The sequence below is a fragment of the Electrophorus electricus genome, chromosome 14, assembly GCF_041902795.1.
Source record: "Electrophorus electricus isolate QZ-2024a chromosome 14, ASM4190279v1, whole genome shotgun sequence".
Classification (NCBI taxonomy): Eukaryota; Metazoa; Chordata; class Actinopteri; order Gymnotiformes; family Gymnotidae; genus Electrophorus; species Electrophorus electricus.
Window position 1 is genome coordinate 9071435 of NC_137510.1, and position 72089 is coordinate 9143523.

Consider the following 72089-nt stretch of genomic DNA (forward strand, 5'->3'; position numbering starts at 1 on the left):
AGATCTACTTCTAGTGTGTGTGCAGTCTAACCACAAGACAGACGTTTACATGCAATGTCATCTGGATGATTTTGCAGGGAATCTACCGGGTGAATGGGGCCAAATCACGAGTAGAAAAGCTATGTCAAGCTTTTGAGAATGGCAAAGATTTGGTGGAGCTGTCTGATCTCTACCCTCATGACATCAGCAATGTGCTCAAACTGTACCTGCGCCAGGTAGCCATGCACACCCATATGACTCTGTCTATATGTGCAGTGCTCACCTTGCACTACAGATGAAACTCTGATTACTCATTTATATGGATATTAATCTCAAAGGTCTATTGCCTGCTGTTCCATAAATAAAATAAGCATCTAAATGAAATTAAAGGTACCTGCCATATTGTCCCTGTAGCTTCCAGAACCTCTCATCCTGTTCCGTTACTATAATGACTTTATCGGACTGGCGAAGGAGAGTCAGAGCGTTATTGTGGATGAGATGGAGGCGTCCTGTGGAAGTCCAGCTTCCGAGGCACTTCCCATCAGTGTTGAGCTCAACCGCGTCCTCTTCAAGATCAAAGACCTGCTGCGCCAGTTGCCAGTAGCCCACTACAAAACACTGCAGCTGCTCATGCAACACCTGCACAGGTGAGGTAACAACCCCCGTCCCCAGAACTCCAAGCCCAATGGTGCAAGAATTCTGGAACACAGTAATGCAGTGTACCTTGTGCTAATGAATTATCCCATAGTCAGAATTATGAGTTTACAGAAATGATCAGTTGAGATTTAGATTTTGAATCACATTGTTAATTTAGAAGCGTTATGATTGCATGAATGATGATTTTTGCGATACAGTGTGACATCCGTTGTTGTTTTTCTCTCTTTTAACCAGAGTGACAGAAAAGGCCGAGGAGAACAAGATGACGGCCAGCAACTTGGGCATCATATTTGGCCCCACGCTGATCAAGCCACGGCAAACAGATGCCGACATCTCGCTCTCCTCACTGGTGGACTACCCCTACCAGGCCCTGATTGTCGAGCTTCTCATCAGACATTACGTGATGATCTTCGACACTCCTCTGAGCCCCCTCCCAGCCACCTCCCCCACGGGGGAGAACTCCCCCCTGCCCATCAAATCCCGCTTGACTCCGAATGAAAAGGAGCAGCGACTGAACCGCCACTCCAGGTCCCTGGTGGACATTAAGGAGGTTAGCTGCTTTTAATTACTGCAAGGGGCTGTGTGACGTGTACAATTATGATTATAATCCTGAGATTATGCACCACATGCAGTACATCTTGCAGTATCTCAAAAAAGCATCAGTAAGCACACAGTATTTATAGTGGTATTTATTTTTATCATATTCATTATAAGGTTCTGTTTAAATCCTTAGTGTCAAATTCAGGATTGCTTTGCACATGCCATGTCTTAAAGGTGCAAATTCATACCTGTCAGTATTACGGTCTAGACATTAATATTCCCAGCAGAGATGAACAGCCCGCAGTGCTTCACAGCCTCAGTCTGTTTCAGCTGAGTCAGTACTTTCATGGTCTTCTGGGGCTCAGGCAGGTGTGTTGGAGCAGCGGGGTGTGTTTTTCAGTTCCCCAGGCATGGGCCTGAGCCATCAGATGGCCCCGTGCGGCCCTATGTCTGTGCTGTTCTCGGAGACTGTCCTACTCTCAGAAAGAGACGTTCAGACTCACATGCTCTCCTGTGTCTCCACAGCAGCGTCAGTGCACCAAGACATATAAGAGGCACTCCTCTGTCATCCCTTCTACCCACCTCCTGGAGGAGGTGAAGGAGGTGAAATTAAGGACAGACGGGAAAGATTTTGCTCCAGGTTAGGCTGAACCCCTTACTTCTCAATTACTCTCATTAATCTCATGCTTGGAACTACGTTTTATATTAATATCAATGTAGTTAAGTAAAAATCATAGTAGTTAATAAATATTAATACATTAATAAATAGTCTTATCATAATGGTTTAATAGCTAGGTTTAGGGTTAGTTACTATCTAGTTGTTGATAAAATGTGTAATCAAGAACTAATTATTATTATGAAAGACTACAATGTGCTGATATTTTGATTTTCTTGTAGTTGTGGATGTTGATTCAGAGAACCTGAATGGACTGCTGTCCTCAAGTGTCCCTGAAGTACAGAACTCACCTGGACTGGGGAGGAGGAACCACATGAGCAGGGTGCAGCTCCGCCCACCACGACCCAAAATGGTGTCCCGCCCTCTCAGCATGCCAGCCGAGCGCCTCCTCAACCCTACCCGGGTCGACGAGCGCAATGCCCGCAACTCTGCCCACCAAATGGAGGTCAGAGGTTGCAACCCTGCCATCGAAGAGGTATCTGAAGAAGAGAAGCCCAGAGTGAGGGCCAGGAGCCACTACAGGAATACCTCCATTGACACACACACTCTGCGCAGGACTTGGGATAAGCAGTACAAGCATTATGACATCACTGCACGGACTGCTGCAATCGTGGGCAAGCTTCCAGCAAACAGCGAAGCAGCTTGCACTAACTCACTTTCTACATCTCCATCACTGGACTCCTTGTCTGAGTATGCCAAAACCAGCGTCAAAGCCATCTACACTAACAAGCCCAGCGTAGCTGCTGGGCGATTCGGACCAACTCTTCACAGAGAGGGGAACGTTGTTGACTACAGCCCCGCACCTGCTGCCTTCAGACCACCCCGAACCCTGCAGCCTCCTCCTGGAACCTTCTACAAACCACCAGGCAGCCAGGCCAGAGCACCAGTGGACACCTGTGCAAAAACAACAGCATTAAGCACGAACAGTGCAGAGGAGGAGGAAGAGGAGGAGGAGGAGGAGGAAGAAGAAGAGGAGGAGTTCTGCCTGGAGGTCTCGGTGGATGGCCCCGAGGCAGAGGCTGACCGCGTAAGCCCTCTGTCCCCTCCTCAGTCTCCCAGTTCCAGCCCAGAGGAGGGGGATCAGAGCCAAATTAAGCCAGTCTACCAGAGACTCCGGGCCAGACATGTGCAGGACTTTGAGAACAGGGAAGCCCATTTCGTGTAAGGAGATGCCAGAACTGTATAAGATCATATTACTGTATGTATAAGCAATTGCAAGTGTGTATATATACACAGCATATATAACTGAACTGTGAAGAGACCCAATGAAGTGGTGTGGGTGTCTGGTGGTGGTTTGTATGTGTAACACGCACACACCCACACACACGTACACACACACTATTATATTACTCGTTATGTTTGCAAATGGCAGCTTGTAATGATCGAACAAGCTCATGGACCAGTATTAATACACAATGCACTTAGCTGATCTTTAAAAAATAAAGATGAAAATGTTCATCTAAACATTAGGCCCGACTTAAATGTAAATAAGGATACAAAGTCATGAGAGTAAATGCACAACAAAGATTTTAAAGACGCTACTCGGAGCAGTAGCAGGACTGCTATTGAATCGTGCAATTACATTTTTTATAATTTGCATTGTACTAAACTTTTAATATATACTTTCATTATATATTTTTTTTGCGTTTTGTGTATGTTTTATACCAAAAACAAGTTGATCAAAACTGTTACAGTTGCGTGGTATCATCACTTACATCATCTTACAGCAAATTAATGCACTTACAAAGACCAAGTCTTCGGTCGTGTCAGCCGCGGGACATTTGTAATGCAGTATTTTTTCAAGATTACTTGTGCTTCGCAGAACAGAAAGAGACTGTATCCACGTGTTTGTCAAAGCTAGGTGTTTGTACATGTGACTTTTTATTATTATTCACTCATTACACATGTGCTGATTTTATGTATTATTTACTTACAGTTTTGTGCACAGACCATGTTTATATATTTTTACATTAACGTTTAGACCCTTTTTCTGTGGGTTTTCAGAAATATCTTAATCATTAAACATACCTTCCCAAAGGTTTAAATATAATTGTATACAAGTTTAAGATATCTCAGCAACCATCGAAAAGTTTAACTGCGTCAACAAGAGATCTGGCCAAAATAAGTGCTTCTTTTACTCTATGTAACAGTCTGACGCATACTAGGGGTCCTCCTGGTATTGTTTTACCTTTTATTCAAGTGTACGAAACAGGTAGCCTACATGTGATAACTCACTTTTGTAATTTATTAAAAAATGTTGACCACAAATATGCTTATCTTTTTATTTTTTTGTGACTAGAGTTAGCACCTGAAAGGTCGCATGTGCAGCCTGCTGCAGGTAAAATAATACCCCGTTTGACATCGTACACCGAGTTTTTCAGGTTCGGAATGGAACGAGAGAACTCGTTTAATTCTCAGCATCTAGGTGACGGATTACCAATCACCATGGGGGGAAGGCAGACCGCGGGTGTAATAAAGCCATCGTCAGATCTATCCATGGAAGCAAGTATTTTATTTGAGATGTTTCCTTTTCTTGCAGTTCACATGGCATTCTTGGGAAAAAAAATGTTTTAGTTAATGAGGTAAACATAAATTACTGATGAAACATTTGGGCATTTGCAGCAATGCATGTTCATGTTTACAAATTACGTTAGTCTCTTTGTTCTTTAACGCACAAGAAAACTGCTCCTTGTGTATCGGTCACATAACGAAAGTGGGAGATAATTGTCCGCCGGACACCACGGACGTGACAGGCTTTGTCTAATCATGCTGCGTGAAACTTGCTCTGTTTGCCGCGGCGCAGGGCAAGTGTGGCTACGTGCGTGCTCTCACAGGTGAGAGAAGCTTGCTGACGTACGTACGTACGTGTACGTGTATGTGTGTGTGTGTGTGTGTGTGTGTGTGTGTGTGTGTGTGTGTGTGTGTGTGTGTGTGTGTGTGTCTCTGTCTGTCTGTCTGTGTGTGTGTCTGTGTGTGTGTCTGTGTTTAACCTAAAAACGCACAGGGTCACGCAACCTCGATAACATACGCCCAAGGTCTCAAAACAGGATGACGGAATAGACACCCTTAGAAAGAAGAGGCTCGGATAATATTACAATCTGACAATTCTGTATGCCCAACCTTGAATTCGAGACCCGATAATCTGACAATTCAGTATGCCCAACCTTGAAACTGTTAACGTTTTTATTGTCACTATCTTCAGAGGTCACTTCTTCATACAATGCTCTTCACTATTGCATATTACAGTGGTGTCAATCCACATTCTTGTCGAGCCAAAGGCGTGCGTTTTTCTTTCTTTTTGTCTGATTATTCAGTGAAAGAAGGGCTTGATAATTACGAGCTGAAGATGATGATAAGATGGTGAGATGATCTGGGTGTAGTAAAGCAGTGGGAATACTAAACCTGGATTCGGAGTTTAGGGCTTCTCGAAACAGTCATCAAGGAGACACCAGCCAGTCAACATTGTTGTCCAGCACTTAAGACACACGATGCAGTTTATGATAAGTTGATAAACTGGTGTGTTCAGGAAGAGAACAAATGTGAATTGGCATGTTGTTATTAGCAATGTTGTAAAGATTCTTATGAATTATCGTTGTTGTTTTCTGTAATATAAAAGACTGTATTAGTTCTATAATAACAGTCTTGGAATAAACAGTAGTAGAAATTACATATCTGATTTAATGTAAGAACTTTCTTCTGTACTTGGAATGGATGTTTGATATTATGTGGACCATGAATACAGACCTGGATCTTAAATTCAAGAAAAGAATCCCTGCAAATGAAATTGCCACCCCGATATTGGTACAAAAACATGATATATTGTCAACAATATCCCCAAATTGTTCAGTCCTATCTCTATTTTGTGCAACAATGGTTTAGTTCTCAGCTCACTGTGATTGACCCCCTGGGGATAGGAGGTAACAGGGACAATCCACCAGCTGCAGTTTCTGATGTTTAAAACAGGACTGTCCACAAGCAGCAGGAGGTGACGCAATTTGTGCTTGTCCATTCACTACAGCAGGAGGTGAGACGCTGTGTGCCAGTCCACCTCAGATTCTGCATCCATGGAGGCACTGATACCCTTTAGCAGAGGTTCGTCTTAAAGACACCAGCCACAAAGGTCCAGGTTTTTATTCTGCTTGAACAGGAGCACACCCTACATGATGTCTTGGTTTCAAATTCATGCAAACCTGCATGACCCAGTTCATATGAAAAGTTATGAATGGTTAAGGTTCTGGTTATTGCCAGGGTTTGCTTTCTGACCTTTTTCTGTGATTAATTTTTTTGGAATCTCTGGTCCAAAGGTTCCATGAATGGAAAGTCATCGTTCCAGTAGCATTTCCATCTGAACACAATTTGCCACAGATTGCTTACAAACCATAACCAACACATTTTTTTTAACATGATATTGAATGGTCAAAACTGTAGAAACACGAAACTTTATTCTTAATAATCCTCTTGGTTTCTTTTAAGGGTATATAAGGTTTTCTATGAAACAGTTCCACATTTTGTACTATTTATAGCTCAGTTGTCTTCTTTTGGACAAGGACATGCTTTGTAGTCTTTTGTTTTGAAATTGCTAATATGAGTGAAAATACCCAGCAGATGCCTGTGATTGGTTAGAATCACTCTGATTGACAGGTGGAGTGGGATGAAGTGCAGAGAGCATGGCCTATCATGAAGTCTCAGGCATGGATGGATATCACATGATCAGGGATTGAATAGCTCAATGTTATCTCAACATCAGGTCAGAACCTTAAACAGCTGCAACATTAGCACCCCATTTTAACTCTTGAAGGATTTGGTCATTAGCTGATTAGCTAAGTCCAGTGTGTTAGGTCAATGTATTAGGCATGCATCTTTATCGCAGGTGTGATATGCATCCTGATGTTTCCTTTAAAGGTGCACTGCTTTTTGGAGATAAAGTGACTGATGATGGTGTTCATCAGGCTACTCTGGTTAAGGAGACCTAACTCACTCTATTGTCAATGCTAGAGTGAGTTAAAAGTCTTTAAACTTTTTTTTTTCATAAATTCTCAATAATTACTTACAATCTAAGAAATTATCAAAGGTTTCCAACTCTTAATCCAAACTCGTATAACTATAAACTAATCATCTTAGTTTCAGCATAGTTACTGAATAATCTGCAGGAGTTAATGAATAACATTCCTTAAGATTAACAACTAAATATTAAACCAGGAAGTTATTATGAAGTTACTTATAATCTGGTCTGACTAGAAGGTTGTGTCTTTGCACTTTTTGTAGGTCTTTTTAAGGTCTTCTTTAGCAACAATAAAATTATTATTATTAAAAAAATCCACTATGCTTGGCTAGTTTAGTGTGAATCTTTGAAACAGGTTCTTACCATTGTGGGACATTTCCCAACCAAAGCCCAGCCTTCTCCCGGGACCCTGCCCTTGCTCCAGGGCATCTGCTGCCATTCCCATGACTCCTGCTTCCAGTAGCCGAATGGCGACTTTCCAGGCCCTGTGTCCAACTACAGCAACTCCATGTGGCTTCTGTGTTGCAGCAGCAGCTCTCTTACATGGCTGCTTGCTTAGAGCAGGGAAATGGGCAGAGCTCATTTATGATTAGTTAACAATTACAATGATGCTTACACTAAAGTGATCTTATATGTATGTGTGTATGTATGTGTGTGTGTGTGTATATATATATATATATATATATATATATATATATATATATATATATATATATATATATATATATATATATATATATATATATATATATATACACACACATATATAATATATACAGTGCATCCAGAAAGTATTCACAGCGCTTCACTTTTCCCACATTTTGTTATGTCATTTTGTTATGTTATAGCCTTATTCCAAAATGGATTCAATAAATTTTTTCCCCTCAAAATTCTCCACAAAATACCTAATAATGACAAAGTGAAAAAAGTTTGTTTGGAATTTTTGCAAATTTATTAAAAAAAAAAAAACCCCAAAAATCACATGTACATAAGTATTCACAGCCTTTGCCATGACACTCAAAACTGAACTCAGGTGCATCCTGTTTCCACTGATCATCCTTCAGTTGTTTCAACAACTTGGCTGGAGTCTACCTGTGGTAAATCCAATTGATTGGACATGATTTGGAAAGTCCCACACTTGCCTATATAAGGTCCCATAGTTGGTAGTGCATGTCAGAGCACAAACCAAACCATGAAGTCCAAGGAATTGTCTGTAGACCTCTAAGACAGGATTGCATGGAAGCACTGATGTATGGCTCTGACAGAGCTTCAGCATTGCTCTTTGGAGATAGGAGAACCTTCCAGAAGGACAACCATTTCTGCAGCACTCCACCAATCAGGCCTGTATGGTAGAGTGGCCTGACGGAAGCCACTCCTCAGTAAAAGGAACAAGACAGCCCGCTTGGAGTTTGCCAAAAGGCACCTGAAGGACTCTCAGACCATAAGAAACAAAATTCTCTGGTCTGATGAAACAAAGATTGAACATTTTGGCCTGAATGCCAAGCATCATGTCCGGAGGAAACCAGGCACCGCTCATCACCTGGCCAATACCATCCCAACAGTGAAGCACGGTGGTGGCAACATCATGCTGTAGAGTTGTTTTTCGGCAGCAAGAACTCGGAGACTAGTCAGAGTCTAGGGAAAGATGAATGCAGTAATGTACAGAGACATCCTTGAAGAAAACCTGCTCCAGAGTGCTCTGGACCTCAGACTGGGGTGAAGGTTCATCTTCCAGCAGGACAACACAGCTAAGATAACAAAGAAGTGGCTTCGGGACAGCTCTGTGAATATTCTGGAGTGGCCCAGCCAGAGCCCAGACTTGAACCTGATTAAACATCTCTGGAGAGATCTGAAAATGGCTGTGCCCCAACGCTCCCCATCCAACCTGATGGAGTTTGAGAAGTTCTGCAAAGAAGAATCGGAGAAACTGCCCAAAAATAGGTGTGCAAAGCTTGTAGCATCATACTCAAAAAGAGTTGAGGCTGTAATTGCTGCCAAAGGTGCTTCATCGAAGTATTGAGCAAAGGCTGTGAATACTTATGTACATGTGATTTTTTGGGTTTTTTATTTTTAATAAATTTGCAAAAATTCCAAACAAACCTTTTTCACTTTGTCATTATTGGGTATTGTGAGGGAAAAATGAATTTAATCCATTTTGGAATAAGTGTAACATAACTAAATGTGGAAAAAGTGAAGCGCTGTGAATACTTTCCGGATGCACTGTGTGTGTGTGTATATGTGTGTGTGTGTGTATATATATATATATATATATATATATATATATATATATATATATATATATATATATATATATATATATATATATATATAGTGAGACCACTACAAAATTATCAGTTTCTCTAGTTTTACAATTCATAGGTATGTGTTTAACCAGGCTGCGCAGTTTTTTTTTATTCTATAAGCTACTGGCAACATTTCTTCCAAATTTCCAGATAGAAATATTGAATTTTAGAGCATGTTTATTTTTGAAAATGACTAATGGTCAAAATAACAAAACAGTTACAGAAATTTCAGACCACAAATAATGTAAAGAAAACAAGCTCATATTCATTTATAAAGAACACAGTACTAATAGTTCAACTTAGGATGAGTCAAGAAATCAATATTTGTTGGAATAACCCTAATTTTTAATCACAGCTTTCATGTGGCTTTCACATTGCTGGTCTTTTCACATTTACGCCACTCCTGACACAAACATTCTTTTGATGGCTTGTGACCATCCATCTTCCTCTTGATCACATTCCAGAGGTTTTCAATGGTGTTCAGGTCTGGAGATTGGGCTGGCCATGATAGGATCTTGATCTGGTGGTCCCTCATTCACATTTTGATTGACCTGGCTGTGTGACATGGAGCACTGTCTTGTTGAAAAAAAAAAACATTCATCAGAGTTGGGGAACATTGTCAGAGCAGAAGGAAGCAAGTTTTCTTCCAGCACAGTTTTGTAAGTGGCTTGATTCATGTGTCCTTCACAAAGACAAATTTGCCCGATTCCAGCCTTGCTGAAACACCCCCAGATCATCACTGGTCTCCGTCTAACCATTACACGACCAGATGTTGGACAAAGCTGAAAATTGCACTCATCAGAGAAGATGATCTTACTCCAGTCTTCTATGATCCAATCCTTATGGTCTTTCTAGCTCTTCTTTGCTTCTCGTTGATGAAGGGCTTTTTTCTAGCTTTGCACGACTTCAGCCCTGCCTCCTGTTTTGAACCATCCTCGCTGTGCAATTCACCCCAGCTGATGCATGCAATTCTTTTTGTAGGTCATTTGACATCATCTTACAGTTTTTAAGTGACATTCGAAAGAGGTAGCGATCATCACGGTCGGTATAGAGTCGTTTTCGACCTCTGCCAGTCTGTAGCTGTTTTTGTCCTTTGTGTTTGCTGCTTGACCTTGTTCGTATGAACCATAGTTTTTGAAATTTTCAAGATAGAAGCAACCTGATGCTCACTGTATCCCTCTGCCAGTAAAGCTACAGCTGAACCCTTCTTTTCTTTTCAACACTTTTGGCATGTTCTGTAGCTGTATTTTGACTACACTTACTTTTTGGGTAGTCCTAGCACTGCTTTTCACATCCAGCTGGTTCTATAACAAGAGAATAGTGAAGACAGCAGCAGTGGTTTTTATACTGTTGATTTTGTTAAGGTGATCACCTATTCAGCATATCATTAAGTAGAATGAGATGTGTCTATGAAGGAATTCAATAAACACTTGAATGGAATGGCTGCTGTGCATGTGGAGATGCTGATTTAAGAAAAAAATGGCGTGGCCTCTTATGAGTATCTTGATGGACACCCTCCACACCATTCATGAACAAGTCACAAGTGAGTGCACACACACCTGCCCCAAACTCACCAGCTGTGAACTGAACTGAAGCCTGGAGGTGGACAGTGAAAAATCTACTCACTCTACCCTCCTGCTCCCCTCTATTTTCAGGTGAAGCACTTTCTACTTGTTTACCCCTGAACAGGCCACATAAACATAAATGTCCTGTGTCATGACTGACTGGGTTGCAGTACCACATTGCATAATCAGGGCAGGTCGATGCACACGGTTGGAATGAAGCCTGGCTCCCTGTGCAGTGCTCCAATACAGTGCTTTGCCAATATTGGACAAATGGGGGGGGGGGGTGTCAGTGACCCACAGCGAGGCCTCACATTTTGATTTATTGTCTATAGTTTCTGAGTCACTGACCGCTCTGCACTCATGCAACTACAGATGCATCTTTCATTCTTTCATTCCCCTTTCCAAACTCCCCCTTATACTTTCTCTCACATTCTGGATATTATTCTATTTCTCTGTCATTTCTCTCCAATTTTTTTTTATAATGACCAGCACCTCAGAGTCTCTCCCTCTTTCACTTTCTATCAGTTTCTGATTCTCAGATTTCCCCTTTCTTACTCACTACCCCCAACATCCTCTTCACTTGTATCCCCTCTGTTTGTGCAGTTGGTGTGGGCTTGAGTTAATAAAAGCACTAAGAATGCCATTTAATTAAGTTTTCCACTTAACCCCTCACACCAAACTGCTGCTTGAGCTGAATAGACATTTCTGAAGTCTTCAGTAGAGATGGGGTCAAAATGTCTTGCATTCCATCTGCATTTTGTTCCTCTCCATCTTCTTTAAGGACAGTCCAGTCCATACAATAGCTGGAGAGTCCACTTGAAGTCCTTTCCAGAGGAATGCCCCAGAAGGTGTCGAAGTGCTGCATTCTTGCTGTTGCCATCGCTATCACCGAGGGTCATTGTGGGGTAGGTCAGGGTGTCCAAGTGGAGGACATCTTGAAGGATGATGAAACTGACAACTTGTACATGCTCTGATATGTTCCTCCTACAGACTCAGTCAGCACTAAGATCCAAGCTGAGCAGGTAGTCTACAGTGCTGTGTACACAAGGTTCTATTCACTGGCTCTCAATTCAAGTCCAGCTTCATTCTTCCTCATCCGTTGATGTAACATAACCATTACTGAGGCTGGAAACACCCTGTCCTTCAGTGCCAGACTGAGGTTTCCGATAGTTTGTGCTCCTCTGATCTTGGCGTGGGGGTGGTGTCAGGCAGCCTCTGTGGCAGGCTACACAGGTGGTAGTTCTGGGAGTTATGTGCAGTCACCCCTTCATCCTGAGCTGCCTGTTATGTCTCTCCTCCTGTCTGAGGTTCCAGCACCATCCTGCCCCCGGCTGTTCTTTCTTTTTCTTCAAGCTGTGCTTTATGTTTTTTGACTGAAGCTCCAACAGATCCTAGCACACCAATGCACCTCTTTCTCTTTCCCTGCCAAGCTCTCAGTGTCACTCCCTAGTGGTGCGGTGCAGTATGAGTGCAGGCGGGGACCCGCAGGCCAGTGTGACAAAGACTCAGACTGCAGGAATGACATCAGTGCTAAAAAGGCTCTTTAATGGCTTTCATATGGAAATGTTTTCAGGGGGTGGTGAAGAACACAGGCCTAATTCAGAGTCAACACAGAGCTGACTGGATAAGCCCTTAGCAACTAATCAGAAAGAGCGAGAGTGAGAGAGAGAGAGAGAGAGAGAGAGAGAGAGAGAGAGAGAGAGAGAGAGAGAGAGAGAGAGAGAGCCGCCACGAACATTACATCTGTCAGTTGAGTGACAGGTTCACGCACGTCTGACTCACACGCGTAACCTATATTCTCAAACATGCATTTCACCTACATGTGAGTGACCGTGGCAACTGCCTTTGTCAGACTCATTAATATTGACATTGTAATGAGATGCTGTGTGGATTTTAGCACTCGTATACACACACACGCAGACCACATGCAGTGTGGTGTATAATAGGGCTTGTGGGAATTGTGGAATGTGGACAGAGGGTCAGAGTGCTGCATGCTGCTGCTGGCTTGCTGTGTTTTGGTGTGTTTGTGTGTGTGTGTGTGTGTGTGTGTGTTGGTGTGTATCCACTGTGTTGGAGTAGTGCCAAGCTAAGGCTTGTGTGTGTTTATATCTGTTCATACCAGTGCATGTGTGCAATAAGAAAGGATTGAGCTATGGAAATATTTCAAAGCCTATAAATTTGGCACATGCCCACAAGCTTGTTGAAATGCTGGAAAGATCTGCTAACTCAATGCCAAAACAGGCAGCATAGGGGAGATGATGTTTTGACTAGACATAAAACCAATGAATAATAAACATCTGTTATCCTTTACAATGCTATATAATGCTAGATATTAATCATGTTATGATTAGGGATGAACAACTAAGCGATTCCATTTCAGAATCACAGTTTAGAAGAACACTTTTAAAACCACAAGGGCTGCAATTTTAATTGCATGTAGTTAATGATATTGTGAAGATTCTTATGACTTTGCTCATCTGGTGGATGACTGGATGTTGTCTTTGTTGGTGGGTAGGGTTTAGATAAAGTCTATGCTGGTGGATAATCATTGGATGCTGTCTGTACTGGTGGACAATGATTACATGCAATCTGTGCTTTTGAACTGGATGCAGTCTATGATCTTCATTATGTTTTTTTGTGTGTCTCTCCCCATTATACTGTCATGTCTGTGAACATAGTATCACTTAACATTTCTTTTGATGTCCCTCTCGCTCTCTCTCTATCTATCTGTCCATCTTGTCATGTCAAGATGGCTTTATTGACATGACTACAAAATACAATATTTCCATAGCCTCAGAAATATTTGCTTTCAACCTCAGTCATTAAGACATTAACAAAAAATGATAAGTACTTAAGATATAAACGCAAAAGAGGGTTGTGTGTGTAGAGAGGAGAGGGGAGGTTGTCACTGACCATCTCTAAAGTGATGACATATTGTGGCATATTTTGCAGCAAGGATTGATGTGTGCCCTGCTCTAAAAAACATTTGTAATTTTTCATGTTGGGTCATATTACTGAATTCTAGAATCATGTTTTGTTTTTTTAATGTGAAAATGTCACATAGGTTTTCAATGTTTCACAGTAAAGGACAAAGCGCATCTCTGTCTTAACCACAGCTTTACGCCAAAAAGGACAAGCTTTTACGTCAACGAGGATACGCTTTACACTAATAAGAACACGCTTTATGCCGACAAGGACAAGCTTTAGGCCAGCAAGGACACACTTTACATCAATGAGGACATGCTTTTCGCTAATATGGACACCCTTTACATGAACATGGACACGCTTTACATCAGTATGGACATAGCTAATGCCAACAAGGACACACTTAATTTGTAAACAGAACTCTCTACTCACTTAATAACGGTGCTGTGCTAGTTTAATTCACAGTTTAGGGCTTTACATCCTTCTGACCCTAGTAGAGTGAGAGAGAACTATATAAGAGTGTTGCCAGTAGAGATCTTAAAACATTTGGTGCTGAACACACAAATGGAGATTCATTCTACTTGGTTGTTGTGTTGGAGCTACTGCTCACCAGATTGGCCATCAGCTGATGTATCAAAGGTCTCATTTCAGTACCAAGATTAGAGTGGACATGCCTCAGTGTTAGCATACAAGAGCTTTGGGCAAGAGTACAGTGTCTAAGTGTCCCTTTATCTTTCTAATTATCTCTGTTCTCTCTCATGCTTTCTGGTCTCTCTTCTCTCCTGTTCTCTTTCCATATCCTCTCCCTCCCTCACTCCTCTCCTCTGTTGGACTGTCCAGTCTGAGACATCAAGCAGACATGGTCAAGAGGAAGGATGTCTTATTTTGGAGTGTGCTTACTAAACTTGAGCCCATTGTACTTGGAGTCAGCTGAATGACTTCCAGGCACTGCGAGGGCCAGCGATGACACACTGAAGTTCTGGAAGTTCTAGTTCAGCACACAGGATGTGTTTTTAGTCACTTTTCCAATAGAGTGTTGAGCGAATTCAAAAGGACTCATCAGCCCCATCAGTTTTTTGTAATGAGAAGATTCTCAAGATTCTCAGTTTCTAGGTAGACGTTCTTTGTCAACTTTGTATTATTTGACTAATTTATGAAACACATATGTAATGTATACCCAAAACCCCACTCTCCACAGTCACCCTCATCCCAACCCAACTGCCTCCAGTTCAGTGGTTTTGGCCTGCATTTGTCTTGGGCCTGTGTACTGTCTGCTGTGTCTGAGAAGCTTCAAGGGTACTTCAGAATATTCTCCCTTGGCTTTACCCCCAAAAGGTTCAGATAAGGACATATTTTTAGCAGCCAGGAAATCACAGTTTCTTCCGTCTGTTTTTTTTTTTTTCTCTTTACGTAAAAGCACACAACAGCAGGGCAGGGGTTCGTGCGTATGCGGAAGTCTAATTTCAGCCAGAGCCCCTTGGCTGCTTTGCACACGCCTTGGCCCTTTATAAATCTCCACCTGTCAGGCTGCAAGTCCTGGCTAGTGCAGGAACGCTGTCTAACGGGCCCAGGAGTGGAGACACCCTTCGCGGACACTAGTCTGATACCAGGCTGTCGCGGGGACGGAGCGTGCTATAGAATGCACAGCAGCCAGAGGGCATCTTGCTGCCAGGGCAGGGTTTGTGTCTGTCGGCTAGCTCCTGCTGCCAGGGTGGGGTTTGTGTCTGTCGCCTGGCTCCTGCTACCAGGGCGGGGTTTGTGTCTGTCGCCTGGCTCCTGCTACCAGGGCGGGGTTTGTGTCTGTCGCCTGGCTCCTGTTGCCAGGGCGGGGTTTGTGTCTGTCGCCTGGCTCCTGTTGCCAGGGCGGGGTTTGTGTCTGTCGCCTGGTTCTTACAGCTGCCACATGGCTTACACGGACTTCTTAGTCATGTTATAACTTCCAATTTTGTCACATACTAAAACTGCTAGTCAGGGTGTGGAAGCTATTTACACATTTATGTCCAATTAATATTTTTTAATTAAAAATATATGACAGATTTTTAAAACTTCATTTGTATGTATGAATTATTGTTCATTTATTAAGTCCCCTTGTTCACTTATTTACTTAATTACTTGACTGTATTCAAATATGAAATTTATTGGTTGAAAAGGAAAGATGTGTGGATAAATGTCTTCACACTGATTTTTGATAAGCCTAAAGGGCATTTTTGAAATGGGGAGCCTGAGATCTCTTCTGGCTTCTTGGTCCTGTCTAGTGACCCTGCTTTCCTGAACTTGTGTACTGTGCTCATAGAGGGAAATCCATACTATGTCTATGTGGATACTAGTTTCCTATTCCTTGTCTCCCCCTGCTTCTGACCATCCTCCCGCTCTCTCTGAACCTCTCTATTGTTTTCTTTTTCTCTGTCTCTCGTTCTTTTTTAATGCACTCTGGATATTGTTATGAATACAGGTACAGAACTCCTCCCCATGGGACAGGGCAACCGCCCGTGTCCTGGGCAGTGGGCCACGTCCACTCCCCCTGGGCCTCAGCAGACTCCAGTGTCACCCTTCACCCTTCTGCCCTTTCAGTGGGACTTCTGCATGCTTTCACTGGGAGAATGAGGCGAGCAGGTGGAAGCTCACCACCAACTGTCCATTATTCTCCTTTCTGTTTTGATAGTCCCATAAGATATTCAGCAAATGGGTGATGCATTATGGTTACTGGCAAATTCAACCTGAAACACCAATGATTCAGTTTTAAGCTGGATACAATTATTATTATTATTATTATTATTATTATTATTATTATTATTATTATTGTGGACAAGTTCTTATCTGTCCATATAGGGAGTGTGTTTGTATGTGTATGCATTAAAATGTGCATGCCTCCAGGCCAACACAAAAAAGATTTATTTTTTTTAACATAAATACATATTAAACCTCACCTGAATATTTGCATATAAATGATAAAAAGTAAATGATTCCTTGTGTAACACTCCTGTTTTTAGCAGTAGTAGATAATAATTAGCTGGCTTATCACTGGCCATCTTGGTTCTTATCTCACGACTCCATCAGAGACCCTGCAGTGATGGACAACATTGACCAGAGTTTAAAGAACACCAAGCTCACAAGCAGACGTGCTCAAATTCCTGTCCCAGAGGAGGGCTGGGGTGCTGACATGCGTCACATCGAATGGAGGAACAAATTCAACCCGACTGGGGTACTGCACATGATAAACCACTACATGGAGATTACCCAGACAGAGTCAGAGAAAGGCAGACAGAGAGAGAGAGAGAGAGAGAGAGAGAGTCAGAATCAGGGACAGACAGAGAGAGCATTTAAACAACTGAATTGGTTTAAATCAATTGTTTGATATCTCTAAAGCTTCTAAGGATGGACACATCTTTCTACTGCACACTCTTCACCGCTACACACTCTCTTCACCACTATAATCTCTTCACCACTACACACTCTCTTCTATCCCCTTCACCACTGCACACTCCCTTTCTTACTCTTTTATACACTATCCACACTCCCTTACACACTTTGTACAGTCCTCACACTCCTCTGCACGCATTCTGCACCTCCTGTACCCCAACAGAACGCACAAAAACTCCTGCAAGGACACCAGCAGAGAAGGCACGGTACTCCCAGGTCTCTTTGTGCTCCTCTGATCTGGAGTGCTGTAAAGAAAAGCCCAGTTTCTCTCCGAGAGCACAGTGTCTCAGAGAGCCCTTCAGCAGTAGGGCTCCAAGCCCAGCCTCTTTCATCCTAATCTTAGACCCTCTCTGCCATTGTCTCAGGCCTGGATAACCACACTCAGGGTTGACAAACCCACCGATTGAGCCTGATTAGGTACAGCTGTCACTTCCCTTGCATCCCCTTTCAGACATCCATAAAGAGGGAGGCACAGGCTGGTGACAGCGTCCACAGGCCCCGTATGCCCCAACCTCCCTGGAACCACAGTGGGCCTCTGCTGTCACAGGCCAGCTCCACACAAATGAACGCACAGCAATTCAATGAAGCCGGTGTTAGCCTGAGTGGGTGGGAGTGTGTGGGGATGCAGTGAGGTGGGCGTGGCCATGTGGGGGAACAGCACCCTCTGCTCCATCCGATACAGTTTGACTGGAGTTGGGTCCTGCATTGAGCTGTCAAGTGGAAAAGGACAGAATGTGAACTTTGGCACCAGTGTTGTGGGTCTCTCAACCCAGCACTCAGCTCGGTAAGAGCGGATGGGCATGACCAAGCATCAAAGTGTTCTTTTAGGACACGCTGATTTGGCGTAGTTCCTTGCAATTCAGTTCAGTGCAGTGTAGTTGAGCTCAAGGACAGTCTGTTTACTTTAATTTACAGTATTATTCAACATATGGAAAAGGACAGTCCACAGTGCAACATACCATAGACAGATGTCTAATGCTGTGTCAGACAGACAACATGAAAAGAGCCAGATGCAGGCTGTGTGCAAAGATGTTTCTGAGACAATGCAGCACAAGATGCTAGCAGGCAGGGCGTACATGGAACACTATAGCCAAATGGCTGGCATAGTACACAGAAACACATGGAGAATTTATATATCAGGAACAGGATCACCTATGGAACTGACATCATAAAAGAAATGTCAAATACATTTAAAATAAAACTGCTTTTTTATTAATATTTATTTTATTGATTCATTCATTGTTTTGCAGTGCCTGGTTCTGGACAAATTCATGGGTCTCTGGGATGAGAACCAGCTGACCCATCGGAAACTGGTCTTTATGGACGTGTCTCCCTGGACCAGCAGAGTCCCACCACATGTCAAGTTCAAGATCCACATACACATTGATGCAGCGGAGCGCACCAAGAAGATCAGATCTGAGTCTTTGTAAAAACGCCTTTTTGGAAGTACTGGTATTCCATACTTAAAACACCCATTCTGCCTCATCTCTCAACCCACAATCAGGTGCTGGAACCCTGAGCCTCAGGCCGACCCCATTAATGACCTCCACTACATATAGAGCGGAGCAGACAGTCATAAAGACCAAACAGGTAGGCAAAACCCTGTAGAGGTCTACCTTCAGCAGATGCCATACCCCTGCTACTAGGATGACTGGTGAGTCTTACAATCTAACAGCAGGGTACTCCTGAGCCAGGTGTAGTGGTGTTTACCTGCTTCACCACACCTGATGCAGCACACATCTTCATTTTTAGTGGATCAGTTCGATCAGCTGTGGTTGAACAAGGAAAATGCTAAAAAACTGAGTGTCACCAGAACTATTTTTAGAATCCCTTCTCTGTGCCTCTCTTGCTTTAAAACGACTTACACAATTACAATGTTCTGTGCTTTTAAAACACTGAAGAGGTAGCAGTATATAATTGGTTGGGATAATGTGTTTGGTTCTGCATTTATTTTACTAAGGAAAATCCCAATTAAAATGATCAGAAATTGGAACACAAATTCACTTCTGTGCCACAGTCATGTCTCTCTCTCTCTTTGTCTGTCTGTCTGTCTGTCTCTCTCTCTCTCTCTCTCTCTCTCTCTCTCTCTCTCTCTGTGTGTGTGTGTGTGTGTGTGCGTGCGTGCGCACATTGATGGTTCAGGTTGACCCCGAGCTGCTGTTTTCCCATCTTCTTGGTGCTGGCATGGGTGGACTCCATTGCTATGACAGTGATGAGTATTGTATTGCAGAAGGACATGAGTCTAACGGAGACCCTGAAGGCCACAGGTGTCACCAGCAAGGTGCTCTGATGTGCCTGGTTCAGCAACAGTGCCCTCATGTTGAATGCCAGCACCATCCTACTGACAGCCATCATTATGGTGAGGGGAATTAGCTACGGTGGCTGGAGAAGGACAAAGTAACTTTGCTGTGTAGATATGATGTGTAATTGTACCTTGTAGCAATCAAGATTGTCAACCTGTGTTACTAAAGAGCTATACCAATGCAGTTTTCCCTTCTCTAACTCACTTGATTCAGCTCACAGAAAGTTTGATAATAAGCTGATGGTATTAGGTATGGTAGACTAGTTCTACAACCTTATGTTTGCAGAGTAGCACGTACATTTTCGAGAAGTGAAGTGAAGCTTTAATATTTATTTGTTGGTGGTCTTTTGATTTACTAAATTTTTGTAACACACTGACCTCTAGTGGTCTTCACAGTGAATCACATCACATCAAGTTATCCAGTTTCAGAACATAGTACTGCATTGCCAGTTCTTTTTTGTTTGGTTGTTGTGCCTCAGTGTATGATGACTTGTGTTGGTGAACATGGCTATAGGGCTAATCAATATAGGCAAAATATATGGCGATTATACAATATTGTGCTTTGCAGTTTATTAAACGCACATTATTTAATTGCATTATTCTGAATAAATGTACTTACATTTGTTGTATTTGCATGAAGACATGATCAGAACACCCACAGAACCTTCATCTGGAAGGCTTCCAATTGAGCCAATTTTTTATACTTATTTATAGAAGGTTCATTGACATATTGAGCATATTGCAGCCTTCTGCATTATGAACAAATATTTTAATACCAATTTACAAAAGATCATATGTAGACCTACCATCCTGATAAAGACAGAATCTGAACTGTGTTTGTGTTTCCTTTTAATGAGCTTTAGGTTGAAAGGAGAATAAGTCAATATTTACCATTTAAACTTCAAAACAAACACAGTGCACTTAATTGTGGACTCTTAATTTAAATTGCTTGTCTGCTTGGTTGTGAGTATGTTCACTGCTCATGATGGATGTGTGTGTGTGGTTTGCGTGATTTGGGATGGAGTGGCATGGTTGTATTTCCACTAGCAGTATGCTGACATGCTTAGCCAATGTGTGTTCACAAGGCTGTATGCCACTGGCCTACCCTTTGATCTATCCTATTGGCTTGAACCTCACTGATCCTGCAAAACCAGGTGAGTCAATGTTAAAATAAAGGAAGGATATGTGTGTGTGTAACTGTGTGTGAGAATGCGTGTGTGTGTGTGTGTGTGTGTGTGTGTGTGCGTGTGTGTTTTGGTGTGTGCATGTGTTAATGAGCAAAATATATTTTGGAGATGTCTCCTTCGAACAGCTGAAAAGCGTAATGGTGCCTTCCCTTGTTATAGTTGTAGAGAAGCCCAAAGTGAAGAGACCAGCATTTGACAACCCTACTGAGGAACAGACCAAACCCTGTGAACACAGAGATCCCCAGGAGATACTGGAGCTGCAGGAACTACTGGAGGAGCATGAAGGGAACAGCAAGAACCACTAGGCTAAGAAGCCACTAAGGAAGTGCGTAAATTACACCATCTGTTGGGCTTCAAATTAAGTAAGAGGATACACTGGTTGTCACGCCCATACAAGCTAAAATGCAAAGACAAAAAAACACTCTGTTCTCTCTCTCTCTCTCTTTCACACACACACACACACACACACACACACACACACACACACACACACACACACACACACACAGTGGCCTTGTATTCCCTGTGGTTGGTATGATGGCCTTCTAAGAAATTGTTTTGCTGATAGTTAATGTGTATTGGACCAGTTTGTGCTACTACAGTGAGCTGAATTTATTTCCTCTGATTTCTGCCCCGTTTCTTTTCTGACATTTCCATATCGATAAGTTCACTTAAATATGTAGGTTTGATTATGGAAAAAGATAATTAAACCAATAAATAGCTTCTAGTTTATGACATTGTACTTTTTCTGCTTTATATATTTTGTATCGTTTACTTTGTACCTAATAGTAACTTTGTTCTAGATTCTCTAGAGTTAATAATTATTCAAAAAGCCATATTTTAAGTAGTATTACTGACATACAACAATGAATATTCATATGGACAGAACTGTTCTGACTAAATGTTCTGACTGAGGAATGCAGAGGCTTCTTCAGTCTGAGTCGAGTAGTCTGGTGCCGACACTACGGGTGGAGCTCCTGGTCATAAGGTTTAGTGGCAGCCTCAGCACCACCTTTTACGAAGGCCAGATAAGCACCTTCTTGGCCCAGGTACCCAGGTGTACAGTGCCTCCAAGTGGTATTCAACCCCCTATACAAATTCAACAAGTTGCAAATAATTTAGAGCCTTATAATAGTAGCATTTATTAACAGATGCCTAAATATTACAATATTCAATTATAATACATTTTAAACATAAAAATTAGGGTCAACTATTATTCAACCCATAGGTTGAATATTTTGTTGAATAACCCTTGATTGCAATTACAGCTATTAATCATTTTTTAAGACCTGATCAGACTGGCACAGGTCTCTGGAGTAATCTTGGCGCACTCCTCCATGCAGATCTTCTCCAAGTTGTCTAGGTTCTTTGGGCATCTATTGTAGACTTTGAATTTGAGCTCCTTCCACAAGTTTTAATTGTTCTTAATACCTCAATTACTTCTTAATACTTGAGGGAACCAAACAGAATTCTGGTGGTTTGAGGGGTTGAATAATAATTGACCCTCTGGTAAACTTTGAAAATGTAAAATGATGTCTCCAGTATAATGATGAAGTGTCTCCAGTACGCAGGGTCCAAGTGGATATTCTGATCAGTTAGCTGGAGAGAAATTATGCCAAAATGTTCCACTGATATTCTCTGTAATCCCTTTCCTATTCCATCGATTCATATTGCTTTAATTTTACTTGAATAATTAAGAATGCTGGATGTCACAACAAGCAATCATTCACCTCTACAAATTGGCAAAAAGACATGATTCTGTTGTGGCCATTTTGAGACAGAAACACTGGGATAGTTACAATTCACAGTAGGAATTGCTGAATCTAGGTAGTACTCACTCTTCCATCTGCTGATGCTCTCTATGCTTCAGTGGGTGCGTCCCTCCCTGCACCAGACTGGGTTCACACACTGGACAATTTTTTATGCAGGTTAAAGCTCACTTTTCTGATTCATGTCAGTGGCAGAAATTTGCTTGCTGTTTTTGCCTCAATTTTTATGCACTCCCTGCACTCACCAGCATTCCAGGTGCCCTGAGCTGAAAAAGGTTCAAAGAAGCCAATTATTAAGCCTTTTTTTCTGCCATCCAATCAGGTGAATTTGGAAGAAGTGCTTTCAGTGACATGGAGCAGAGACTCGTCACAGTGGCAGATTATCCTGAAATTGATAAAAGATAAACAGGCGGCTTCCGAGGGTGTAGAGCAGATAGTGTGATGACAGTGACAGATCTAGCCCAGGGTCTATGGAAGCAGAAGCATCTCTGTGGGAGAGACTCTCTTCCTGCATGGGTCTGACCACTCTGTGTGTGGCCCCGCCCACTTCTCGTCCTGCAGTACGACGGTGGCTGATCCTGGTAGTTGGCAGGAGCGGTAGCTCGCTCCTGAAGGGCCGGCAGCTGGCTGAATTGCATCAGAAGTGGGAGGGTATGCTGCTGGACCTTGACTTGTCAGGTCTGCCATCAAACTCCCACACACATCCTCTGCCCAGCCTGTGTATCTGTATCTGAACTGTGTAAATATACTGGAGATAGGGGGATGGGGGTTTTAAGTTCTGACGATAAGAATTCATAAATAAGGCAGAGTTACACAAGGGTTGCTGAACAATATCTATTTCTGCTTAGATCTTAATTGGGAAGCAGTTTAGAAGTTTTTTTTAATGTATTTGATAAAAATGCTATTATAAGGAAATAAACCAACAGTAGGATAGTGAGCTCTTCTGGAACTTTTTCTACCTGTGTTTCACAAATTTTTTGGGGGTCAGACTTCCATATTCACATATATCTTACACAAGAAGAATTCTATCTGAACCGTGGATTGATAGTGCAATTCCATGAATTTTCTATGAACTGTGAATTTTCTGCAAGCAATTTTGCTAAATGTTAGGCACTATGCTAATCTGTTTCCTGCTTTTTATTTAATTCTTGGATACAAACGCGCTAGTGGCAGCACATTATGGATACATGTAATTTCACCTTGCAGGAGCAGGTGTGAACAAGGAGCTGTTCTCATATGAGGCCAGCACCAGATGTGTTTGTTGTGATGCTCTCAGTACACGCATGCACTCAACAAAGATGAGATTATTACAGTAGCCTTGCTCCAGTCCTATGAAAGTGTTGTTTTACTAGGTACATACTGATACATTGGAATTCTTTCTCCACCATCATGAAACTTGATAAGGGAAGTGAAATGATCAGTAACATTACAAAGTGAACCAATCACGCAACTCCACACTTGGTGCCAGGAGTAGAACCACACCGGAGTTCACTTAAAGTGAACTCCAGACAACTGATTTCAGGAGAACCAGAGATCAGTTCTGTGAACAGCTCCTGGGCTTGAAAACAGCTTTCACACTTGTCCAGACAATTCACAGAGCAAACGGTTCTGGGCCTGGAAAAAAACCTTTATTGTGAAAATGCCTGTGCTATAACGGATTATAGATTCATGTGTTTCCAGATGTGTTGTGTAGTGAGACATCCTTGTATAAACCCTCTATATGTTTGCAAACAAACCCTTCTGCCTGCCAGCCTATCCCACTTTCATCCTAACTACAAGTAGCGTAATTACATCTTTATATCTTTGTATGGGAGTCACCTTCCCTTTTTCTAATGTATCAGGCCTTTTCCTGACTAATCTATTGTTGATTCATAAAAAAACTGCAAAAACAGAGTAAGCAGCCGTGCATTGGTGTTAGTAACACCTGTTTGCTGTCGGAGGACTTTCCTTGGCTGTGGGGGAAAGTTCACTCTTCCCTGCCGTTCAGAGCGCTTATGGGATATGCTGCATGAGAAAATTGCAGTAGTGTAGATTTTCCTCCCAAATGCCTATCAGTTAAATGCCTGCCTGATCCGATTTTCTCACTTTCTTAAGTACATTTTCATGGCACAACCATACATAAAACGCTACCCTTCTAATACATTTATCAAACATGGGACCTAGGGGAGAATGGCAGCGTGAGGAAGCCCAGATTTCACATAACCAAGCCATTATGGAGGAATTTAATAAGGTTTCCTTAACTTATACTTCACAAATCTGACACTATACAGGAGTTCTGCAGAGGAAGCTGTCTGTTGCTAGGGCATTTGTTGGCAGTGCTAAAGCCTATGGGCCTATGCCTGGAGCTGACCCATATTCCAGATGCTCCATATGGAACCTGCTGCTTATGTATCGCTCATGTACACATACACGCACAAACACTGTATGAAATCGACCATGCATGTGTGTAACGGTATGTGTGTGTGTCTGTGCGTACAGGCCATGCAATGATCCTCTCCACACACCACATGGATGAGGCTTCTGGTGTGCTGGGGGATTCTACCTCACACTGGTAGGAGAGACACCCCACCTAAGGAGAGAGGTAATCACACTGCTTTTCTATCAGAAGCTTGCAAGTGGCGAATGTGTCTGTGTGTAGTACTGATTGGTGGTGTGATCTGACTTCGTGTTGTCATTTTAGAAAGGGACTTGGCCCAGAACAGGGACATCCCCCCATGACCAAGTCTGATTTGAAGCTGCAAACTGAGTTTTTGTCCATCAGAGGAGAGGACTATAAGATCTTTCTTGTTAGAAACCTGGACTCAGGATATTCTCATCCTGTCTCAGAGTTAGACAGACATCCTTTTCATGTGATTGATGAGGGGAGCACTCAGTCATGTGATTAATAAGGGGAGTACTTATGTAATTACTGAGGGGAGTACTCAGTCATATGATTACTATGGGGAGTACATTGTAACAGTGAATGGAAACTAACATAACCTTTAATTTGTCTTGCGAATATCCTGAGTCTCAGGTATTCCACAAGTGTTGTGTGGGTGCTTTGAATGTAACAAATGTAAATAATGCAATTTAAATATCACAGGTCTCATTAAAGGTTCATGACTGTGTTTCTTCTGCTCAGCTGGGGTTAAAAACCCACTACAAGAGCTGGTGTTTCTGATGCCCAGCTGGGGTTTCCAGCCCTGGGGATTAAGCCAGATGTTTTGCAGATCTTCCTAAAAGTTACAACAGAAAGTTTCAGCAGAGAGTTCTGTCACACACACTTCATGCAGCATATATCCATAACCTCTTTCAGGCTGTTGTCAGTACTGATGCAGAGTATATATACTGTGTGTGTGTGTGTGTGTGTGTGTGTGTGTGTGTGTGTGTGTGTGTGTGTGTGTGTGTGTGTGTGTGTGTGTGTGTGTGTGTGTGTGTGTGTGTGTCATTGTGAAGGTTGGCGAACCTTGCAAACTTATTCCTAAGGTGATTAGAAGTCTTAATGCTATTCTGAGCCAACATTGCTCACAAACCTTGTTGTTTGAAAAGGAAGTTGAGTAGGCCTACCTTGATACGGTGACCATGCAGCAGAGTATCAAAAAAAACAACAAAGAACTGAAGTCGGTTGAAATCAGTTACATGTGTGTAACACTGTTTGCAACTGCCTTTCATGCATACTGTGACTGCAGTAGCCTATTCCTTCAGCAGAGAGGTTGGAGTTTCTCTGGGTCACTTAGCTTTGTGTGACAGCCTCCTGCTTGTTCAGAAAGAGACAAAACCGTACGTGCTAGCAGCCATGCGGACACTGCTGATTCAGACAGCAGGTGGGCGGGGCTCCAGCCGGCTAAAAGCAGTATGTGTGGCGATGACACAGTTCTTCGCTCTGCTAACCAAACAGATCCACCATACCGCACTCTCTAGCAAAGATGTCCTCAGCCAGGTCAGCTTAGCATGCTGCTAACGCCCACAGTAGCCTTGTAGCATGTGCTATGAGGAAGACGTGCTGAGTAATGGCCAAAACCCCTTCACACATTTTTGCCCTTAAAAAGGAATTTGTTTTACGTTCATTCTATAAGGTTTCTATCATTTTGTTATATATACAAAATGAAGACCAGCAATATAACCCAATTTCACAATGACGTTTCTAGAGTGTATTGTTTTGGTAATGGATAATGTAGTTAAGTATAGATTTAGTCTTTAGTACGTACTTCTTGGTCTGTTAATGTGAATTCTCTATGTTTGTTGGTTTGTTTATTGAGTTTGCACACCCTTAGATTGTGCTGCCAGCCTGTTTTGTATTGGTCTCTCTGCCCTTCACCGTCCTTGTACCGCCATTGGCTGAGAACCCCAGCCTCATTTTGAGTCCCTGGATGTACGGCCCACAGTTCACCTTCTTTAGGTGAGAATGCAGCAAGGTTGAAGAGTCATGGAGATTAGATGTCCTGCTCAGTCTCTGTGTGTTATCCTGAAATTCTCACTTAGTAGTAATAAGTAGAAGCAGATGGCGGATATGAGGAATTTGTTCTTAAACAGTCCTGGCTTTGGGACATGCTGCATGATACACAAATCTCTGAAGTAAGTGTGTGTGCATGTGTATATGTGTGTGTATTTGTGTTGAAACCTCCTGTGGTCATATTTATTCAAGCGTGTGTTTTATAAGGTTCCGATGAGCATAAGGTTTGTTAATATCATTAATTTCAATAACTTTTTTGCCTTGCAGGTTAAAGACCAAGTACTGGGTGAATGAAAAAAGGTATTCTCATATTCTACAGTTGGTTTTATGTGTATTGTACAATGTCCCCCTCTGGTGGACACTGTGTGCATTGATTATGGGTGAAGTTTCACTGCTCACCCTCAAGTTTGCTGTAGGCAAGAAGGCAATTAACATAACAGGAGTCAATGAAAATAGCTGTGTCTGAACTAAGATTTCTGTGCTAAAGGGCTAATGAGCCTGTATGGGAGTAGACATAGTAAAGGAAATATCTAGTAATATATTCATATGAAATGCTTCTTCAGAAGTGGGGCTATATTTGGGGCTATATTCTGTTTTTGGAATGTTTCCATACAATTCATGAACTGTTACATGGAGAAGGTGTTTGAAACCCAAAATATGGATGTTCAGATCTGATGACTAACGAGGGCATGGAAGGCTTTTGTGTATGGAAGGGTTTTCTTTTTGGAAAATGAGAACATTGCATGTGAGCAGCGTACTTACTAGAGGGTGCACCTGTTTCTGGAAAACAGCCTCGCTTTCACTGAGTGCTTTACAACCATTCGGACCAGTCATCAGACCTGATGGGCAATAATTCCAGCAAGATTCCAGCAATACCCGTTCTACTATGCATCCACCACTATGTTGAGTAGTTTGCAGCAGACGTTGTGACATGTCATGATCACCCAAATGGCCCCATACTGATGCATTTGAGAATTCTACAGGAGCCTGCAATTTGAGCACAGACTGCTTGGCATTGTTTTAAGAGCCTACAATCTTAGCCACCTTATGGTACTTTGAAAACTCGCATGTTAAAGTGCTGATAGCAGATTGCTTTTAGAACTAATATATACATCTTAATTGTCATCCCCCTGCATAGCTGCTTTTGTAGTTATTATTTAGGTTAATATTTAAAGTTGTCTTATATGTGATGTTTGTGTGTACCCTCTGTAGTTTTGTATGCAAATTGTCCATGAAATGTTTTCTTCTATATTTAATCAAATCATAATTTATCTAGTGATACTGATCATATATTTCATATAGGGAAAGTACTTAAAACTTGCTCTCAAGGACATTGGTACATTCCTGAGATATATGGAAACTTAATATAATGTTAAAGTAATTTTTAATACATGTATGCACAACAAGACATTTGTTATTCATTATATGTATTATTCAAAGAGCTTTCGAATAATTTGTGTCTTTCCTTTTAAAGGTGTAGTATAACAGGAAAGGTTGGCACGCCATGGTGGCTTTCCTGAATGTGGTGACCTGTGCCATCCTCGGAGCCAATCTTCCTGCTAATGCCAGCCCTACTGAATATGGCATCACAGCAATTACCCACTCAGTCTTACCAAGAAGCAGCTGTCTGAGGCTAGCATGGACACGTCTTTGAAATGGATTCTTTCCAGTGGATTATTAGTCAGACTCAGTTTGATTACAAAACCATGACTCAGACAGCTTGGTTGTTGTTACAAACATTTGATTGATCTTTTGAACCATGTGGGCTTGAATTCTAAGTGGCACAAAGCAGGATTCCAGGGATGGTTAACCAATTTAGGATTTACCTGGAGGGTGTGGTTAAATTATCTAGGGCTCATCAGTAACTTGACAGCTTCTCAATGTCCTTTCAGCTGTGCAGAAAGCTATTTCCTATAGCTAAAGCCTATGCTAGCATAACTAATTGGCATCTGCCTTTGTGCATATCTGTCATTTAAGCCTAACTGGTAATGTGTAGTTTGGTAAATTCAGTTGTCTTTCAGGAAAATTTGTTGAAAACTTTCAGGACTTTGTTGAACTGTCTTCATTGAGTACTGCTCTGTAGGGACAGAGCAATGGCAGTTTGTGTTTTTCTTGGCCCGGACACACCTGATAATTAGCTCTTCAGCTAATTATCCAGATCTTCATGAGCTCAGTCGACTGCCTAGTGGAGAGAAACACTACACAGGGCTGTGCTGAGTTTTTTTGCTATCAAATATTTTTGTTTCTAATTTCATCTGCTAAACACATTTTAAAATTCTACTGTATTAAAGTAACCTTTACATACACTGTTCACATGATACTGCAGCTTTTAGCTTCCTATCTCGTGCAGACCACCTCAGTGGACACTGAGGTGGCCATTTGCATGATCTTTTCCTTGTCTTTCGTGCTGGCCAGTTTCATCCTTGACCTAATCTGTTGTCAGCCAGAGGAGGATGGACCTACCGTTTTGAATCTTGGTTCCTATCAAAGTTTCATCCTCATGCTCTAGGGAGATTTCCTTGCGAATGTTACCCCAGGATTGCTCGCTGTGGGCTTGGACTCGGATATGTTTAAATCTGCTTTGTGATAATAGCTATATCAATTTGACTTTGACTTTGACTAATCCAGGAGAGCATGACTTGGGCCAAGCACCTGCATCCATTTATGTTGTCAGTCCCCTGCTCTGTTAGACTGCCGATTTCCTCTGGGACATGGTTCATGTGGGAAAAAGGTCATCATACCAAAATACAGACCATACACAGATAATTCATATAAAATGCCAGAGTCCACCCACCTTTAAGTACATGTGAAGGCATAAAGAATCTGACATAAGCTCTTAGCCAGTTCCTCGGGTCTCCCTTTAGTTCAGCTACTTAGTCAGTGCTATGGTCATGTGAATTTTATTATTTTTTTATTTGATAAGAAGTGCCGCACATCCATGGCCAGCCTGCCAGCCCCCCTGGCTTTGCTCCTGCTCCATGGGTCAGGGCAGCTCTGTGGGTCAGGGCAGCTCTGTGGGTCAGGGCAGCTCTGTGGGTAAGGGCAGCTCCATGAGTAAGAGCAGCTCTGTGGGTCAGGGCAGCTCTGTGGGTCAGGGCAGCTCTGTGGGTAAGGGCAGCTCCATGAGTAAGAGCAGCTCTGTGGGTCAGGGCAGCTCTGTGGGTCAGGGCAGCTCCATGGGTCAGGGCAGCTCTGTGGGTCAGGGCAGCTCCATGGGTCAGGGCAGCTCTGTGGGTCAGGGCAGCTCCATGGGTAGGGTAAGAGCAGTTAGTGTAGTGTCCTGTTTGAAAAGTCTGCTCATACTTCTGCCACTAAATGGCTTTTTTGTGTGTATTTGGGCCTGTCATACAAGCCAGCGGCAGGTACTGGTGAAAAATGAATAGCTTGGAGTGGAACACACTGGAATTCCGGCTAGGAATGGAGTGATTTGTCAGTGTCTGCTTTTGACTGTGTGTTTGTTCTCCAGAGTGGATTTTAGGGTGCGCCAACCCTCACAACCTCCCCCCAAATCCCATTAACTCTGAAAAAGGGGAGTACAGGCACAGGAGGACCACAGTGGTGCACTGTCAGAAAACAAAATCTTGAAGTGGGAGGTTGTTAGCTGTAACGTGACAAGGAAGACCAGACAATCGCGGATGTAGATAGATAGGTTTATTATGTTCCAACTTCGTAATGGGTGAACCAACCAGGGTCGAAACTAGGAAAGCCAATATAGGGGTAAACCCAATCATGTAGGTAAACAGTCTGAGTCCAATAACCAGCGTGAAAAAACTAATTAGGCAAACAATACAAAAGGGGTAGGCAAAAATCAGTAGTCCGGAGAGCACAATCAAAACACAATTAAAAACACAGGAAAGCAAACAAGGAAACAACGCTCGGTATGCACAGTCAGAACTAGTGGCAATACTGCACAAAATCCAAATGTAAGAGACAGGCTTAAATAACCAAGTACACAGGTGAAGTCAGTATTCAGGTGATGATGATCTGATATGAAGTTCAGGATTGGTGTAGTGCTGGGTTGGGTGACGAACTGCCTGCTGGGTGTTGTAGTGAGATGAGGAATCAGGCAATATGACATTAGCAAGGAAACAAATGTTTATGGAGAAAACAGATTAAAGCTAATGTACTCTGATGAAATACCACAGAGTGTATATTGTGACACAACAATGTTGTATGGTCTACAAGAACATTTAACTTAATCTAATTTAATAATTTATTCAAAAATGAATTAAAATTAGGCTTTCTTCATCACTGATTAAATTTAGCAGTTGCAAATGCTATTTTTGTGATGTACTATGGCATTGAAATTAGTTTATTTTCAGTTGCTAAGCCACTAAAATGTTTTCTCCAAACACAATTCTTCAAAGTTTTACTTGCCATGTTTATAACTCTTTTAGACACAATGTCCTGAAATCAACATATTTGTAGATTTGCTAAACACACTTTTAATTTTTCTAAATTTGAGTTATTGCAAAGAACACTTTGCTGTCATGCTGTCTTACAGAAAGCAACTCTACTCAAACACTGAATCCCTGTAGTATTCAATGCAATACACACAGCACACATTTGCCATTATCTAAACACGAACAAGCTGAATTCTCATTCTAATTGTCGAATCAACCAATGAGAGAACTGTTATGCAAAGTGAATGCATGCATAAAGAGGATGATGACACCAAATTACAGATGACGTCAGAGCAACAATTATTAACCATGCCCATCCCCAGTTGTATCCATAATCAGGACATTCACAGAAGAACACAGGCAAGACACTTTACTGCACTGTACAAATCTGTTTTTTTCTCTATGCAATATAATTTACTTGTGGTAAATTATATTACATGATATTACATGATATTACAGTGATAGCTCAGTGGTTAAGGTTAAGGTATTTGACTTGTAATTGGTAGGCTGCCACTTCACCCCCCCCACTGCCACTGTTGGGCCGCTGAGCCATCCCATTAACCCTCAATGGCTCAAGTTGTACTCATTCATAACTGTAAGTCTCTTTGGATAAAAGCATCAGCTAAATGCCATAAAAACGTTTGTGCCCTTGTATTGCCCTATCATAGAAAAACCTTTGGTGATGCTACACCTGTCAGTGGTGGAAGAAGGGATATGTTTAAACAAAACAAGCAGAACGCTATTGTTGACATGGTCTGTTCCAACTCCATTAATTTAAGGAAAATACAAAGACAAATGATAAAAGACAACCAAGAAACCAAGACATTTTCCAAGAAATTGAAGGTGTGAGCACCCTTACCCCAGTTCTGCAGCACAACTGAATGTGTGTCAAACAGCTTCACTGCAATCTGATCCAATGCAACTGAATACCTATAAAACAGCTTTATTGAGTTCAATTCCAACAAAACAGTGATGGGCAAAAAAGATGCAGTTTCAGTATGTACAAGTAATCGCATGAATTAATATGTAATAATACTCTAATAATACTGTAATAATAATGTAGTATACAGCGATGGCACTATTTTTATATATGTGAGAGCAGTTGTGCTGGAGTAGACAGACACTGCAGGAGTTTTTTATATTGCGGCAGGCTTTAACCTTGCAAAGGGGAGGACATCAAAATAACATCAATGGCCACTGTGCTATTCTCCATGTCCTAGAAGACTTAGAATGTGATGTTGTTGAGGCGAGGCTCTTTAGCCTGACCCTGTCAGACACGAATCTGCACGGCTGATGAAGAGCCTCTGTATAACAGAAATATATTACATATTTCTGTTACATCTAGACCCTTGGTTATTCTCATTTACCTTTTTATAGTGTGTGTAGGGATGCTCAAAATAGATGTGCAATAAAATTAACCTCATTTGGAAAAAACCCCCAAAGCTTATGTTTAAATTGTTTTGTCTACATTCACAGTTTACTTTATAGAGGTATATTGCTTGTTGGTCAGTTTATTCAGTTAAGGATTACAATTCAGAACATCTTTGCTTCAGATACAGTGTTTTCAGTTGATTGCCCTAATGTCAAGAAGGCAGCAGTAGTGTCTATATATTTGATGCATGTTTGTGTTTTGATGATCTCATTTTGAGCAAAGTTCATATGGTTTTGATTCAGTTGTCAAAGATACGTTTTGAAAAATAAAGTTTTTAGATTTGTGTTTAGGGATTTTGGAAATAGGTGAAAAACTCAACATTGTAGAAACATGTTTTGCCAAAGGAAAACTAAGATTGAAACAGCACATTGGTATCACATTCATCCTCAATCTGTTTGACAGCACAGCTGCAAGAATACATCTCTCTGTACTATTTCCCAAATCACACTGCTCACTGAATTTCTCTGTTAGAAATCATTTATTAAACTTTGGAAAGAGTAATTAATTCAGTCACACTATAATCTCCTTGTCTTTTACTCCTTCTCTCTTTGTCTGTTTGTCTGTCTGTCTCCCTCTCTTTTTCTTCTCTTCTCTTTTCAGACTCTGTTTAAGTGTAATCAGATTCTGAAAAAAGCTCTATTGATCTTCCCTCAATTCTGTTTTGGCCAGGGGGTAATTGGCATGACCATGAAACAGGTCATGACAGATGTGTATGCACGCTTTGGTGAGTCACTCTACACTGTCTTCTCTCTCTGTCTCTCTCCCCACCTCTGGCTGTTGATGGACACTCCAGCCCTGCCCCTGGCACACACCGGGATGTATGCCAGAGCCTCTCAGATAGCTCACTGAGCTTCAGGTCTCTGTTGGGGGTGGGGGGGTTAGTATCCTCCCATCTCCTCTCTGGACAGCCCCTGTGAGGTTGGCAGTATTCTTCAACAGCTCCTGTATCTGGCCTTTTGAAAGCCCTCTCATATCCAGCAGAGGCTCATGAGGGGTCTGTGGGTGTGGTCTTTCTTCCAGAGGTCTCTCTATGACCGCGTGTGAATTTGCATGTTCTCTCTGTATACCCAGTATGGTTTTCATGTCTCTGCCCTCCCATGAGTCACATTTGTGTTGTGAAGATTTAGGAAATGATATACCCAAAAACATTTGCTAAAATGTTGAGTCAGTGCTAAAACGGAGTCAGTGCTGTTCATATAAAGCCAAAATTAGCATAAAAATTAGCCAAATTTAACATGTTAGTGCTAGCATCTTAGGGTAAACTCACTCATGCAGTTGATAGGTAATGGTGTGGCATGAGAGACCTAAAGACTGGAGCATTTTAGCTAGGACTTTTGGAGAGAAAACATGGCTTTCATTGTGGAGAAGTTTGTCAACTTCACCTTCAATATCCCCGTCCAGCGTTTCTTCTTCCCGTAACACTGGTGAGAACACACACACACACACACACACTCTAGCTAACATGCTACACTAACACACAGTGTCAATACAGCCTCACACATAAAATTTTACAGTGCTTCACTGGAACTGCATCATCAATGTCACGAAATGCTTCCCCATGTGTGTGCTGGCTGCAGAGTATTAGACTCTATGATGAGACCAGTGGCAGATGAGAATCTGGATGTGGTGAAGGAGAGAGAGAATGTACAGTGCAGGGATAACCAGTGATGTCCTGCAGATCAGAGATGTATCCAAGGCAGAGTACAGTCCCACGAAGCATGCTCTCTCTCTCTCTCTCTCTCTCTCTCTCTCTCTCTCTCTCTCTCTCTCTCTCTCTCTCTCTCTCTCTTTCTTTCTCTGTCCCTCTTTATCTCTTGCTATCCACATCTTTGTAAATCAGGTTGGCAAGAAAGCAAAAGATGCAATTTTACAAAAGGTATTTGTACTTAATATATTCAATAAGCTAAAAGTAACAGTACTAACAGAGCCAACTTTTTCCTTCTGTCAGGCATGTGAGCTCATGATAGAATTATTTCTCAGACATTCTGGGGGACGTGTAAACCTGCGGCGGTCAGGACTTGTTTGGGTGTGCCCACCAGGAGAGATAAAGTGGAGAACCATAGTGTGTGCTGTGGATAACATGTCTTGTGGCCTTTGGCATTTGTGGTAGGCATCGCCTTTAACTCATGACATGTGCTGTTGGAGGTCTCTTTATGACCACATGTCTTAACATCTCCACCCATCCCCCTACATGCCCTAACACCAGCCTACCCTTGCATACATTCTCTCTCTCTCTCTCTCTCTCTCTCTCTCTCTCTCTCTCTCTCTCTCACACAAACACACACACACACACACACACACACACACACACACACACACACACACACACACACACACACACTAACACTAATGCCATCCCAACTCCACTGCCATGTGACCTAACTCCATTCCGCTCCATTGATTGGTGTTACTTAGCTTTGTACAGCTCAGACAATCTGAGTTGATGTTGGAGTGAGAATAAATGACACATAGGCCAAACATAATTTCTAATTCATAAAAAAATATATAGAGCCAGTATAAAAATTTAAGATGGTTTCATTATTATTTTATTACTGTTACCACAGTGTTGGCATACATTTCATTACTGTCCCCCATGGAAATTCCTGTTCAAACTGTCACAATGGGAATATTTTCAGATATGAATAAAACATGGATATCTGCAGAACTAAGCTTAAGTAATGAAGCTTCTTTTTCTCTCCAGTCTACATCCAGTGCATTATTTGTGTCCTTCAGCATTTTAAACAAACTCCTGCACCAGAACGTGGGATACTGTATTCAGTGTGATGCCATAGATGATTGTATGATTGTTACAGAGCAACTCTGTGCCTGGTGCAGAGGAGTCCCGGTGTCCAAGATAAACAGGGTGACATGCACACACACTCACACACACACACACTCACACACACAAACACACACACACACACACATACTAACACTCCCGATCTACGTCTTTCACTCTCTCTTTTCACAATTTATTCTCTCTCTGTCTTCTTTTACTCCTGACAGTTCTTTTTCTATTTTTTCTTGTCTGTCTGACTCACTGGAAGTCCTGCCCCTGCCATTGTGTAGTTACAGTGATGCTTGAAAATTTGTGAAGCCACTGCTCTCCAAAAAGAACACTGCTGCCAGTCTGCAGTTTACTAAAGATCACATGGACAAATTAGAAGGCTATTTGAACAATGTTTTGTGGACTGATGAGACCAAAATTAAATGTTGGTTTCAATAAAAAGCATTATGTTTAGAAAAAGGAAAATACTGTATTCCAGCATAAAAATCTCATCCCCGCTGTGAAACACAGTGGTGGTAGTATCTGGGTTCGGACCTATTTTCCTGCACCTGGACCAGGATGGCTTGTCATCATTGATGGAACAATGAATTCTAAATGATACCAGCAAATTCTAAAGGAAACTGTCGGGCCATCTGTATATGAGCTGAATCTCAAAAGAATGTCAGTCATGCAGCAAGACAATGACCTTAGGCACACAAGTCGTACTAAAGAATGGATAAAAAAGAATAAAGTTAAGTTTTTGGAATGGCCAGGTCTTGACCTTAATCCAAAACAAATGTTGTGGAAGGACCTGAAGTAAGCAGTTCATGTGAGGAAACCCACTAATATCACTGACTTGGAGCTGTTTTGTAAAGAGAAATGAGCTAAAATTCCTCCAAGTGGATGTGCAAGACTAATCATCAATTACTGAAAACGTTTAGTTGCTGTTATTGCTGCACAAGGGGTTCACACCAGATACTGAAAGCAAAGGTACACATACTTTTTGTTGCTCACAGATATGTACTATTGGATAATGTTCCCCAGTAAATAAATGACAGAGTCTAATATTTGGTCTGATTGTTTGATTTGGTTATCTTTATCTAGTGTTTGACAAGCCTGTGAAGTTTTAGGTCAAATTTATGCACATATATAAAAACTTCTAAAGAGTTCACAAACTTTCAAGCACCAATGTAACTGATTAGACAATTCAGAAGCTGGGGTTGCCTCCATATGTGAGTTGAGCCAATAGAACCTACAGCGACAGAAACAAGCGAGATGTACATGGCCATTATCATGGTTGGTTGCCCTGTCTTTCGGCAGTTGATCTCAGACCTTCACAGTCAGGCCAATTTATATCAAACAAACAAAAAATCATTATTAACAAACCATCTGTTGCAAATGATTATTAAACCATTTGCACCAGATGGTAGGGTCTGGGCTAATGAGTTGCCTATTCACACAGAAACACAAACATATAAACATACAAAATGGTTCATCACAACCAAAATTGTTTATAGAATACAAAGCTGAACAGAGCAGCTCTGTGTGGTCAGCATGTGGGTCTCATTGCATGTATGAGCAGAAGGAACCCACCCCAGTCTTGCAGCTTCCTGTGGGGAACTCTATAATGATTGTGATTCAGTATGGCAGGGTTAGGCTCGCTTGCTCTCATCTTCCTGCTACTCCTGTACAACCAGGAGAACAGAAATATTGAAAAGTCCTTCCCAGGATTTTGACCCAAACATTTGGTCTTGCTAATTAGCTCAGGGCAGCAAATAGAACACTGCTGGAAAAGCTTTGGACAAAAACCTGCTGATGCACCCAAGGAGGCTAGGATGAAACACGCTGGATTCGGACAAAAACCAAGACAAAAGAGTTTTGAGGTTCTTCTTTGGTGTTATGAGTTTATTTTCTAATGCATTCTGCTTCACTCTTTCCCTGCTTGGCCTTCTGTAGTGATGCAAGTACACCTATACTAAACTACATAGCCAAAAAGATATCAAATGAGGTAGCATGCCAGTACTTACTAATAGCAGTATTGATTCACTTTTGTGAATAAATAGACTTGCTGCTATGAAATATATTGCCTTATGTGACATTATTGCAAACCACAGATAAATGGTTTATTTTTCTGGAAATGTGGAAATGCACAATAGACTTATAAATGTTAGATATATTTAGTTTCCTAACATGCAGTATTTACTACATATGGCTGATAACATAGAAAATATTATTAAGATTGTTGTTCCTTGTTTTCTGATGTTAAAGCATTAAATACAGACAAACAACATAAATACACATTATAAAACAAGTAAACTAAGTATATAGTATGGGAAATTTTCATATGTTAATGGCTAATTTATAATAACATTGTGCTCCTTGGGAATGTCCTAAAATTACAACAGTAACTGCACTAGTAGAAGTATAGTGAACAATAAAAAGCAAAAACGTATTAGTTGTAAAAGGAACTATTGTACAAATAGTTAAATTGTCTAAACCTATTAAAGCATAGGTTTTATTTGTTTTATTAGCTTGTGTTTGTATTAAAGCATGTCATGATATACTCTTGTTGCTTTACATTACAGTTTTATTCAAACAAAACAGAGCTGCCAGGAAGCTTGTTAATAAGAAACTCGGCAGTGTCCTAAGAGACCTTCTTTCTCTCCCAATAGATACATAACACACACACACACGCACACACGCACACAAGCACGCACACACGGGCGCGCGCGCGCGCACACACACACACACACACACACACACACACACACACACGGGCGTGCACGCGCACACACACACACACACACACACGGGCGTGCGCGCGCACACACACACACACACACACGCACCTACTGTAAAATACCGGTATTCCAAGGCCACAGAAGCCATAGAACTAAACACAAAATACCTCAGACACCCAGAAACCATTAACATTTCTTAATTTATCTCACATTGTTTCTACAGTCCCTAGTTATTACTTAAGCTCTCTCTTTATCTATATAGATGTTAATATTTTCAGAAAATATTTAGTTAATATTTGCTTCTGGGCTCTTATGGCTCCTGGTAGTCACAGTCCCTCTGGTTCTCTCTGCTCCATTTTATACATGTTTTATACATGTTCTTCACACGAGGCATAAAGTTCTTTTAGTTTCCATGGAGTTCCCCAGAGGAAGATCATGAGAGTCTGCATCATTGCAGCTGGGTAGTCCTGAAACTCTACCCAGGACTGGGACTGCCATGTTGCCACAGGGTGCACTGGGTACTGTTTTAATCTCAGAAGAAAGAGGCATCCTGAAGAGCAATTAGTGTTCACTGTCAGAGCACAAAAGGAAGGATGGGCATGCGGAAGGTGGGGTAATCCTTAAACTCCCTGGTGTAGGCCCTGTGTTTCCCCTTAGCCCATATCGTCATCTGAACAAATCCTATCAGTGTGAAGAGAACAACTGCCAAAGAGTCCAAATGAGAGAATTACACTCACACTATATACAAACATAAATATCCCCCCATATATATATATATATATATATATATATATATATATATATATATATATATATATATATATATATATATATAGAGAGCGAGAGCGAGAGAGAGAGAGAGAGAGAGAGAGAGAGCGCGAGAGAGAGAGACAGAGAGAGTTCAAATTGATACATAAAGGTTTCTAGAGAAACAGGATGTTCATTTCTATCTGAAGACCTCTGTCCAAAACACTGTTTCTCTAGAAACCTACATATATTCTACAAAATGAGCAAATATGTAGAAAATGTAGCATTTTTTCAAGGAAAGATGTTTTTCCACTCATAAGGATGAAAAAGTGTCTAAAACCAATCTTTTAAAAATATTAACACAAGTTTAAGAAGCAATAATATCATATCACTATATGTTATAATAATATCATGCTTATGGTAGCTGAGTATTGCTAATAACTCACCTGGAACACACTGAGTCATGATGGAAAAGCCTACCCAGACTCCTACCTGCAGTTCATTGGAGAATACAGTCAAGAATGAGGGTTGCGTTTCATACAACCAAGTGTTTAGCTGTTGGCACTCAGCCACATCCTTCTTGCACAAACACAAACACTCAGGTGCTGGCTGCTCATGTTTTCTTGCACAAAGTGCTAGATCGGGTCCAGAGTAATCTTAAAACTAATTAAGAAACATATCCCATTTGAATAATTAATAAAGGCCTGAAAATTTGTCAACTCTTTGGTGCAAACAAAGTTTAGGACCTTCACCAGCACTTTATGGGGAAAACCTTGCTTTAAAATGTTCAAAGAAAGAGCTTCAGAAGAAAATCTCCTAAGACTGTAAATGAACTAGAGTGAACTGAGGCGAATGTTGCAGAACATTCTATGGCAGTGAATCCTGGTTCTGGAGATCTACCTCCCTGCTGAATTTAGCTCTATCCCTAATCCACCACACCTGATCCATCCAATTACTCTCTGCAGCCCCTTGTTAGCTGGATCAGGTGAGAGAAGTTTGGTTTGGAGATGAAACCTGCTGGAAGGCAAATATAAAACCAAGGGATTATGGCCACTGTTCTACAGGCATCCATTCTAAATCCTGAAGGAACCACAGCACTACAGTTAAGTATTTTCCCACCCTCTTTTAAAGCAGGGAGATTACTAAATTGCAGTCATTTTTCTGTAGGTACAAGCAGGTATGGGATAACAACGCAACATTTGGGGTCACTTGTGTTTGAAGAACGTTACATTGGTATATTGAAGACTCTGACCTCGTATGTGTAGTTAGGACAGGACACGAAGAAGAAGAGCCAGGTAAAAGGGTTTTTAGATGGGTGAGGGAACCGTCGGCACTTAGCTCCTACTAACCAAATGCAAAAGAACATGAACATTTATGTTCTATAATCTGCATTGAAACATTTACTGGTTGAGCTGATATTTGTTTATTGGCCTCCTACCTCCTCCTTTTAAGCTGCTAAGTGACCAGTGAATAGAGAAATTACCTGCCTCACACAACTGGAAGAAAAGTAGCAAAATTAATGTTTAATGTGAGCCAACTCTAAACATACAGTGGGCATTTAAAAGAATATTCCAGAAATGTTTAACATTATCTTTGTGTATCACATCTGTAGAGTATGGTTGATTTATCACAGACAATAACTTTTACAGGCTTCCCTGTATGTAGGAAAAAATGGACAAATCTCTTTCTCCAAACCCAGTGGAAACCTATGAACAGTTGATGATATCTTTCTCAAGAAGTGCCCTTATGCCTACATTATAGGTGTGTTTGTTTCAGCCAGATTCCCATTCTTTTCTAAGAACAGGAAAACATTATGAAATTATTTCCCATGAAAATTGACCATAACTTACAGATGTAATAAATAGAGATTAGATGGAATGATACTGAAATGTTACTGAAGTGAAAATGTTACTCACTGCAAAGATAATTATTGCATAGTTGACCTGTCTCTCACCAAATGCTGAAAAATAATTTATACATGTGTTTAGTAAAATAATGATCTGGTCTTCAAGAGACATGAGGAAAAAATGTTTAGAAGTGTCGAGCCACTCACATGGTGGGGTGTAGAGTGGGTGGTTGATGTAATAAGCCAGCCATGCAGAAAAACCCCAGTAATAAACACAGTTCTGTAAAATCAACATGTACATGAGCGAATAAACCTTAAAACATATGCAACATATTACTTATCCTTTAGGTAAATCACTGTTTAGTGAAGCAGCAACCATTTGGTATATTGAGTGACTCAGAATATGACTTTGAAGTGGGAGTATTTATGAGAGAGCTATACTATTTTCAGTGCTGAAGCTAAAAGATATTTCAGCAGTGGGAATACATACCCTTATAATGGTTTTTAGAGGCATTGTGCCATGGGAGAATCGGTGCACGAATATTGTCTCCACCAGCCTCTTGATGTAGTGGAAAGTATGACAAGCACAAGCCAGGCTGAGGACACCAGAGACAGAGTCAAAATGGGTGAGACAAGGAGGTGCGAATGATCAGAATCACCTGTTAGCTGTGTGAGTAAAGAGCCAGTGATGAGGGAGCACACCTGACCACAGGATGGGGGCTGGTGCTGAAGGCATATTTATGGGCATAGATGTGGGGAAGCCGGAAGTAGAAGAGGAGGTATATTAAGAGAGGTCCTGCATACTCTGACATAAACACCTGGAGATGACAAATGGCATCCTGCTAAAGTCTGGGATCAGACATGTAATCTCATTTAATCAAGCCCAAGAGTAATGATCCACGGTAGCGTCTTGGTCATAACTGGAATTATGGCAAATATATACAGCAAAGTCTGATTATTCAGTTATTCACTTTTATTTATGTTTCATTCATATTTTTAAATTTGAGCTTTATGCTATTTGGCATTGTTAGGCAGCCTTATTGAGATCAGAACCCACACTCTTACTGAGTAAATTATACCAAGACTAATGTCATCCAGCACTATTTATACACAATACTTACATAGACTCTATTAAACAGATACATTTTGATGGTGGATGGAAAAGGTGGTCAGAAATGTTCCATATGACTACTGATTATATTCAGGAGACATTCATTAGTAGTGCATCATCATGTTCATTTCAATAGCACCCCTGTTCTTACCATTGTCCAGCCTAACTGTGGACCCAGGTCTCTAAAATACAAAACTGCTGTGGTTCCAACTGGGAGATTCTGTAAAACTTCATCATCTTTAAGCTGGTTTCCCACTGAAAAAAATGCAAAACATATAGCTTTACCCAGTTTTGAATAGTTTGACATTCAATTTTTTGACAATCATTCATCACAAAACATCTTAAATCCAGTCATTGATTTTTTTAAAGCCACCAAATCAGCATTTTGAAGATCCTTTCATACTTAATAAAACTGTAGTGTTTTGTCAATGTATTGTTTTTAAATTATTATTATTTTAATTGATGCTATGATTATAGTCTGTGCCAATGGAACAAAAAATCATATAAAAGAGAATGTCTTCAGCGCTTTCCTCAGAGGAATACACAGCTGCTTCTGGAGCAGGTGAATTCATTTTATATGAGTTCATTGTGTATGAATCTCAAGTTGACCTTTAAAACCTGCTATATAGATGACACAAAAGATTAATGGAAGAATCATTTTTAGATGTCTTCTGGGAAGATGTTAACCCATATAATGATTTCAAATGAAGACTCTTTCTTACAGCTTGTGTTCACTGCCTAAGCTTATCTTGACTACAGCACCACACATCTGGTTATCTTTATAAGTTATGTTAATAGGATGCTTTTATTCTATTTATTCTATTTTATTCTTTAATTCTTTAATAAAATGTCTTGTACTCACTGGGATGTAGTTTCAGGGCTTGTCTTGCTGGATACCACTGTGGATCTGAGATGAATGAATAGTCAACAGAAACGATGTCACACAAAACACACACACACACACACACACACACACACACACACACACACACATATATATATATATATATATAGTAATAATCAATAATAATGCATTTTTATACAATTGTTATTATGATTTCTGTACTAAACCAAAATTCTAATTATGTTCTGTTGTAAGATATAGTGTCATATGCATCTGACTAATATGGCAATGAGAAATTCATCAATGAACAGAATCTTACATGACTTGTGGAACAGTGCTTTAATGTCAGCAATGGTTGACTGAGGTTCAACCTGTATACACACATGTTGATTTGTCACACAAAGGTTAAGCTTATTCCTAGGGCAGCATAACTGGCTTCATATTGAGAATGTAAACTTGGTTTGGAAAAACAGTTTATTTTGTTGTTCTTCTTCTTGCACTGAAATATTCTATATGTTCCCAATAATGGTACTGGAGTTTGCTAACTGTATGATGAAGTGTTTTGCCTGCCATAACACACCAGGTTCAGTTTGTTAGCTAATGACCACAGCTTTTGTTTTTTTTGTATGCAAAAGAATTTAATTCCTGTTCATCTCTGCTTACCTTGTCCAAAAAGCAAAACTGTCTTTTTGTTTTAGCATCCAGAATCTCCACCTAAACGAATACAAGTATTATTTTAGATCATCAAGGAGACAGTTGTACTACATCATGTTAACTCCATCATCATAAATCAGACTGATTTAGAGAGAGCTTGAGGGACCTGGATAGGGTCACTTAACTCCACTCTGTCATACCCTATATTAAAATAGGTACCACTTCAAACTAAGGTCCAAGTAGGGATATTTATCTCTCCAAGAGATGTTAGGGATGAACAGTAAATAAACTGGTAGAAACAGACAAACTTTACAGCCTAAAATTAGTTTTGCAGAGCTGGCACAGCTGGTAATTCATTTCTGAACACGTTATCAGCTGTGTAACTATTACATCCTACCTGCTTCATCCTGTCACGGAGTACAAGTGCAGAACACTGCGGTCAAAGTAAACATCTCCCAACAGCTTAAAGCTCTGGATACAGACAGCACCTCAGTAAACATGTCCCAACAGTTTAAGGCTATGGACACGGACAGTACCTCAGTAGCGCGCATCGCCCTATTTAGCCTTAATAAGTGACTCACGAGTCAAACGTTAGTCTCCGAGTTTAGGAAAATATAGATCATTGGCGAATAGTTTCTCCCGGATTAGGCCCTAGTTTATCGCATATTTATCACATCTATCAGTACGCAGTAGAAAAAAACGAATCTTGTGCATCCCTTTAGGCGAGCTCTCAGTCTCACGGTTGCATCGGGTTGCCATGCAGTTGTTTTTAATCTCAGTTAGAGGATGTCGTGGGTTGATTTATGGTATATGTATAGGGCTCGGAAAGCAAAGCAATTTGCACTGAAAGCACCACAGGTCCAGAGATCAGCAGAACTGTCATGCTTAACCTTCTATTAGATACCCGAATATCTGCAGTATGCCCAGATAAGAAGATGGAACACACAATAGCTCAAATCTAGTTTTGAAAGACCCACAGCACAGCACTGCTCATTTGAGTGTTCATCCTTGCTCAACACACCATATTCTATCCAGAATATTCCTCTGTGAGAAGAGGTGTACAAAACTCTAGGGGCACTAGTCTACAACACCATCATCCCATGTTGCATTCTTTTGACTCAAGACACCAGAGAACTCAAGGCTACCTGATAATTTGAGTGGTTATTTGAAGAAATGCTTTAATGGATGACTGTAATGTAAATTGATGGCTGACGTTCCAAGAGTAAAGCATCTCCTTAGATCCCTGTCTTTGCTAATTAGCTGGGTGATTCAAAAATGTGGCACAATACTAATATTAATTTACTGAACCTGACCAGGTGAGTTAGAGTAGAGAATGACACTTAATCTTGCTGTACACTGGTCCTCCATGGTGTCGGCTATGCTGTATACAGTGTGAAGAACACTCTGAGAGACCTTTAGTTAAACTCCTACACAAATATCCCTCTCTAAACTGCAATACTGTGAGGGGAGTATCTATCTGCTTACACCTCAGGTGAGTATTTTGCCTGAACACACTACTTTAAGGGAGAAGAGTCTGTCCTCTGGATGGCCCCATGCGCTGGAGTGTCATCACAGTCGGGATCTTTGTGTAAAACATTAAGTACAACATGATGATGTGACCTAGCAAAGACTCTTAAAAGGCCTCGTATGTCTAATTATCAAAGATGTAGTGCTCATTCACTGTGAGATCCAGGGCCCTGCTGATACTGTTCATAGAGGGTGAGAGAGGAAGAATGAAGAGAGGTTGAGAAAGGGAGAGGAGAGGGTGCGAGGAAGGGTGTACTCAGAAGAGATGTAGAGAGGGATAGATAGAGAAGGGAGAGGGTAAGAGGGAGAGATGGATAGAGAGAGGGAGAGAGTGCAGAGGGAGGGAGAAGGTGCAGAGAGGATGAGAGGAAGTGGCAGAGGGAAAGGGAAAGAGAGAGAGAGAGAGAGAGAGAGAGAGAGTGAAAGGAAGAGCCAAAAGGGAATGAGACAACTGCTCTATAGAAGTACTTAATGGATTCTTTGATTAGAATAAATTTGATTATATTTAAAAAATCTACATGGATTTAGCTGATTATCTTAAAAAATCTTGATGAGTTTCTCTTTTGAAATATAATACAAACATAATCTTTCCTGAATTTGAAAGATTGAGTGGAAAGTGAGTGTTCGTAAAAGCAGAAATGCTCCCAGCAGCTCCACTTGTTCAAACTCTTGTTCTCTGTAGCAAATCAAAGCAGCATCCCACATAAATGATCACACATTTTTTAACCAGTCCACAGAATACAGCAGTCACCCACGCTGACATCAAACAGAAGCCTCTGCACATGGTCAAAGGGTTGGATCGTAAAGCTGTCGCAATTTCAGTCATGCAGAGTAATCGATGAAAGTGCTCGCACTAATTTCAGAGTGCTGGCTGCTGGGCTGCCTGTGCTAAATCTGCTCTGCCTCTGGGCTGAGGGAACGCAGGAGTAATGATGAGGGGTGGAGTGGAGTGTGACCAGTGCCCTGTTGGGTGGGAACAGAGCCAGGGCCCAACTCTCTCACTGTAGGCCTTGTTCTGCCTAGCAATACATTAATTTGAATTAAATAAACCTTATTACCCATGTTGTGAATGGCAGTTCTATTTCTTACTTGTTTGAATTTTTTTTTAATGAAGATTGATCTCCAGTGTTTGGCGTATCAGACTATGAATGCATGCTGATTTGCTGATATCTCTGGCTGCCCCCTGCCACTCGTTTGACACTCCCACCCGCCACCATGCAGGAGAAGTTCCTTGAGAAAGAGCAACTCCACTGCCGGTGGCACTGATACATCTGACTACAAACTGACAGAGCGTGGGGTCAAAAATACCGCAAGACCTCACAGCGAAGATATACCCAGATTAGCTATAGAGGTCTAAGACAGTTTCTTTAATTAAAACTGCTTCCTGTAGACCAATGGGACTTCTGAAAAATAAGTATCTCAAAATAATAGCACATTTTGCAAAACAACATTTGCTGTGGCATTGAAATAGACCTTGCTTTGCCATGACAGTGTGATATGTCCCTGTATAATTCCCATAACGTATTTGCTACAGTGCTGTCATCACCAAAGCCTGCAATTTGGTGCAATATTTCCCTTCAGCAAAGAAGCTTACAAGGCATGACACTTCTCCAGACAAATCTAGCTCGTCCTCATGTCACTAAGTGATGCTACCTAAAATGTTCCTAACCTTTCCCAGACTGAGCTCACAGCAGGGCTTCAGTCAGAAAGCAGATTAACCCCACAGAAAAGCTTTACTACACTGCACACTATAAAATTATATGAAGATCATTACAAGGTACAGCTATATCTGGCAAAGCTCATCTCTGATCAAATACACTATAATTTTATCTCAAACAAAACCTCACTTTTATTTAAATGGACAATGGGTTTAAATGAGTAAGTTGGCAAACTCCACTGAACATGTGCTTTAGGTTTCCAGCAAAGTTTAAGATATGACTATAAAACAAGTCATTGAACTTTTAAATGCTCACTGTTTCTCCTTAGTGAATTTCAGTGAATTGCAAATTTGATTATTTGACATTTTGTCTTACCTCAAAAAATGTTGTTCTGCTCATTTTGAGGGTGCCTTCTGCTTCTCCTTCAACTCGTTTAGAGAACAATGTCTTATACTGCTTAGAGAACAATGTCTTATATCCAGACAATCCCACCGATCATTCTTCCCTCGCTCTCTTTCTCTAACTCTCTCTCACTCTCCCCCTCTCTCCCAGAACTAAGGACAGACAGCATATAGATCTGAAACCAGACTCTCTCTCTCTTTCTCTCTCTTTTCCTGACTCTCTCTTTCTCTCTCTTTTCCTGACTCTCTCTTTCTCTCTGCCTCTCTCTCTCTCTCATATGAGCTGAGGCACCCCGGGGAAGCCCCTTGCTGGGGTAAAAATAGATACATCCTCTCTACTTCTGCTCAGGAATGCATTATGATCCACTTGTTGGCAGACTGGTGACAGTGAAAGAACAGAACACAACGCTTTACAAAAATGTCATAAAGTGAAATAGAGATTACTGTATTCATATAGAAATATAACTGAGACTGCATGTTTATTTTTCCTAATTTTGTGGCAGCAAAGCACCTTTAAATCTTTGTGATATGAAAAACAAAATTAGTGATTTAGAAGTGTATTTTAATTCGTGTTTTGTGTAGTTTACATAAGGGGAGAACACAAGTTCCTTGGTGGTTAATTTCCAACCATGAATGATATTTAATGGATATAATGGGTAACTCCTGCCACAACTATTTAACCAAAATAGACTTAACAAAACGAAACTGCAACAAAACTATGCGCAAATGGATTAAAAGAATCTCTCATAATCAGATGAAATAAGTAAATCCATCTAGAAATAGACTATTTTCAGAAAATGTGCTCATAAAATAATTAATCTCATAGGGAGATAGATTGAAAATATTTGAATCACTGTTGAGATTCAAAATATAACTCAGGTTAAGAAAATGACCCAGAGTCCAGCCTGAGACCAAAAAGCCTTACTGAAGATGAATTAAATATTCATTGCAACATGTCAGAAATATCATATAGCCTAAGGGGCCTGTCTCACATACAACTGAATAAGGTGAAATGTCCTGTATGCATACATGCATAAACTGTTTCTGTTCTCTGAATACCAAGATGAATAAAATATTCTGCAGCTACGATAAATGTTGTACATATGAAATGTATTTTTGATTTAGTTAGCAAAACCATGTTAATCTAGATTCCAAACATATTAAATAACTCATAGATTTTTAAATAAATTATCAAGTGAAAACTGTACCAAAATCCTACTGAAGCCCAGCCCCCTCTTTGAAGGTCCCCTTAAGGCTTATAAGATCATTATTCCCACTTCCCTTTGTATGTTTTGAGCATCAGATACAGTAAAAGCGCAATTAAAGACTCCTCACTGTGGGATAGAAGTTGGGGCTGGGCTTGGAGATGAGGTCAGATCACTGGAGCTACACACCTGGTCCTCCACTCCAGCATGTCATTCTGCTCCTTTACTGCTCTGGCAGGAGCTATGCAACCTGGAGTTCTTTGTGCCATTTATGCATTTCTGTGGCATTAGGCACCATGCCAGGCAAGTGCCCTGGTAACAGTATTCCACAGTGCAGCTAAAACTGTCTGAAGCATAGAGAAGGGACTAACTGGAGGATTGATGTGAACACTTCTGCCACCCCTCCTCCCTGTGATGTACAACATTTGCATTGCATACATAATGAAAGCACTTACAGGATTGTAAAGGTGTTCTTAATCTTATTACACAGCCTTCCAAGGTAATATACAGCACCTTGCTTTAGTGTAGAGCTTCCAATCACTCTGTCAGCTTGTGTTTTGTGATAATGAGCAGCTGGCTGTGTGTTATCACTTATCTGTTGTGTTTTAGGTGACTGAAAAAAAAGTTACGTTTAACATTTTCTTGAAAGTTGGAAAGGACAGTGCGCAAGGTCCTGACTTATCGTTGATCTGTCTTATACACAGACCTCTGTATGGATAAGTTCAAGCTGTTTTATTTACTGCTCAGCACTGTGTGTGAAAGTAAGAGTCTGATCTGAACGAGTTCCTGTGTGTTTCATGTGTGTATATGTGTATGCATCTGAATTGGGAGGTGTGCTGTACAGTGCACTGTGCTTTCTATATGGAAAAGGAATTCTTCTGTTGGTTCTTGTTCTTTTGAACAAGTAGTGCTTCTCAGCCCTTGGATGGGAGAGCTGTCAAGCACTAGTCAGACTTGGCCTGGCTTTCTCTTACATGCTGTATACGAGGCAGGAGTGGAGACACTTGGTCTCAGCCTAGTCAGTGCAGTATGAGCTGAGCACATTCTAAAGTACAGATCAAACTAGCATTGCCCAGAGTAGTTCAGTGTCCCCTGCAAGCATAGGAATCTTGGAGTAACAGCACCTTCTGCTGGGGTCAGTCGACATTACAAGTCATTACAACAGGTTAAAATAATATATTTTGTACTAGTGCATCCCTATCAAGCCATAGTATGGTAGGCAATATGTCAAAAATAAAACGCACAACTACATGATATTGTACCCGTTTTCAACATGACTCTAGGGTCATCGGGGACTTTATAGCAGTGTGTTCAATATACCATTCAAGTTGTTTTGTTTTTTTTGTTTGTTTTGTTTTGTTTTGTTAGGCTCATTTTAGCATTTTAGCATTTCATCCATGTATTAGGAATGTTCAGATTCAGGTGCTGTTTGTTCCAGAAACTCACCTGTTACACAGAGTCTAGCGGTCACTGGGGTTAATCCCAAATGAGTGAAATCCCCTTTCATACCACTGGTTGAGCAAAAGAGCTTCTGAATAGCAAACCTATTTCATTTGAATATCTTCAATATATGATAAATGATTTCTCAGTGAGGTTTTATGTAATTATGTGTTTGTCTCATGTGAGCCAGTCTCTTCCCTCAACTGATCTGTGGCTCACAAAAATGGCCACAAGATTTCCCTCAAGGTCACTGGAGTCTCTATCAACTTTTCTATCAAATGGAATCATCTGTCATTACACTGTGGCTGCCACTGCAGGCACATCTGTGGGCTTTGTGCCACCTTAGCCCATTCCCGACGACACATGGGCAGTGGCCCGGGAGAGTGGAGTGGTGGAACTCGGTTGAAGAGATCCCTTTCCTTGAAGGCAGTCTGGACACTTGAGGTAAAATGACTAGGAAGGATTCTGCCATCAAAAATTTCTTTATCTGTGTAGAATTGCAAGGGCTCAGCAGAAGTTCGCTTTTTCCTCTTTCTCTTTCTCTTTTTCTCTCTCTTTATCTCTCTCTCTCTCTTTCTCTGTCTGTCAAACACAAAAGCACTTCCATTCCACACAGACATACATAAATACATACTTAGAATAGTTTCAGCAAAATTAATCAAATGGAAATAAATGGTTGTGTTTGGGTAAAGTATTATTAGGCTAAAAGAATTACCCAGAAATAATCTATGAAAAATACAAGACATGTCAATCAAATGTCAAACATGAATGTTTTTCTGCAAATCTGGAATTGTAATTTTATAGTTATTACATTCGCCACAGGGGGGAAATATTATTGTTTCAACAGCTGCTTAAAAAGCTTTAATAGACTGCAGCATTAGATATTTTTACCTTCAACCTACTGCAGAATGAAATTTTGTGAAGGGTGTGCTAATATGTATAGCACAAAGACAACTAATATTGATATTGTTTTTTCCATGTCATGTCCACATGCAGAAGCACGTTGTGAGTTTTACAACAGATGTCATGTTGAAGTGCATCAAAAGTTGGAATCTGTCTTCATGCATGCTAGCTGGATGAAAAACACTTCTCAAATTACACAGGAGATCATTTCTGCCTTTATCAAACCATTCACACCAAGAAAAAAGGCTTGAAATGTGAATTTTTTAAAGGTAGCAGGCCAAAATCCCGGAAGGTAGACTGTAGGTTTAATAGTCCATCACCAATATGTCATACTAAAACCCAGATAAAACAATTGTGTTCTGCTGAACCCATTGTTCATTTTAGGTAACTTTGAAACTTTGGGCTAACAAAGGAAAATGAATATAATATAAAATGTTTTAGTCATAGGTTTGATTTGCATAATGCCTTTTCATAATAGCCTTCAGTGATAATGAAGGAGGTTCCATTGTAGTTTTGGATTTTAAATTCAGAATTGGGGAAAAATGTTCTGGCATTTTTGACAGCCAGAATTTGTTGTTGTCATCTTTGGTGTCAGAATCACTATAGTACTGAATTTATTAGAACATGCTTCTCTATATCTAAACCTGGATAGTCCAGAGCTGAATGTGAAATGGCTCCTTACTCCCTAGCTACTGCACAACAACATATGGCATGAGCTAATGAGTTCTGCAACCTGAGTAGTGCTTCAAATATTTATATTGTGAGCCGTGATTCAGATTCAGCCAGAAAAGAAATTGGGAATTGGAAATATTTTTATTCAGTGAACCAAATGATTACAGAAAGCTAATACTTATTACTTATGACTTTAATAATACTGCTATTAATAAAAAAACTATTATTGTTGTTGTTGTATTTATTCATTCATTCATTCATCTTTTAAACTGCTTAATCCAGTTCAGCATCATGTGGAGTGGAGCCTATCTTGGCAGCACAGAGCAGAATGCAGGAACCAAGACTGGACAGGCACCAGTCCAGCACAGGGCACTGGATGTATGAAACAGCACTGATAACCACTGAGTACTGCACCGCCCACTATTTATTTATTTACAGGCACAAATCACTTAAGGATATATGAGGAATAACACCCAAAACACAAAAAGAATAAACATCAAAATAAACTCAATAAATACAGAATATAAAATAGTTACATAAATCAAAACAAATAAAATTATTTGATCAAGACATGAAAACAGTGAACAAACAAAGGAATAAATACATTAGTTACTGCTTTAATGTTTGACCAAGTGTTATGCTGGTGATGGTGCTCTCCTACTGGGATATACTGAAGCAGTGATTTCAGGAGGGGCTGTCTGGCATCTACGCCTTGCCTTTATGTTCCACGTTTCTGATATAACTGTATATAACTGCTGAGCTTTTCTTGCTGCTCTTTGATTTAATAGACATCTCTGCTGCCGTTTCTCTCTCATATATTTTTAATAAAGCTTTGTGGCTCACTTTGAATTTAAATTGCCATAAATCTGTTAAAGTTGACAATAGCTGGGTTGGTTGTCTTAGCAGTCACCAAAAAGATCAGAGATTGTTTAAAGGTTCTAAAGGACTGCAATACTGCACAGGTGAGTAATTCTGATATTGCTCAACTGCATTAGACACTAGGGCTAATTGTGGCATGTGGTCTGTTGTGATGAACAGCATTACACTCCTCAATGGCATGGGGGTTATTCATATTTGTAGTTCTTGGCAACCTCAGAATGAAACCAAATCCTGCAATGATACTACTGTGACTCTTGGAGAAAGTTTAGCATAAAACACACTTGGCTCCTCTTACAAGCACTTTGTTTGAAACCAAATTATTATCCCCAAAGTGGAAATGGCTATTTTAGGTCTGAAACTCTTCATATAGCCATTTTTAATAGTCGTGATTTATGAGGTTCAACTACACTTTGTGTCGTTTAATTTGTGAGTTCTCTAATCTTTCCCATCTTGAAAACTGGCTAAAGATGTTTGGCTCACAGGTCACCTCATATATTACACCCCCAGTGGAACAGGAAGCTGTGTTTGGCCAACATTAGAGAGGCCAACATTTTCCCTCAAGTAACATGTTTTGGGGAAAATCTCAACATTTTTTCCTTCTGAATGTTTTTTTTTTTTCTGAGATGCTTTTTTTCCTTGAATTTTTTTTAAATGTCACTAAAAATGTTTCATTTTACTCACATTATCAGTATAAGATCAAGCTGCTAAAAACAAAGACATTTTTCTTAGTCTTTTTGACTCATCTTTACCAAGGGTACTAATAATTCTGGAGGGTACTGTGTATATAGATCTAAGTGACTCTGAAGAACAGATGGGACTTCCCAAGGGCATATATACTCTGCAGCATTTCTGAGTGTGACTCCTCAAAGGTGCTTCCCGGCTGCAAGTGCTACGGAATTAAATTTTCATGGTGGGCATGGGAAAAGTTAATTGCTGTCTCATCGTCCTGTCGCTGGGAGCTACGTGAATAAGAACTGCTGACATGGCAATAGAGCCAGTCATTTCTTCCTGTGTCACTTTCTCTTGGCATCACAATAAAGGAATTAACTTAATTTCTTAATCTATGCTAAAGGTGGAGGCGATTGAGTTGGTGGATAGCCCTAAGAGGCCCTCTCTTCAAGGGGACACTTTATTGGACCTTTTGCTGGCAGGGAAAAAGAGCATTTTGCAGTGTATATCAATGGGTGTGCATGTGCATACACAAGTGTGGAAAGTAGCTCTTCAACTACTTGACAGGTTGACAGAGCTGACGTGGGTTCAGGCAGAAGATAAGAGCACATATTCACCTCCCTACATCCCAGACCTGAGAGAGCATAGTCAGTTTCTCTTTACATTTATTTGTGCAATTTCAGTGTGTTTCTGAGATAGAGATTTTGTTTTTATTTTAAATATTGCTTTCCTCCACCTTAGTTTAGCATTCTCTCCAGGTATCACACCAGTTTCACCATTGCAAAGAGCATAGTCATCCAAGTGGATCAAGAAGTATAGCTAATGTGCTTAGTGCCAAATTCTCACAATCATGCTGGTGTTAAAATCATCTTAAATCAGAGAATGTGTTCAGTGTGATACCATGTGACATTGCTGAAGTTGGGGGGTGGGGGTTGGGGATTGAAGTATGAACTTTTTAAATGCCATCGACTAGTCCCTGCATTTTATCCTATTATATGGTATTGGAGCATCAATGTTGCATTTCATAATCACTCTATCACTTGGTCAGCTATAATTTTGCACAAATTGTACATTCCACAATCATAATTTTCTTTCACAACAAACAGAAGGTGAATTGGGTGTGAGGACTGTTCATGTATTTCATGCATTCATGAGTTTTCATCTGGTGGGCTGAAGCAAATAAACTCTACATTCCAGAGAGAGGATGACAGAGAGGTCTCAACAGACTAGTAAGTTATGCACGAACCAATGGATTACTTTATTGCCAGATTTCTTACCGCCTGGCCTAGAAAAGGCATTTGCTCTTCCAATTGTCAAAGCACACATGAGGAATTAAACTAGATATATTTCAATTAAGTTGACATTAGCTAACAAACAGTGAATGATATATCAGGGATATTTGGTGATACAAGTGCATCTGCTAGCCCACCTCTAAATAATTTTTTGATAACTGCAGAGAATAGGGTAGTGTATGTCCTTGAGTGGTACGAGGATGTATGGTGGCATGAATGCTTTATAGCTATCTAAATAGTCTACTGGCTGTACTTACCTCGACTATTATGTTTTTTACTTACATTAATGCATGTTCTGCCCTTAGTTTTCTAGCTAGCTATATAACCCAAGCCACATTTCAACATATGTATTGCATACACTGAGAAGACACAACATTACACAAGACACAAGAGGTGCATTGAATAACATTGATTACCCTGTTACAATGTCACATGTCAAGTGGTGAGATATATTAGGCAGTAAGTGAACAGTCAGTTCTTGAAGTTGATGTGTTAGAAGCAGAGCAAGCACCCGAGGGCCTTGGGCATGAGCCAAATTGTGATGGCTACATGGCTCAGACATTTTTAAAATGACAGGTCTTGTGGGGCATTCCTGGTATGTTAGTTAGTGCCTACTAAAAGTGCTCCAAGGTGATCCAGCAACAAGTTCATGGGTGCCCAAGGCTCAATAATGCACTTCAGGAGTGAAGGCTGGCCTGACTGGTCTGATCCAATAGAAGCACTACTGTAGCACAAACTGCTGAAAATGTTAATGCTGACTATGATTGAAAGGTGTAAGAACACAAAATGCATTGCAGCTTGCTGTTTATGGGACCGCATAGCCAAAAACCAGCCAGAATGCCTATGCTGACCTACGTCCACCACCAGCAGATTAAGTTGAAACTGTGGTCATGTGATAGTTTAACCATAACAATAAAGAGAAGTATGATGATCATTTTAAAAATAGTGACACTGATGACACTGACAGACACTATGAATATAAAGTAGGTGAGTGCCTTATGAAGTGCAATGGATAGCTGCAGCAGACTGAACTACATGGGGTTCATAACACATGGTGCAGGAAGTTCTTGAGAACTGACAGCAGCCTGATTTAGTAAGTGAATTGCTCTAAGATTAAAGCTGTTCCACAGTCTGGGCGTTTAGCTTGTGACTGGAGTGTAACGCCTGCCAGATGGTAAAATGGTTAACAGGTGATGGAAAGGGTTGCTGGAATCCTTGCATATATTAAGGGCTTTTTGTAAGTAGCATATCTTATAAAGGTCCTCTAACTGACATACCATGTCAGGATGCTTTCCGTGGTACACCACAGGTACACCACAGGTACACCACAGGTACACCTGCAGCTGTTGGGGTTTATTCCAATTGTGTCTCTGTAGTTTTACTTTGTGTGGTAGAGGTGTACTGTGGTGTATTTGTTGTTTAGCTATCCTCCCCCAATTTTCCCATTAGTTCAGTTCCCCTTTCTGCTTGTTTATTGGGTGCAAGTGTTTATAAAGACTGCACCATGATAGTTAATTAAGTGTTAATTAAGACTGCATCATTATAATTAATTTTCTCTGGTTCCTCCGTGCTGATGCTACATTGGTATAATAAGTAGGATGCAACCGGTGAGCTAGCACTGCAGCAACCCAGGCATTTCGAGGTTTAGAAAACATCTTGGGGTTAGGACCAATATCTGTTCACCCCACCTCCCTCTTCCTTGTAAATCTTGGGAGTAAACATAACAATGCAAGCTGTGTGAACCGGAGTTAGACCCTGAGTTAACTTTGGTGTCAAGTCTCTACAAAGTGTGCACACTTGCCAAATTACAGAGGGACATACCACACATTTTCCCCTAGCGCAGCATGCTAATTTTTCTAACCCCTGGTTACCTGAGTGCAATACAACAGTAACTTTTACTCTCACATTATTCACCTGTTATGATGAAGTTCATCTTACCGACATTCAACTAGCAAACTACTAGCATTAATGTTATTGTGGATCCTGCAGTAACCCAAGTAACATCAATTATTTTCTAGAAAATTACATGTAATATATTACCTCAGCCTTTAGCATCAGCTAGTGCTAAAAGGCTAAAGAAATTCATAGGTAGCGTAATTATTTTTACATTTTCATCATCTGCAGTTTAGTCTCACACAGGTGGTACTGATCCCTCTTTTAGGGAAAAGGTTTGGTGCCAGTCCTACGTTTTGACCCAGGTTGGAAAAGCAATCAGTGGATAGAACACATGTACAGGTTTTTGCTGACTGTGCTGGCCCATGCAGCCAACAGAGCAATTTCCACTCACAGCTTTGATATAATGATGGTGGGTATGGTGCGTGAAAGGAAAATAATAATAAAAAAAAAAATACAAGGAGCACATTTGCAAAGGTCATTCTCAAGCTGTGGCTGGAGATACTCAGTTTTGGGGGTGGTATAATGCTAATGAATCCCCTTTTGACTTAGAAAGGGGAGCCAAATTTTGTTTTTAGTCCATGGATTCTGACGAAGGCAGCCCACAAAAACTTACTACACAGTTTTGGTTTGGTAGGCACAGAAGATACATAAATATGTGTGCATAAGAACTGAAACATCAGTTTCATAATATATCCCCTTTAAAACAATATAAATACAGTTTTGTGCTTAATAACCACTTGAAAAAAAAGACTAACACTCTTCCAAACTCTAGGGCTGTCCTGGAAGAAAAAAACTATTTCTTGTTCGGCTCATATCATTCAGGTCCCGAGCCAGAATGAAAAGATCTGGCAACACCGCATGACAAAGTGCATGACAAAGAAGGGACCACCACAGCAGCTGCATGCCCCACTGAAGTCTCATTTGAGTGCACCAATGGAGAGGGTCCCCTTGTACATCCTGGGCCCCTTTCCCACCAGTGAGACCAGGAACCACTATGTCCCCGTGGCCATGGACTATTTCAGTAAGTGGTCTGAGGCATACATGGACCAGAATGCAGCTATGTTTGTGGAACAGGTGGTGGCGAAGTTCTTCTGCCAGTTTGGGGTGCCAGAGGAGCTGCACAACATCCAGTACTGCAACTTTGAGATGGTGGTCAAGGCAACCAGATGGGTGTCTGATAGACTCAGATTATGCCATCAAAAGAAGTATGGCCTCATGGAGCATTTCAACTGAAAACTGAAAACTGCTCCACCATGCAGACACATCAAGGTTTACTCCAGCTCTCCTGACATTTGGCTGTGATCTCAGGATGCCCAGAGAACCTTTCAGCTGTCTGCCAAGGTCAGAGGAGAACAGCACACCTAAAGTGTGGTGTGCTGAGCAGCTCAGCCACTGTCTCCAGGCTGTCTACCAGTTCACCATGAATCACCAGGGTGACCTATGCTTACCAAAAATGAGCCTACGAGTATGAAGGGATGAGCTTCTATAACAAGAAGGAGCGCAAGAGCGAAGTAGTATCTTAGGTGCAGGTGTGGCGTTGAACTGTTGTGGTCCATAGGGACTGGCTCACCCTGTTCTGGCCCTGTAAGAGAGAGACTTAGTCAGGCCTTGAGGCTGAGCGAAAGGGAGGGACACTGTAGTGCCGAGGGTTTAGCCCCACGATGGGACTGGAGGTGTCTGCTGCTGAGTGGACAAATCACAGCACTTGTCTTGGCCAGGAAGGTGGGCAGACTGAGACTTCATCTACAGAGAGGCTGTGAGCAGCGTGTACTTCAGGGACTGTACAGGCTGTGTGGGGCGCCAGAACAAACAGTATAGACAGTCCTTTGGTGTTAATATTGTTATGTTTAAGCCCAGTTTAGAATTGTTTTGTAATGCATGTGGAGTTTATCTGTCATATAGTATTCCCTAGTATGGCATTATATATTCCTCAAATGCAATTCATGAAATGTTTGTTGCAAAAACTTTGTTGACAAGTTTTTGTTGAACCTTTTATGTCATGTGTCTATCCTGGCTTGCGAACAAAACTAAAAGAAAATGTTAAAACATTGTCTTGTACATGTTGGAATTGATTGTGGCTAAATGACTGACTAAACCAGCATGTCACTTTCTTTAGGAGTACCCATAATCTCAAGAGTCCTATCACTCTAAAACTAGAGCCCTGTCCAGTATTTTTACATGAGCCACGCAGTGAAAATAAACATAGCTCTACGGGTCTAGATGGCCATCCAAATATCTGTCAGTGTTGAATCACAGCCTGTACAGCCTGCCAGGATCTGTGTGGTTTGATGGCATTTCTCTGTGGAACTGCTGCTACAGTGACAATGAAAGCTACTGCCCTGCATATGTTTGTGGTGAACTGATTTACCAAGTCTTCTTTTTTTATTACCCAATTACCATGCCATCTCACTCCATGTTTACATATAAACATTTTTTCTATATTCCTTTATGTTTGCCAGTATCCATACTGTTCTGAGATCTGTGAGTTTGGACGTTTATCTCTACAAAAAAAGAGGCTTCTACAAAAAAGATACAGAAGATGAAGGTATTCTTTCAGAAACCTTGGAACTGGAGCATTTACTTTTCTGGAAGTTTAAAAAACAAACAAACCCACAGACACTCATGGCAAGTCATGGTGTAATGGTATGGAGTCAGCATGGGTTCAGTGATATGAGTTATGATCATTATCTGCTAGAGCAAGTATCACCTCAGACACTATCTCCCATCCCATGATAATCATGCACTGAGGCTGCAGGGAACCACAGCTTGGCCAGCACCTTTCTACCATCTTATATTCACTCTCTGTCTGAAGGGAGGGGGATTACAACAGAAAATATTAAAGTGGTTTTTAGTCCATATTAACAGAGATTTGCTTACAAAACTCCCATAAATTTGTTATAGATTTTAAGATTGTGGGAGCTCTCAAATCACAGTATTAGCTGCCCAGATGAAAGTTCTCAAATACAGCCATGCTACATTGTACATAGAGTACTGGTTAGTTGTATGGAATCAAGCAGTGATTCTCCAGATTAAATTTATTTGTACATAACTTCACTATGCAACAGGATAATGATTGAAAACAACCTTTATGCCTTGGTTATTTAATTAGATGGGAATTACAGAATTACTTAGTGCCATATTTTCCAACAATTTACAAGTTCTTGGTATTTACTTTGAAGTTACAGAAAAAGCCCGTGTAAATACAAACTATAATCTATCAAAACTAAAGAAAGATTTTGAGATGAGAATAGAGTTTTTTTCTATCTATTATGTGTTTTTAATTTAATTATTATTTTTTAAATGTACTTTTTTTTTAATGTTTATTTTTAAAATGTATTATTTTACAAAGTCAGTGTTGCTTTCAAACCTTGCCTTAAGTAGCTCCGTGTGAAGGAGCAGAGGTGTTGTGTGTCTCAGTAGTGGGTGCAGGGGTGGCTTCAGGGCTGATGGATAAGCCTGGTGTCCCCCTTGCGAGGAGAGGGAGGAAGCAAGTAAACAAGTTTTCACATGGAATATACAAGAAGCCAGATAGTGATGAATTACCACATCACACAGCTTCAGATAAAAGACCTAACGCATCACAGTCCTGTAGCTCTCTGGGTGTGTGTGTCTTTGAGCCTTTTTGAAGTAAAAGACTTGCTTCAAATTTTCTCACATGTTCCCAAGCTGAAAGACCAACTTATAGCCGAGCACTTGCAAACTGCGAAAGCTCACACTACCATATGGCAGTAGGATCTTCTGACAGTTTAATCTAAAATCGCCGCAGGGGGGTTGTTGACATGCTTAATTTTAAGTCCTGAGAATAATTCACACATTTTACAAGCAGGAGAGGCAACATGGACAGTGTCCACACTAGTCATCCTCACTTTCTGTCCTGGGGAGGGGGTTGTCACTTAAAGCTCTGCTTTATTTGCCTCAGCACCTCTCTGCTCCATACCACCTGATGAGTTGAATCAGGGTAGAGCCACAGCAGAGAGCGCAGCCACACCATGTGGAGTCTTAAGGAGAACGTGTCAAATGTGTCTATTTTATCTGCTGTCCACTTCTTTTTATCTTAATTTATATATTAACTAGGTAGTGTAGTACTAGATACACTTATCACATCTCCCCACTACTTAGAGTACCTCTAATTCACAAACAAAATCAACATGTTCAGTATGTTTCAACTTATTTTCAACAAAACAGTAAATAGTGTCAACAATGTTTTTCTTTGTTGCTGGTATGAAAGGTGCTATATAAATAAAAAATAGTTATTATTGTTATTGTTATTATTATTGTCCCAAGAGCTGAGACCGTAACTCAAATGAACATATGCTGACCTATAGCGGAGGTCATATCTCTATATTGAGCTTGAAGGCAATAGTGGTCTTGACGGATACTAACTGGCCTTTTAATTCATTAGAATGAGATGTGGGTCTTTCAGAAGTTTGTTTGTTAGAAAACCGAAAAGAAGCAAATCTGTGACCTTTATCTTTCACCCACCTCACCTCTCCCTGGTTTCTCAGGATGTTCACATTTACCCCGTTCATGCCTCTCTAGTCTTATTTAATTTATTTAGTGGAGCATAAGGACAGTAAGACATTTGAAAATGCTGCTCAGCAGGTTAGCCTATGAAAGCCTATACACCATACACCAAATAGCCAAATAGCCACTATACACCAATCCAAAATAAGGCAATAGCTGTTCAGGACTTAGAATAATCAATAAATTACAAACATACCATCCCACTCTTGGTGATATCAGATTCAGACACTGACCTGCTGTTCCCATGTATTCTTAGTCGTGGATGATGCAGTATTTGATCTCTTGCTTTACATCTCCAAACTAGTCAGCCATCATGACATGGAAGATGTCACTGTCTGAATGATGCAGTGTTCTCCTCCACACACAAAATGAGGAAAGGGAAGAGGAGAGGCTAAGACAGAGGGAGGCAAGGCAGAGCTCTGTTTAGCCTGACGGACCCTGCTGTCTCGGACACATTGAACTCTCTGTGACTCTACTGTGCTTATGTCCAGTTTCCTCTCTCACTCTGATTGACTCTGACTCCTCCTCAACTACTTGATGCTGCCCTGCTTGCTCCAGTTCATATATTATATATTCAGATCATATAAATTATGATACCTTAATCATTCTTCTTATTATAAGGACCTCCTCCTGGTTACCATGGCATTGTGTTACCAACTCTGTCATTACCCACACTGCTCTACTCTGAGAGATCTTGGAAGATAGAGTGGAAGAGAACAAACAGGATACATGCATGCACACAAGGCAATAGTTTAGACCCCTGCCAAGATCGTCTCCCGGTTCTCTATATTTTGAAGAGAGTGGCTCTAAAGCCACAGATTATTTCAAACAGAAAGATGATTGCTGATTCTTGAAATGTGCTGGAGTGGTTTAGGAGTCACAATCACCTTCTGTCTCTTTTTCATACTGATGATGCATATTTAGCTAATTCATGTCATCTCCCCAAAATCCATAGTCAGATTTACCATGATACAGTGGAATAATAATTCAATACATTTTTCAAAACTGCAAAAACAATTAAAACATGCAACATTATCCAAGAACAATGTATGAGCTTTTGCTACGAAACCATTTTGTCTGATTGTGTCTTGGTAAACAGGAAGGACCTTGGTCAAGAGGAGGTAGATGTAACAATGCCCCCACCAATGGCCCATGTTAAACAGTGCTGCTTCTGCATGTAGCTTTAGTTTATGTTTTATCCTGTGTTACACATGTATCTGTTCTGATTATATGCCACACCTATCTGGAGTGGTGTGTGTCTGCCTCATCAACCACACCACCTGGGTCTTATGATGTCATTATGTTGTTCCTTTTTTAAGACTATTGTGCTTCTTTTTTTTTTTTTTTTTTTTAACCATTGTCAGTCATTACAGGTCTGATACTTTTGCTGTTGTTAGTGCACTTCCATGTTCAGTTTTGTTTAGCTACTTTCATTAAATCTTTCAGATGGAGACATGTGTTCAAGCTTCATTCCTTTTTCCTTCATATTCTATGCCTGTGACAGTAGGATCTTTCCTTACTATGATCTTGCTTGTTTATGTTTTTAACTCTCCTTATTAAAAAAATATTTTCTAAGGAAGGCATTATTTTTTTTGCTCTTTAGAATGTATTGTTTTGGGCTGTCCAGCAGGGAGGGAGATGTAGGCTTTCAGGGTAGCTGACTTGGAAGTGTGAGAGGTCCTGGTAATGGGTTGAGGGTCGTCTCCCCGGCCGTGTCTCTCTTCACCACTACGCTGCACCAACTCACTTCTCAGCACCACAGAGGAAGCGCATGCTCACCCTGGTTGCTTGGTACCTTAAGACAGGAGAGACTTAGATTTGGTGATTTGGGCAGTTATTTGGGCAGGACTTCCAATAAGGACTGTAGATCTTTATGTCGAATGATAAAATACAGTATAATGTGCTGTATTTCATTATTTTTTCTGTAAAAAAAAGGTCTTGATTTTTGGGTTATTTGTTATCTTCTTTTTAGAATATGCTGTGGATTTGTTCGAATAAGTCGAAGAGGAATAAATCTGATTACACTGGACAACAAATTTTTACAAAAGGCATGCTTCTGAGATAAAACTAGACAATTTTAATTAAGTTGTACGTGCTGAGCACAAATTTGACAATAGAAATGCTGACTTGGCTACCGTTGCTTAGAAATTCACAGTTTATGCATTAGAAAAATTATGAAATAACACCTACTGTAACAGAAGTCCTGTCTATTTGTGACTTTGTTTTGCCTGTCTTTTGGTGGACCTGCTTAGGATCATCTCCTGAGTAATAAGTCAACATAGAAGTGGACCACTACCCCTGGTATCTTTTCTCAAATGCTGAAATGTTCTGATGAAAGTGTTTGCCATGATCGTTGCTTACCATGCCGCAGATTTCAGGGAAAAATTCCAAATGGGAATGAAAGAAATGGATCTTTAAGGTCATTGTTGATCCAAGTTTGTGATGCATTGACAACATGTCTTTAACCAGTTCCTTGTAGTTTCCAGCCCTGACATTCCCAAGGAAGTTAGTTAACACCAGACGAAATGCATCCCAAGCCTTTTTCTTGTCACCCTTAAGCAGGTAGTCAAACTTCTCATCTATGAAGAGTTGACGGATCTGAGGACCCACAAGAATTCACTCTTTAATTTTTGCTTTGCTGATCCGAGGGAATTTCTCAGACGGGTATTTAAACTCTGATCCATTCTGATCCATGGCTTTTACCAAGTTCTTCATCAAACCGAGTTTGATGTGTAGGGGTGGTAGAAGTATTTTGTCTGGTTCTGCCAGTGGTGAATGCTACACATTCTCTCCAATCTTCAGAGACTTCCTCAGGGGCCAGTCTTTCTTCACATAGTGCAAAGAACGTGCTCTGCTGTCCCATTCACATAGGAAATAGCAGTACTTTGTATATCCCAGCTGCAGACCCATCAACAGAGCTACTACCTTAAGCTCAGAACAGATATGCCAGCCATACTTGCTGTATTCAAGACAATCCAGCAGCTGCTTCATGTTGTCATATGTCTCTTTCATATCCATAGCATGTCCGACTGGAATAGATGGAAGACGATTTCCATAATGCAGCGATACTGCCTTGAGACTCAAGAGTGTATAAACATTCGCCATTCTTGTGGGTAATGCTGGATTCCGAGGGCATTCAACAAGCCATTGACGTCAGAGCAGAACACAAGCTTATCTACCTTTCTGAAGAAAGGCTCTAACTGCAGATGCTGCTTTTGATACAATGTCACTCGTACATTTTCCTGAAAAAGATTCCATTGCTGAAGTCTTTGAGCCTAGTAATTCTGCTTTGCTCTTGGACAATGCCAGATCACGAACGAGATCATTCAGTTCTTCCTGCATTATTCTGTGTGGTGCAGATAATGCACCTTGACTGAAGTCAGGATCAGTTTCCTGATGATCATCCGACGTCAAAGGTCCAGGAAACTCCAGAGTCATTTCGTCTCCATCGTCATCGTCTAAAGGATCATTAGAAACTTCTGTCGGAAATCCTTCGCCATGCAGAACAGTTCGGATAGCAGAAAATATATATTTTTGTAATGCCTCCAGAAACAGGAGGCACCATGCAGAAGTAGCAGTCAGTTATTTGATTGCTGAGCTCCCTCCAAACCATCGGAACGGCAAAGGGCATCGACTTTCTTTTTCCATTCATCCACTGTGACAGATTTGTTGCACATGTACAACAACATATGTGTGGGGCCGAGGACTTGTCCTGGTCGCTGATCTTGCATCCGAAATACAGATGATATGCCTTACTCACTTTTGCATTTGAAGCAATGTCCTTCTTCTGATTTGCAAAAGTCACTTCCCCAAAAATGTAACAAAAATTGCCTGCAATATTAATACAATTGCAAGACATTGATACTTGTTGATTGACACTATCTGAATCGCTTCAGTAGTGTTTATAACGCAGCTGGAATTACATTTAACCTAACGCAGCTGAATTTACATCTAACATGACATTTAGCACAAGAAGTAACAGAAATAACAGAAATAAATCGCTCATCCTATGGTGTCTTGCTTTTTATATCTCCCTATTGCGTAATCTTACGTCAGTAATTGTGTAATCTTACGTTAGACAGTGATGCAATAGACCTTCCTGGGTATGATCATCATGATCTGAGACAATATGGTGTAATATTTCTTAGTATTTTGAAATATTAAAAATTTCATCTTAAAGCTGGACCTAATACAATGTCTCTTATGGATCCCATGGAGTTATTGTTAAAACGAGAGCCAATAACAAATTTTCATGGTTATATCCGTGTTTAGGACGTTGAAATCATTAAGAATTGCACCTTATTTACTCAGAAGCATTTTTGTTGTTGTCCAGTGTTATTAGTGTTTTTTTCTTGTTTGTTTGTGTATGGTGGACTTCATTTCAGGTTCATACTTTAAAAAAAAGTAATTATGGCATCAAGGAACATTTTCCAGAGTGAACATACTTTAGCTAAATGAAAAAGGTGGGCTGAGTGGGTGTTATTCATTTACCAGGGGATAGAATCAAAGCACAGAGCTTATTAACGTGCTTACTGGAGGCCTTTCAGGCAGAAGCCTTTTCCTGGAGGCTCTTTGGTTCTTTTCGCCTGCAGAACATGCTTATTTCTCCACGGATGCAGAAACACTTATACCACTCACATCTCACTAAAGAGGAGTAGCAGAGCTTAGCTTGGAACTTAGTTTGTGGCCGGTTGGCTACAAGACAGCTACAAATCACAGGTCCTTAAAGTTTTGACTTGGCATGTGTTTTTGGAAGCATAGTACTCTTAAAAGGGTCTGAGTGTTGCTCACAGCATGGCAAACCACCTATCTTTTAATTAATTCTCCACACACACACACACACACACACACACACACACACACACACACACACACACACACACACACACACACACACACACACACACACACACACACACACACACACACAGCCCTATTGCAAGCATAGCTTATTCCTGATCTACTCTCATTGAACTCTTGAACCTCTATTGATATTGTTGCTGTCTGTGAAAGATCCTCTGCTATGTTAGGCTGAGGTTTACTCTGTGTATAACTGGTAAAAAAATTGATTGCTAAGTAAAAGAATGGAGATAAGACTACACTTCTTCCTGTGTGTGTGTTTGTGTGTGTGTGTGTGTGTTTGCTGGCATGCATGTGTGTGTCTGATTGAAAACCAAAGAGAGAGAGTGAGACTGAGCTGTCCTTTGTTCTTCCACTGGTGCAAGATAAGGAGATGGAACAGACATTGACTTTAATGGTCTTCTCTGAGTCGGACTCTTGAATGTTCACTTTGACCCTTGGTGTCACGCCAATGAAATCTTCAATTTCCTGTTGTGTTGGACAACTTCTTTCATCTCAAATCAAACCTTTTTGCCCCCTCTGTTGAGTGACCCTGTCCTTAATAGAGAATAATTACAGAGAAGAAGGAGTACTGCAGATGAGCCCTACTCAGGCAAGCAGATAAAAAGAACAGAGAGAGGGGAAGAGAAAGAATGAGAGAGAGAATGTGAGGAGGGCACAGAAAACCATGCAGATTTTTTAAATTCACTCTGAAAGAGGGGGCGATGGTAGATGGATGGATGGATGGATGGAGAGGGGCATACAAAATCCTCTAATTTGCTCCCTCCTTTGTTGTTGCTCAAGAGATACCTTATTTTGATTCTCATCTGCCTGCTCCTTGCATAAATTGCTCACCATTTTCTCAATGAACACAGCTTTCAAAGGCTTGTCCTGCCAGCCCCCTACTGAAGGAGAAGACAGTCATAACTGGTGTGGGAGGGGACTAACGTGTTTTGTTCAGGTTTCAGGTCGGTGGCACTGACAATGGTGTGCTCTGTTAGTATTCCGTCATTACTGCAGCGATAAAGTCCGCTGGGAATTCTCAACAGTTCCTTTGCTTTTCTGCTGTTTCCCTTTAAATGACTTTATCCCAGCAGGAGGGAGATCTGATCTATAGCAGCAATGTTGTGGTTCCAGCTACCTCCAAAGCCACTCACTCCAGGTAGCCACACTGCTAGCCAGACTGGCTTTGTCCCCAACTCTAGTTCACTAGAGTAAAACACTAGAGTAAAACAATGTAGCAAACCCCCCCCCCCCCCCCCAAAAAAAAAAAACGTAGCAGTAGTTGTGTTGTTTCAGGGCTAAACTATGGTTGCCTGCCTCCAATCTAGAAAAAACAAGAACATGTGGGAGCCTGGCTAGGTATTCCAGCCAGTTTCAAGTTCCCTGCAATCTGATTGGTCTGCTTTACTTGCTAAACAAATTATGTAGTGTGTATTTGTTTAGTGTTTATTTTGGCCAATTGTCTGTTCTAATGGGTCCTTGGTGATTCTTGTGGTTATTGCAGCAGGTTTTCCCTTGGTCTGGCACACCCGGTTGAGCTTCCTAACAGCCTGATAATTAGATAGTTAGTCAAATACATTGTCAGAGCAGGGAAACACCACAGTATGTGGTGGAAGGTTCAGAAGCAGAGCTGGGAAATGTACTGCATTGGCCTAAATGTTCTGGTGAGCATATTATGTTGTTTAACAGTTATAGTAAAGCTCATCTGGATTGGTCAAATGTTGTTTTTGCTTGACCCCTACTGGTGGTGACAAGGTGCCATGGCCCACTGCCCTGCTTAATTCAACAGGTGAGCAGAATAGGAATAGATTGTGTGAACGACGATCGAATTTCCAATTAAGAGAGCGGCATGGCCTGCTTTTCTAATGTAAATGTAACAGCATTTGCATTGTAACTGAATTTGCATTTATAGTGAATCCTAGTGAAGTTAGTCTTATTTATGTTTAGTGCTTAATGTTGGAAGCCCAATAATTCTAACTGAATTACCGCCTTTAGCATGATAAAAAAAACAAAAACAAACAACTAAGAATACATAGTTTTCTGGTCTAGAGAAAGTCAACTGAACTGAAACTTTCAGATAGCTTTGGGTTGCAGAGTGGGCCCAGCTGAGAGAGGAAGTGGTCTTGTATCAGATGTGCACCCAACCAGAACCACAGTGAATGCAAAATTAAAATTGAGATTGATGAGAACAGTTTAATTTAAACAACCCTGATATATAGAATATAAACAGCTGCAATGATGAATTCATTCCGAAAAGTGACACATCCCTCCATGTGCACTGAATCTGGAAGAGTGCAGGGAATAAATTTAGTCAGTTTCCATTAATAATGGCATTACTCTCACATGACTTTACTGCCAAAATAGAGCCGGGCCACGAGGACGCTGAACCCATCGCTAAAATTAATCCACACAGCCTTACTGGTTTAATAAGATGAGTAAATTTCATTAGCGTACTTCAGCAATGTATAGGTGAAAATAGGCCTCCTGTATAGCCAATGGTAGCCTACAGTTAGATTTAGTAGAATATATGAATGAGCCTGACTGGCATTCCTGAATATTAATCTGAACCTTAGATCTTACCTTTTCTTTGTGAGGTGTATAAAACTTTGATAATTTCTCATTTCTGGCTGTATGTACGACACACGGTGTAGGTCCAGTATGCATTTCCTGCAGTACTAATCAACACATCCAAACCTCCATGACCCAGTATTGATTTGACTTTTTACGTCCTTACCCACTTGCCCACTTCCATGCTTTCAGCTTACTGAACACAGTGAAACAGAGCCAGATCTCTCCTGCAGCCTGCTTATAGCTTTCCTTCACAAAGGCAAAATCATTTGTAAGCTCGCACGCTTGAATACGGAGTAATTTGATGACTGAACTCTGTGATCTCTGTGTGAAATCTGTGAAGCACTAAATGTCCTCTCATTGCATTTCTGTTCCTCTTTTGATTTCTCTGGGGCCGTTCTCATCAGTCTGCCTGGGGACTGTTACCAGTCTGGTATGAAATACTTGTAAGTGTAAATGTGCTGATGGTTATGGCTGCTACTACGGGTTGGGTATCGCCTGCGCTCTACTCACTGGGCTGGCATGCTTCTTTAATTTAATTCAAGTCATGTTTCAGATGTAGAATATGTATCTGTTCCTTACAACCCATAGACGTGGCAGTCATTGGTACCATGCTTCTTCCTTTCTGACTCTGCAGTATTTTAACCTCATAATTTCATATCTGGTTCACAGTTGAACATGGAAGTCCATGCACATGGAAGTCCATGCACATGGAAGTCCATGCACGAGTCTGCAGTTCTGAGTCTTTACTCTCAGCGTGATGGCTGAAGTGACGATGACTGAGTAATTGGAGAGTTTTCTAAAATGGTAGATAAACAGGAAAAATCCAGAGGAATTACCTCCTTGAAAGAAATCCCAAATAATTATAACAGCTTAATTGATGGAACACTGTTACCTCGCTCACTGTGATTTGTATATTTATATATGTAGCATATAGGAAATGCATGCCAATTAATGTTTTCACCTTCCAGTACTTGATCACGTGAGAGATCATCCATATAACATTGACATGCATGTAATTTTATTTGATTTTTTTTAGCAAACAGGAAGAAAAGTCAAAGAAAATGCTAATACTGCTGGATTGACCAGGCATCTGACAGGGAGCTCAAGAAAGCAGCAAGGCACTGTGATTGATATGGAAATCAGTGGCAGTTTTAAATAAGAAAAAAACCAAAAGCTTTCCTACATGAAATGAGGTCTTGGTGTTGATTTGTCTGCCAATTACCAGAGGTTCTGGACAGCTGTTGTGATTGGCTTGTATTTGGAGTGTTTTCATGCAGCATTTTTCTGTTAGAATAATTAGGCATTGTTCAGTAAACAGCACATAGAGCTCACATTAGTCATACAGGGAAATACTGAGGCTTAGACCGCTCTTTGTGTTTGATTTAATTTGGCTGACATTAGGATCGGATGAAATTTTAATTAATGCTCCTTATTTCTATCACATGATAAAAGGCCTTGCTGGTTGTATATGACAGCAGGAAGCCTTGCCTTCTGCGGCATAATCTGTGTTCAGTGGCGGAGTGTGCGTTCATGGACCATTATCCCTCAGGGGAAATACTTCAACTGAAATACACTGTGAACATAAAGTTTGTCATTATTATTAGGCTGCACAGCCTGATTTCAAGAGATGACTGACACATATTAATGCAAAAATAATAATATAAATAAACATAGTGTGATTGCATTACAAATGTTTAATTTTTTATATATTTTTATATTTTTATAGTTCTTATTTACAATGTTGTATTGACCTGTCTATGTGAGGCAGTTCGTGCTAGGTGACTCACTTCAGCTGCCACGATGATGAGCACATTCTGTCATCTCATTAGTTTAGCTATGTGGTAACAAAAGAAGATGAATGGATACAATGAAGCAGGTGCACACAGGAAGTCATTTATTCAAGAACAGGAGCGATGTGTTCCTTAGACCATAACTCTCCCTCAGGTTTCCATGACGTCTTCTTCCCTTTCTTCAGCTGCTTTTTTATAGCTGGAGGTGGGCCATGGTGAATTTAGACTTTGTATTCATTTCTCAAGCAGTCTAGGGAAGGATCACTCCATATAATAACATGGTAATTACACGGTACGAAGACCTTTGCTGAATTCGGGTCATTTCTCAGACAGTGTAGGTAATTCTTTCTCCAACTACGTGTGTATATGGTATTTTTTATTTTTTATTTTTATTTTTTTTTGTGTGTGTGTGTGTGTGTGTGTGTGTGTGTGTGTGTGGCAGAATAATGCAAAGGTTTTGATATAGGGAAGACCGATGAAATTATCTGTCATTTCTCAAGAGCTGAGAGTCTGTCTGTTTCTCCGGCTGAAAGCGGTCACCCTGGAGCTGCCTCTCACTGTACACCAATGCTGAAATGTTTATTACATTAGGGCTTAAGGGAATGAAGACTAGATTTAAAGAATGATTGAATTTTAACAAAAGAATCTCATCTCATTTTAGCTATTGATTTTGACTCAGACAGTTGTTAAAGTTTGAGGTGAGCCACTAACTGGTAGAGCAGGATAATCCCCACTAACTGGTAGATCGGGATAATCCCCACTAACTGGTAGATCAGAATAATCCTCACTTCATCAAGTTTTCTGAAGTTGCCTAATACATGTGCACATGCGCATTACAGCCTTAAAAAAACAATGTCCAGTTTTTTTCTTCAGTATAAACTTTTTTAAAGTATAATTTATCTTGTGAGAATGTCGACTTCGTACACGGTCTTCGCAAGGCCCCTCTATTGATTTAATTCAAATATAAATGTCTAGCTGTATGAAAACAGATTAGCGAACGGGTCTGAGACATGTTCTAAAGAAGTATTAAGGAAAAAGGTAGACATATATGATGGCAAATATCAATACTCAGTAGGAGAGAAATAGTGTCAGCATGATGGCTGCTTTGCCTTCACAGAGGGGTTTCACTGCTGTCTGTGGAATTTACGATGAGTCCCCCAGAGGATCTGTGGAGCTGGCAATGTTGTTTGATTTGTTGTCTGTTCCTACGGTTACCTCTCACCAGCTCTAAAGCACCAGTTAGGTCACTACAGGAAAGAATAAATGCATTGTTCAGACCTTACCCCAGCTGTCTGTTAAAGTAACACTTAGAAAACCAATCAGGGCCCATGAATGTTGACCATTATTGTTATGCACACCTGAAAGAAATCTTACTATTACTGTGTGAACCCAAGACCCTGAGTGATTGCTGGATTGGATTCCCAGGATGGTTCCTTGTTTTTTGTGTGAGGGAAATCATTGCAGTTTTGGTCTTAGATGTGATCGACTGAGAGAACATGTGTGGTTCAGCATTAGCAAATACGATGCATTAGAAAACAACATTTTTGACAAAAAACATGGAAAAAGAAATTGATTCTGTAAATAGAGCACCATGTGTGTATGTGTATGTTTGTGTTGTGTATGGGTTATTTGATATGTAGTGGAGGTAAACGTAAAAGCTGCTATTTTTTCTTGCTGAACCAACAGGGGCTGGGAAGCATTTAAATTCCTTTTGTGCTAGTGGACAGCGAATCTTGAGACAGACATGAGAAGAAGAAATTGCAGTGAGGGGCTCAAATCATCCCTGCTCCTCTGCCCTTGATGTTGATTGAAAATGCCAAAGGACAGCACTCAAAGTCATCAAACTGAATGCATGAGAATTTCTGATTTTAGAGAGCTGGCCCATCAAGAGCACCTTGAAAAGTGGCCATAATAACCTTCACCATTTGCACTCTGGGGTATTCAAAATACCAGTCTCACACTGTCCTTCTGATCACCTGACCTCACCATGTATATTTGGTGAATATGATACTATCCTAATACTCCTCTAATAACTCTTCTATTATCTTTATTGGTCATGGCTGATGTATTATATATAAAATATTTATTCTGACAGACATGACAAATATTACAATCATTCATATTAGGTTCATATTTAGAGGAACGTCACAAAGCTTTATAGAGCTTAACAACTAAGCAGAAACTTGCCTCATAAGACTGGAAAAGGACTGAAAGCACAATACAACCATAAAACATAAGAAAAAATGGGTTTGTAACAGACTAAGACAGTAATAAATATAAATAAAAAATCTGAACATTCATGCAAAAAATGCTTTTAGAAACCTCTTGATTGCACAGAATGAAATGCTGCGAGGTAAGGCATGGTACTCTGAGTAGAGAAACAAAAGTTTGCCATTGTTCAGTTCACACTAAAATCAGTTCATGAGTCAGTGCTGAAGTCATTGTTCCTTTTATCGGTTTGTGCAGCTTCCTCACCAAATTGAAAAGGCTGTGACCTCAGTTGATCACACTGTCATGT

The 72089-nt window shown here is 40.7% G+C and overlaps 3 protein-coding genes and 2 long non-coding RNA genes across 10 annotated transcripts in view; 3 read left to right on the forward strand and 2 right to left on the reverse strand.

Annotated features, from left to right (window-relative positions):
- arhgap29a (Rho GTPase activating protein 29a) overlaps positions 1-4120 on the forward strand; it is a 34816-nt gene extending 30696 nt beyond the window's left edge. For all 5 annotated transcript variants that reach the window (XM_035530680.2, XM_035530681.2, XM_081696233.1 and 2 more), the window contains 5 exons: positions 78-215; positions 394-626; positions 871-1186; positions 1702-1816; positions 2074-4120. In XM_035530680.2, coding sequence (XP_035386573.2) covers positions 78-215; positions 394-626; positions 871-1186; positions 1702-1816; positions 2074-3017 — 1746 coding nt within the window. In that variant the 3' untranslated portion in view covers positions 3018-4120. The remainder of the gene's footprint in view (positions 1-77; positions 216-393; positions 627-870; positions 1187-1701; positions 1817-2073) is intronic.
- Positions 4121-15460: 11340 nt separating this feature from the next.
- On the forward strand, positions 15461-18758 carry LOC145651244 (uncharacterized). Its single transcript, XR_014117072.1, has 3 exons — positions 15461-16260; positions 16705-16849; positions 18318-18758. It is a non-coding gene; the product is annotated as an uncharacterized LOC145651244 (long non-coding RNA).
- A 7979-nt stretch (positions 18759-26737) lies between these two features.
- LOC145651210 (uncharacterized) lies at positions 26738-29055 on the forward strand. The gene is made up of 3 exons (XR_014117015.1): positions 26738-26879; positions 27025-27057; positions 28232-29055. It is a non-coding gene; the product is annotated as an uncharacterized LOC145651210 (long non-coding RNA).
- Positions 29056-37010: 7955 nt separating this feature from the next.
- On the reverse strand, positions 37011-47086 carry tecrl2a (trans-2,3-enoyl-CoA reductase-like 2a). Of its 2 annotated transcripts, none has more exons than XM_027021530.3 (13): positions 46863-47086; positions 43312-43362; positions 42968-43019; positions 42667-42711; positions 41956-42059; positions 41396-41511; positions 41184-41289; positions 40901-40973; positions 40764-40807; positions 40286-40343; positions 40100-40188; positions 39294-39339; positions 37011-38802 (listed from the first exon to the last, which is right to left on the reverse strand). In XM_027021530.3, the coding sequence occupies exons 1-13, from the start codon at positions 46884-46886 to the stop codon at positions 38675-38677; spliced, it is 936 nt and encodes a 311-aa protein (XP_026877331.2). In that variant the 5' UTR covers positions 46887-47086; the 3' UTR covers positions 37011-38674. The 2 variants fall into 2 exon arrangements, with proteins under 2 accessions (XP_026877331.2, XP_035386800.1); XM_035530907.2 differs by having other exon boundaries at positions 40100-40191.
- A 24545-nt stretch (positions 47087-71631) lies between these two features.
- Positions 71632-72089, reverse strand: part of olfm3a (olfactomedin 3a) — an 11667-nt gene continuing 11209 nt past the window's right edge. The window contains exon 6 of the mRNA XM_027021518.3: positions 71632-72089. This exon is cut by the window's right edge and continues 806 nt beyond it. The gene's annotated coding sequence lies outside the window, so the exon portion shown is untranslated.

Excerpts from the sequence above, each read along its gene's own strand:
- tecrl2a (XM_035530907.2), bottom strand. The coding sequence starts at position 46,886 with ATGAGCAGAACAACATTTTTTGAG. Across the intron at positions 41,512-41,955 it reads CACAGTTAGGCTGGACAATG|GTGTTTATGTCAGAGTATGC; the intron begins GTAAGAACAGGG and ends TGTCATCTCCAG. Across the intron at positions 38,803-39,293 it reads CATGACTCAGTGTGTTCCAG|TTGTTCTCTTCACACTGATA; the intron begins GTGAGTTATTAG and ends ACTCTTTGGCAG.